General features: G+C 43.1%; 2 protein-coding genes across 2 annotated transcripts; both read right to left on the bottom strand.

Moving 5' to 3' along the window:
* Window positions 1-30,680: 30,680 nt before the first annotated feature.
* LOC119336805 (origin of replication complex subunit 3-like) lies at window positions 30,681-38,220 on the bottom strand. The gene is made up of 18 exons (XM_037608881.1): window positions 38,094-38,220; window positions 37,811-37,987; window positions 37,508-37,735; window positions 37,224-37,398; window positions 36,960-37,129; window positions 36,725-36,855; window positions 35,656-35,929; window positions 35,480-35,554; window positions 35,250-35,326; window positions 35,087-35,177; window positions 34,575-34,768; window positions 33,901-33,970; window positions 33,395-33,474; window positions 32,970-33,047; window positions 32,226-32,301; window positions 31,680-31,807; window positions 31,299-31,457; window positions 30,681-31,190 (listed from the first exon to the last, which is right to left on the bottom strand). The coding sequence occupies exons 2-18, from the start codon at window positions 37,859-37,861 to the stop codon at window positions 31,085-31,087; spliced, it is 2,163 nt and encodes a 720-aa protein (XP_037464778.1). The 5' UTR covers window positions 37,862-37,987; window positions 38,094-38,220; the 3' UTR covers window positions 30,681-31,084.
* A 1,207-nt stretch (window positions 38,221-39,427) lies between these two features.
* Window positions 39,428-42,769, bottom strand: LOC119336806 (protein MICROTUBULE BINDING PROTEIN 2C-like). Its single transcript, XM_037608882.1, has 5 exons — window positions 42,534-42,769; window positions 42,337-42,405; window positions 41,633-41,992; window positions 40,264-40,479; window positions 39,428-39,834 (listed from the first exon to the last, which is right to left on the bottom strand). The coding sequence occupies exons 1-5, from the start codon at window positions 42,663-42,665 to the stop codon at window positions 39,682-39,684; spliced, it is 930 nt and encodes a 309-aa protein (XP_037464779.1). The 5' UTR covers window positions 42,666-42,769; the 3' UTR covers window positions 39,428-39,681.
* Window positions 42,770-72,089: the final 29,320 nt, after the last annotated feature.

Genomic DNA, 72,089 nt, shown 5'->3' with positions numbered 1-72,089 from the left:
TCACTACCGTACCTCGTAGGGTGACAAGGATGCGTACTACTTCAGAGTGGTACGGTGATCCTGTCTTGAAGGTCATGTTGCTAGACAACAATGAACCTACGAGCTATGGGGGAGCGATGGTGGGCCCAAATTCCGACAAATGGTTAAGAAACCATGAAATCCGAGATAGGATCCATGTATCAGAACAAAGCATGGACTTTGGCGGACTTGCCCAATGATCGGCAAGCCATTTGATAAATGGATCTTTTAAGAAGAAGACGGACGTGGATGGTAATGTCACCATCTATGAAACTCGACTTGTGGCGAAGAGTTTTTCACAAGTTCAAGGAGTTGACTACGATGAGTTTTTCTCATCCGTAGCAATGCTTAAGTCCGTCGGAATCATGTTAGCATAAGCAGCATTTATGAAATCTGGTAGATGGATGTCAAAACGAGTTTCCTTACCAACTTTCATAAGGAAAGGTTGTATGTGATACAATCAGAAAGGTTTTGTCGATCCTAAGGATGCTAAAAGGTATTCTAGCTCCAGCAATCCTTCTAAGGACTGGAGTAAGCATCTCGGAGTTGGAATGTGCGCTTTGATGAAATGATCAAAGATTTTGGGTTTATACAAAGTTCATGAGAAACTTGTATTTCCAAAGAAGTGAGTGGGAGCACTATAGAATTTCTGATGAATATATGTTGTCGACATATCATAGATCAGAGATGACGTAGATTTTCTAGAAAGCATATAGGGTTATTTGAAAGGTGTTTTTCAATAGAAAACCTGGATTAAGCTACTTGAACATTGAGCATCAAGATCTATAAGGATAGATCAAAATGCTTAATAATACTTTCAAATGAGCACATACCTTGACATGATCTTGAAGGTGTTCAAGATGGATCAGTCAAAGAAGAAGTTCTTGCCTGAGTTGTAAGGTACGAAGTTAAGACTTAAAGCTCGACCTCGGCAGAAAAGAGAGAAAGGACGAAGGTCGTCCCCTATGCTTTAGACGTAGGCTCTACAGTATGCTATGCTGTGTACCGCACCTGAAGTGTGCCTTGCCATGAGTCAGTCAAGGGGTACAAGAGTGATCCAAGAATAGATCACAGTACAGCGGTCAAAGTTATCCTTAGTAACTAGTGGACTAAGGAATTTTCTTGGTTATGGAGGTGATAAAGAGTTCGACGTAAAGAGTTACGACGATGCAAGCTTAACACCTATCCGGATAGCTCTGAGTAGAGATACCGGATACGTATAATGGAGAAACAGTTTAGAATAGCTCCAAGTAGAACAGTTATTTGGAATAGCTCCAAATAGAGCGTGGTAGCTGCATCTAGGAGATGACATAAAGATTTGTAAAGCACACACGGATCTGTAAGGTTCAGACCCGTTGACTAAAACCTCTCTCACAAGCAACATGATCAAACCCAGAACTCATTGAGTGTTAATCACATAGTGATGTGAACTAGATTATTAACTCTAGTAAACTCTTTGGATGTTGGTTACATGGCGATGTGACCTGTGAGTGTTAATCACATGGCAATGTGAACTAGATTATTGACTCTAGTGCAAGTGGGAGACTGTTGGAAATATGCCCTAGAGGCAATAATAAATTGGTTATTATTATATTTCCTTGTTCATGATAATCGTTTATTTTCCATGCTATAATTGTATTGATAGGAAACTCAGATACATGTGTGGATATATAGACAACACCATGTCTCTAGTAAGCCTCTAGTTGACTAGCTCGTTGATCAATAGATGGTTACGGTTTCCTGACCATGGACATTGGATGTCGTTGATAACGGGATCACGTCATTAGGAGAATGATGTGATGGACAAGACCCAATCCTAAGCCTAGCACACAGATCGTGTAGTTCGTATGCTAAAGCTTTTCTAATGTCAACTATCTTTTCCTTAGACCATGAGATTGTGCAACTCCCAGATGCCGTAGGAATGCTTTGGGTGTACCAAAAGTCACAACGTAACTGGGTGGCTATAAAGGTGCATTACAGGTATCTCCGAAAGTGTCTGTTGGGTTGGCACAGATCGAGACTGGGATTTGTCACTCCGTGTAAATGGAGAGGTATATCTGGGCCCACTCGGTAGGACATCATCATAATGTGCACAATGTGACCAAGGGGTTGATCACGGGATGATGTGTTACGGAACGAGTAAAGAGACTTGCCGGTAACGAGATTGAACAAGGTATCGGTATACCGACGATCGAATCTCGGGCAAGTAAAATACCGCTAGACAAAGGGAATTGTATAAGGGATTGATTGAGTCCTTGACATCGTGGTTCATCCGATGAGATCATCGTGGAACATGTGGGAGCCAACATGGGTATCTAGATCCCGCTGTTGGTTATTGACCAGAGAACGTCTCGGTCATGTCTGCATGGTTCCCGAACCCGTAGGGTCTACACACTTAAGGTTCGATGACGCTAGGGTTATAAAGGAAGTTTGTATGTGGTTACTGAATGTTGTTCGGAGTCCCGGATGAGATCCCGGACGTCACGAGGAGTTCCGAAATGGTCCGGAGGTAAATATTTATATATGGGAAGTCCTGTTTTGGTCACCGGAAAAGTTTCGGGTTTTATCGGTAACGTACCGGGACCACCGGGAGGGTCCCGGGGGTCCACCAAGTGGGGCCACCGGCCCCGGAGGCTTGCATGGGCCTAGAGTGGAAAGGGACCAGCCCCAAAGTGGGCTGGTGCACCTCCCACCCTTGCCCAAGGCGCAACTAGGAGGGGAGAGGTCAAACCCTAGGGCAGATGGGCACTAAGGCCCACCCTAGGCACGCCTCCCCTCTCTCCCCCTCTTGGCCGCCCCCCCAAGTCCCATCTAGGGATGGCCGCACCCCTTGGGGTGGGAAACCCTAAAGGGGGCGCAGCCCCCCCTTTCCCCCTATATATACTTGAGGTTTTGGGCTGTCATACACATGAGAACCTCTCCCTCTTGGTGTAGCCCTACCTCTCTCCCTACTCCTCCTCTCCCGCGGTGCTTGGCGAAGCCCTGCAGGATTGCCACGCTCCTCCATCACCACCACGCCGTTGTGCTGCTGCTGGATGGAGTCTTCCTCAACCTCTCCCTCTCTCCTTGCTGGATCAAGGCGTGGGAGACGTCACCGGGCTGTATGTGTGTTAAACGCGGAGGTGCCGTCCGTTCGGCACTAGGATCTCCGGTGATTTGGATCACGACGAGTACGACTCCTTCAACCCGTTCTCTTGAACGCTTCCGCTTAGCGATCTACAAGGGTATGTAGATGCACTCTCCTTCCCCTCGTTGCTGGTTTCTCCATAGATAGATCTTGGTGACACGTAGGAAAATTTTGAATTTCTGCTACGTTCCCCAACACCTTGTAGGTGGTCTCCGCGGCCCGTTTGGTCGCCGGAGCGATGTTCCCGAGCCCCTTCGCCGCGTTCGGCCTCGACGGCTGGTTTGACCGCTTTGACCCCGCCGGCCTGACAGGTGGGCCCCGTCGTCAGGTGATTAGCTTAACGCTAATCACCTTTTAATTAACCCCTTGACACTGACCAATGGGCCCACTGCCCCCTAATCCTTTAATTAAGCTAATATAGCCCCCCTGTTTAACCCGTATCACTGACGTGTGGCCCCCACACGTCAGGTTTGACCAGTCAGTGTTGTTGACTTGCTGACGCAAGCATGACGCAGTGCTGACGCAGTTAAATCTTTTCTGGATTTAAATTAAATCAGGAAATTCCAGAAAATGTTATAAACTTCAAAAAAATCATAGAAATTCAACCGTAGCTCAGATTGAAATATATGAAAAACTATCTAAAAAATCCAATCTATCCATCTGTACTAGTTTCATGCATGAAAAACCAACCTAAAGCTGCTGTATAGGTGAAAACATATGAATGGCATTTATAAATGTTAAGTTTGGAGTTGCATTTGAACCCTTGGTTCAAATGGACTTCATTCAAACAGAATACTAGCTGCATTAGCTCAAACAGCATCACATCTACATGCCATAATCATGCATCATATTGTTGCATATGCTTATGTTTTGATTGCCGACACCGTTCCTTCTCGATAGGTCCTGCTCCGGAGACCGTTCCAGAGTACCTGTCTGAGGAGCAGTGCCTTCCCTGTTGATCTACCAGGCAAGCAAACCCCCTTGTTCATTCCGATACAATCCTACTCTCTCGCTCCTGCTCTCAGTTATTGCATTAGGACAACAACGCTTCAACTGCTACTTTGTGTTGCGGTAGTTGAACCCATTCCTCTGCATGACCTGTCATTGCCACAGTAAATAGTTGAAACCCACTAGCATGTGTAGGAGTTGATTGAAGCCATTGTTGTGTTCCTACCATGCCATGCTTGCTATTGCTTAGAGTATGTCAGGTCTGATTCATTGGGAATGAATTGGAGTGCAGTGCTACGTTCTAATGCCGAGAATGAAGTGTGTGAACACGTTTTGGTAAAGGTAGGGGTGAGAGGCCATGTAGGAGTACATGGTGGGTTGTCTCACTGGAACCGTCCTTAAGCACTGAGTTCTATGTATGTTGTCCAATGACTAGCTACTACCACACATTGGAATGCTTAAGTGCACCTCTCGACTTATTAACCAACTTGATCTCTGTCCTAGAGTTGCAACTAGTCTCTGGTGTTTGTAGGTAGTGTTAGTAGTCTACCAAGTGGCACCCGGCCAGGTGGGCTTGGGACAGACTAGGCACAGTGGCAGGGTGTACCAAGTGGCACCCGGATGATGGGCTTGGGAACCCTGCTCAGATCGTTTGGGGCCGTGAGCGACACCCCGGCCGGATCTCCTTGCGGAAGGAACCTGAATAGGCGATAAACCTGGACTAGAGTCTTGTGTGGTTAGTCAGGTCGTGGCCGACACCCTCGCCAGGCTTCCGCTTGAAGGTTGCCGAGTTACATGACGTGTACATGGCGGTAAGTGGCGAGAGTGTGTGTGAAGAAGTACACCCCTGCAGGGTTAACATGATCTATTCGAATAGCCGGGTCCGCGGTTATGGACTTCTTGGATGCTTACGTGGTACATAGACAACTTGAAGTGGATACCCTAAAATGCTCAAGACAAGTGTGAGTGCTATGGATGGCCTTCTCGTAGGGAGACGGGGATGAATCCATAGTAGTGTATTGTGTGGTGATTAGTGGACTCGTGTGCGACACCTCACCTCAAAGAAGTTTCTCGTAGTCGTAGCATAGGATAGCCACTGAGTCAAAGCTGGCTTGCTGCAACTAAACCCCACATTACCCTCTTGATACAAATGCATGTATGATAGGATCTGATGTAAGTCTTGTTGAGTACCTTTGTACTCATGTTGCTTTATTTATGTTTTTTACAGCGGAGACTTCGGTCTTACTAGTGTTCTCGTGGGCTTCGACAAGTAGCTTGTACCTTAGCTACGATCTAGATCGGATGTTGTAGATAGTCAGGCTCTTCAGCCTTTTTCATTTGTAGATGTCTGTGCCCAGACATGTAATGCTTCCGCTTGTTGCTTGTATGCTCTGAATGTTGGGTCATGTGACCCCTGTTTGCAATAAATGCTATGATGGCTCTTCTGAGCCTTTATCTATATGAGTTGTTGAGTTATGTTGTGATGTCATGTTGTACAGCACATACTTGCATGTTATGCGTACATGTAATGTGTATTGCTATGTGTGGGATCTGACTATCTAGTTGTTTATCCTTAGTAGCCTCTCTTACCGGGAAATGTCTCCTAGTGTTTCCACTGAGCCCTGGTAGCTTGCTACTGCTCCGGAACACTTAGGCTGGCCGACATGTGTCCTTCTTTGCTCCTGTGTCTGTCCCTTCGGGGAAATGTCACGCGGTGTCTACCAGAGTCCTGTTAGCCTGCTACAGCCCGAATTCCCCGGAGTCCTTCTAGCCCAGTTGCTACAGCCCGGATTCACTCGCTGATGACCGACGCGTTCGATGTTGGGTCATGTATGCCTGTCCCTGTAAGTTAGTGCCACTTCGGGTTCACGACTAGCCATGTCAGCCCGGGTTCTTGTCATATGGATGCTAGCAACACTATCATATACGTGTGCCAAAAGGCGCAAACGGTCCCGGGCATGGTAAGGCGACACCCGTGGGGATACCGTGCATGAGGCCGCAAAGTGATATGAGGTGTTACATGCTAGATGGGTGTGGCATAGAATCGGGGTCCTGACACCCTATGTTTTTGATTTGTTCATAGAGTAAACTAAGTTTAAAGATGATAGTAGCAATGATGCGAACTGGGTCCATGATCTAAGCATTATCCTCATTGCTGCACAGAAGAATTATGTCCTTGATGCACCGCTAGATGACAAACCTATTGCAGGAGCAGATGCAGGCGTTATGAATGTTTGGCAAGCTCGATATGATGAATACTTGATAGTTTAGTGCACCATAATTTACTGCTTAGAACCAGGACTTCAAAAATGTTTTGAATGCCATGGAGCATATGAGATGTTCCAAGAGCTGAAATTGGTATTTCAGACTCATGCCCGTGTTGAGAGGTATGAGACCTCTGACAAGTACTTCGCCTACAAGATGGAGGAGAATAGCTCAACCAATGAGCATGTGCTCAGAATGTGTGAGTACTACAATTGCTTGAATCAAGTGGGAGTTAATCTTCCAGATAAGATAGTGATTGATAGAGTTCTCTAGTCACTATCACCAAGTTACTGGAACTTCATGATGAACTATAATATGAAAGGATGACGAAAATGATTCCCGAGCTCTTCGTGATGCTAAAATCGATGAAGGTAGAAATCAAGAAAAAGCATCAAGTGTCGATGATCAAATAAGACCACTAGTTTCAAGAAAAGGGCAAAGGGATAGAAGGGGAACTTCAAGAAGAATGGCAAGCAAGTTGTCACTCCTGGGAAGAAACCCAAAGCTGGACCCAAGCTTGAAACTGAGTGCTTCTACTGCAAAGGGACTGGTCACTGAAGCGGAACTACCCCAAGTATTTGACGGATAAGAAGGATGGCAAAGTGAACAAAGATATATTTGATATACATGTTATTGATGTGTACCTTACTAGTGCTCGTAGTAGCCCCTGGGTATTTGATACTTGTTCGGTTGCTAAGATTAGTAACTCGAAATAGGAGTTGCAGAATAAATAGAGACTAGTTGAGGGTGAAGTGATGATGTATGTTGGAAGTGGTTCCAAGATTGATATGATCATCATCGCACACTCCCTATACTTTCGGGATTAGTGTGGAACCTAAAATAAAATTTGGTGTTTGCATTGAGCATGAATATGATTAGATCATGTTTATTGCAATATTGTTATTCATTTAAGACAAAGAATAATTATTATTCTGTTTACATGAATAAAACCTTTTATGGTCATACACCCAATATTAATGGTTTATTGAATCTCGGTCGTGGTGATACACATATTCATAATATTGATGCCAAAAGATGTAAAGTTGATAATGATAGTGCAACTTATTTGTGGCACTGTCGTTTGGGTCATATCAATATAAAGCGCATGAAGAAACTGCATAAAGATGGACTTTTGGAATCACTTGATTATGAATCATTTGATACTTGCGAATCATGCCTTATGGGCAAGATGACTAAAACTCCGTTCTCCGGAACAATGGAACGAGCTAATGACTTATTTGAAATAATACATACCGATGTATGCGGTCCGATGAGTATTGAGGCTTGTGGCGGGTATTGTTATTTTCTGACCTTCACATATGATTTGAGCAGATATGGGTATACCTACTTAATGAAACACAAGTCTGAACATTTGAAAAGTTCAAAGAATTTTAGAGTGAAGTGGAGAATCGTCGTAACAAGAAAATAAAGTTTTTACGATATGATCGTGGAGGTGAATATTTGAGTTACAAGTTTGGCCTTCATTTAAAACAATGTGGAATAGTTTCACAACTCACGCCACCTCGAACACCACAGCATAATGGTGTGTACGAACGTCGTAACCACACTTTATTAGATATGGTGTGATCTATGATGTCTCTTACCAATTTACCACTATCATTTTGTCGATATGCATTAGAGACAACTGTATTTACGTTAAACAGGGCACCGTCAAAATCCGTTGAGATGACACCATATGAACTATGGTTTGGCTATAAACCTAAGCTGTCGTTTCTTAAAGTTTGGGGATGCGATGCTTATGCCAAAAGGCTTCAGCCTGATAAGTGCTACGTCTTGAGTTTGCTTTGGTTTTCCTTGAAGAGGAAAGGGTGATGCAGCAATAGTAGCATAAGCATTTCCCTCATTTTTTGAGAACCAAGGTATCAATGCAGTAGGAGGCTCCTCAAAAGTCCCACTCACCTACACAAACAAACAAAGAACTCGCAACCAACGCAATAAAGGGGTTGTCAATCCCTTCACGACCACTTGTGAAAGTGAGATCTAATAGAGATAGTATGATAAGATAAATATATTTTTGGTATTTCATAATATAGATGCAAAAAGTAAAGATGCAAATAAAAGTAGATTGGAAGCAAAGATGATAAGAGATAGACCCGGGGGCCATAGGTTTCACTAGTGGCTTCTCTCAAGATAGCATAAGTATTACGGTGGGTGAAAAATTGATGTTGAGCAACTGATAGAAAAGTGAATAATTATGAGATTATCTAGGCATGATCATGTATATAGGCATCACGTCCGCAACAAGTAGACCGACTCCTGCCTGCATCTACTACTATTACTCCACACATTGACTGACTCCTGCCTGCATCTAGAGTATTAAGTTCATAAGAACAGAGTAACGCCTTAAGCAAGATGACAAGATGTAGAGGGATAAATTCATGCAATATGATATAAACCCCATCTTTTTATCCTTGATGGCAACAATACAATATGTGCCTTGCAACCCCTGCTGTCACTGGGTAAGGACACCGCAAGATTGAACCCAAAGCTAAGCACTTCTCCCATGGCAAGAAAGATCAATCTAGTAGGCCAAACCAAACTGATAATTCGAAGAGACTTGCAAAGATAACTCAATCATACATAAAAGAATTCAGAAGAGATTCAAATATTTCTCATAGATAAACTTGATCATAAACCCACAATTCATCGGATCTCGACAAACACACCGAAAAAGAGTTTACATCGAATAGATCTCCACAAGAGAGGGCGAGAACATTGTATTGAGATCCAAAAAGAGAGAAGAAGCCATATAGCTAATAACTATGGACCCGAAGGTCTGTGGTAAACTACTCACAACTCATCGGAGGGGCCATGGTGTTGATGTAGAAGCCCTCCATGGTCGATTCCCCCTCCGGCAGAGCACCGGCAAAGGCTCCAAGATGGGATCTCGCGGATACAGAAGGTTACGGCGGTGGAAATTGTGTTTCGTTGGCTCCATGGATGTTTTTGGGGTACGTAGGCTTGTATAGGAGGAAGAAGTACGTCGGTGGCCGCCCGAGGGGCCCACGAGATAGGGGGCGTGCCCTATAGGGGGGCGCGCCCTACCCTCTCGTGGCCACCTCGCTTGCTTCTTGACTTGCAGTCCAAGTCCTCTGGATCACGTTCGTTCCAAAGATCACGCTCTCGAAGGTTTCATTCCGTTTGGACTCCATTTGATATTCCTTTTCTTTGAAATACTGAAATAGGCAAAAAGAACAGCAATACGGGCTGGGCCTCCGGTTAGTAGGTTAGTCCCAAAAATGATATAAATGTGTAAAATAAATCCCATAAACATCCAAAAGGGGTAATATAATAGCATGGAACAATCAAAAATTATAGATACGTTGGAGACGTATCAAGCATCCCCAAGCTTAATTCCTGCTCGTCCTTGAGTAGGTAAATGATAAAAAAGAAATTTTTGATGTGGAATGCTACCTAGCATATTTTTCAATGTAATTTTTCTTTATTGTGGCATGAATGTTCAGATCCAAATGATACAAAATAAAAGTTTATATTAACATGAAAATGGTGATACTTCAAGCATACTAATCAAAGTAATCATGTCTTCTCAAAATAACATGGCCAAAGAAAGTTATCCCTACAAAATCATATAGTCTGGTTGTTGCTCTATCTTCATCACACAAAGTATTTAATCATGCACAACCCCGATGACAAGCCAAGCAATTGTTTCATACTTTAATAATCTTAAACTTTTCAACTTTCACGCAATACATGAGCGTGAGCCATGGACATAGCACTATATGTGGAATAGAATGGTGGTTGTGGGGAAGACAAAAAGGGGAAGATAGTCTCACATCAACTAGGCGTATCAACGGGCTATGGAGATGCCCATTAATAGATATCAATGTGAGTGAGTAGGGATTGCCATGCAACGGATGCACTAGAGCTATAAATATATTAAAGATAAACAAAAGAAACTAAGTGCGTGTGCATCCAACTCGCTTGCTCACGAAGACCTAGGGCATTTTGAGGAAGCCCATCATTGGAATATACAAGCCAAGTTCTATAATGAAAAATTCCCACTAGTGTATCAAAGTGACAACATATGAGACTCTCTATCATGAAGATCATGGTGCTACTTTAAAGCACAAGTGTGGAAAAAGAGATAGTAGCATTGTCCCTTCTCTCTTTTTCTCTCATTTTCTTTTTTTTTCTTTTTCTTTTCTTTTCTTTGGCCTTTCTTTTTTTTCTCTTTTCTTTTTTTTCCTTTTTTTGTAAAGTCTGAAGTCTCATCCCGACTTGTGGGGGAATCATAGCCTTCATCATCCTTTCCTCACTAGGACAATGCTCTAATAATGAAGATCATTACACTTTTATGGATTTACAACTCAAGAATTACAACTCAAAGCTAGAACAAGATATGACTCTATATGAATGCCTCCGGCGGTGTACCGGGATATGCAATGAATCAAGAGCGACATGTATGAAAATTATGAAGGTGGCCTTGCCACAAATACGATGTCAACTACATGATCATGCAAAAAGCAATATGACAAAAGTAATGCGTGTCATATGAACGGAACGGTGGAAAGTTGCATGGCAATATATCTCGGAATGGCTATGGAAATGCCATAATAGGTAGGTATGGTGGTTGTTTTGAGGAAGGTAATGGTGGGTGTATGGTACCGGTGAAAGTTGCGCGGCATAAAAGAGGCTAGCAATGGTGGAAGGGTGAGGGTGCGTATAATCCATGGACTCAACATTAGTCAAAAGAACTCATATACTTTTTGCAAAAATTTAGAAGTCATCAAAAATCAAAGTACTACGTGCATGCTCCTAGGGGGATAGATTGGTAGGAAAAGACCATCGCTCGTCCCCGACCGCCACTCATAAGGAAGACAGTCAATAAATAAAATTGTGCTCCAAGTTCATCACAAAGCGGTTCACCATACGTGCATGCTATGGGAATCACAAACCCCAACACAAGTATTTTTCATGATCACCTCAACTAGAATGACTCTAATATCACTACCTCCATATCTCAAAACAATTATCAAGCATCAAATTTATCATAGCATCCAATTCCTTTCTATGATAGTTTTTATTATACCCAACTTGGATGCTCATCATTCTAGGACCAACTTTGTAACCATAGCAAATACCATGCTGTTCTAAAAGACTCTCAAAATAATATAAGTGAAGCATGAGAGACTAGCAATTTCTTCAAAATTAAGTCACCGCCGTGCTCTAAAAGTTATAAGTGAAGCACTAGAGCAAAAACTATCAAGCTCAAAAGATATAAGTGAAGCACATAGAGTATTCTAGCAAATTCTAATCAAGTAGGCTTCTCCCGAAAGGTGTGTACAGCAAGGATGATTGTGGTAAACTAAAAAGAAAAGACTAATATAATACACGACGCTCCAAGCAAAACACATATCATGTGGCGAATAAAAATATAGCTCCAAGTAAAGTTACCAATGAACAAAGATGAAAGAGGGGATGCCTTCCCGGGGCATCCCCAAGCTTAGGCTTTTGGATATCCTTGAATATCTTGGGGTGCCATGGGAATCCCCAAGCTTAGGCTCGTGCCACTCCTTATTCCATAGTCCATAAAAGCTTTACCCAAAACTCGAAAACTTCACAACACAAAACTCAACAGGAAATCTTATAAGCTCCGTTAGTGAAAGAAAACAAAACCACCACATAAGGTACTGTAATTAACTCATTCTTTATTTATTTTGGTGTTAAACCTACTGTATTCCAACTTCTCTATGGTTTATAAACTATTTTACTAGCCATAGATGCATCAAAATAAGCAAACAACACACGAAAAACAGAATCTGTCAAAAACAGAACAGTCTGTAGCAATATGTAACTAACGCAAACTTCTGGAACTCTAAAAATCTTACCAAAATAGGAATTCCTGGAAAAAAATATTGATTATCAGCAAAAAGAATCAACGCAAAAGCAAGTTTCTGTGATTTAAAAAACTAAATTCGTGCGTGCTAAGTTTCTGTTTTTCAGCAGAATCAAATCAACTATCATCATAGGTTATCCTATAGGTTCTACTTGGAACAAACACTAATTAAAAGATAAAAACACATCTAAACAGAAGGTAGATGCATGATTTATTAAATAACAGCAAGGAAAAATATTGGGTTGTCTCCCAACAAGCGCTTTTCTTTAAAGCCTTTTTTAGCTAGGCATTGAGATTTCAATGATGCTCACATGAAAGACAAGAAGAAGCACAAAGAGAGCATCATAAAACACGTGACAAACACATCTAAGTCTAACACACTTCCTATGCATAGGCATATTATAAGCAAACAAATTTGCAAGGCAAGCAAAAACTAGTATACGCAAGGAAGAAGAAAGAGACGATAGCAATCTCAACATGACGAGAGGTAATTTAATAAGATAAAAATTTCTACGACCATATTTTCCTCTCTCATAATAATTACATGTAGGATCATAGGCAAATTCAACAAAATAGCTATCACAAAACATATTCTCAACATGATCCACATGCATGCAAAGTTGACACTCTTCCAAGATAGTGGGATTAACATTAACTAAAGTCATGACCTTTCCGAACCCACTTTTATCAAAAATATCATAAGATTGAACATACTCCAAATATGTGGGATATAAAGGTGACACTCTTCCAAACCCACTTTCAATATTATTGCAAACACTATTATCAATCTCATATTCATCATGGGGCTTAAATAAATTTTCAAGGTTATAAGAAGAATCACCCCAATCATGATCATTGAAACAAGTAGTAGACATAGCAAAACTAGCATCACCAAGCTTAGGGTTTTGCATATTATTAGCACAATTGACATCAAGAGAATTTATAGTAAAATCATTGCAATCATGCTTTTTATTCAAGGAGTTATTGTGAATCTCTTCATAAATTTCTTCATCGTAATTTTTAGATTCACAAATTTTAAGCAAAGCTTCATAAAGATAATCTAGCACACAAAACTCACTAGCAATTGGTTCATCATAATTGGATCTCTTAAAAAGATTAGCAAGCGGATGAGGATCCATAGATCTTAGGTTCTCTATTTAGCAATAAATAAGCATCTATTCCAACCAAACGAGCAAACAAAAGGGCAAGCGAAAGAGAGGAGGAGATTGGGAAAGAGAGGGCAAATAAAACGGCAAGGGTGAAGTGGGGGAGAGGAAAACGAGAGGCAAATGGCAAATAATTTAAATGCGAGGGAGATGAGTTTGTGATGGGTACTTGGTATGTCTTGACTTGAGCAAAGACCTCCCCGGCAACGGCGCCAGAAATCCTTCTTGCTACGTCTTGAGCCTGCGTTGGTTTTCCTTGAAGAGGAAAGGGTGATGCAGCAATAGTAGCGTAAGTATTTCCCTCAGTTTTTGAGAACCAAGGTATCAATCCAGTATGAGGCTCCTCAAAAGTCCCATGCACCTACACAAACAAACAAAGAACTCGCAACCAACGCAATAAAGGGGTTGTCAATCCCTTCACGGCCACTTGCGAAAGTGAGATCTAATAGAGATAGTATGATAAGATAAATATATTTTTGGTATTTTATAATATAGATGCAAAAAGTAAAGATGCAAATAAAAGTAGATTGGAAGCAAAGATGATTAGAGATAGACCCGGGGGCCATAGATTTTACGGTGGGTGAACAAATTACTGTCGAGTAATTGATAGAAAAGCGAATAATTATGAGATTATCTAGGCATGATCATGTATATAGGCATCACGTCCGCAACAAGTAGACCGACTCCTGCCTGCATCTACTACTATTACTCCACACATCGACCGACTCCTGCCTGCATCTAGAGTATTAAGTTCATAAGAACAGAGTAACGCCTTAAGCAAGATGACATGATGTAGAGGGATAAATTCATGCAATATGATATAAGCCCCATCTTTTTATCCTCGATGGCAACAATATAATACGTGCCTTGCAACCCCTGCTGTCATTGGGTAAGGACACCGCAAGATTGAACCCAAAGCTAAGCACTTCTCCCATGGCAAGAAAGATCAATCTAGTAGGACAAACCAAAATGATAATTCGAAGAGACTTGCAAAGAAACTCAATCATACATAAAAGAATTCAGAAGAGATTCAAATATTTCTCATAGATAAACTTGATCATAAACCCACAATTCATCGGATCTCGACAAACACACCGCAAAAAGAGTTTACATTGAATAGATCTCCACAAGAGAGGGGAGAACATTGTATTGAGATCCAAAAAGAGAGAAGAAGCCATCTAGCTAATAACTATGGACCCGAAGGTCTGTGGTAAACTACTCACAACTCATCGGAGGGGCCATGGTGTTGATGTAGAAGCCCTCCATGGTCAATTCCCCCTCCGGCAGAGCACTGGCGAAGGCTCTAAGATGGGATCTCGCGGATACAGAAGGTTACGGCGGTGGAAATTGTGTTTCGTTGGCTCCCTGGATGTTTTCGGGGTACGTAGGCTTATATAGGAGGAAGAAGTACATCGGTGGTCACCCGAGGGGCCCATGAGACAGGGGGGCGCGCCCTATAGGGGAGGCATGCCCTACCCTCTCGTGGCCGCCTCGGCTGCTTCTTGACTTGCACTCCAAGTCCTCTGGATCATGTTCGTTCCAAAGATCACGCTCCCGAAGGTTTCATTCCGTTTGGACTCCGTTTGATATTCCTTTTCTTCGAAATACTGAAATAGGCAAAAAAACAGCAATACGGGTTGGGCCTCTGATTAGTAGGTTAGTCCCAAAAATGATATAAATGTGTAAAATAAAGCCCATAAACATCCAAAAGGGGTAATATAATAGCATGGAACAATCAAAAATTATAGATACGTTGGAGACGTATCAATAAGCTTGAACCCAAATCGGAGAAGTGTGTCTTCATAGGATACCCTAAGGAAAGAATTGGGTACACCTTCTACCACAGATCCGAAAGGCAAGATCTTTGTTGCCAAGAACGGAACCTTTCTAGAGAAGGAGTTTCTCTTGAAAGAAGTGAGTGGGAGGAAATTAGAACTGGATGAGGTAATTGTACCTTCTCTCAATTTGGAAAGTAGCTCATCCAAGAATTTTGTTCTCGTGATGCCTACACCAACTAGAGAGGAAGCTAATGATAATGATCATGAAACTTCAGATCAAGTTGCTACAGAACCTCGTAGGTCAACCAGTGCATGATCCGCACCAGAGTGGTTGAAAGCACAAGTGCTCCCTGGGTGGTTTTGGTAATTAATGTCAACATATCTCTTGTTGGACTAACACTTTTACCTAGTATGTTTCAGATGAGTTCAACAAATGAAGTGGCATGGACTAGTGGATGTGGAACCCCTTCTAGATGCTAAGGACAAAGGATTGGCTCAATCTCCAAGCTCAAGACTCTACATTTTCTATTTTAGTGATCCAAGATCACATTGAGTCTATAGGAAAAGCCAATACTATCAAGAGGGGATGAGGTGTTGCTTAATGAGGTTCTTGCTCAAAGTGCTTAGTGATATGCTCCAAAGCCCTCAACTACTTTCTCACATCCACATATGTCCTAAACCAAAAGTCTAACTCGGCCCTACCGATGCTTTCTATCCGGCGCCACCGAGTTTAGATGTCTTAGCCACTGCCACAAACCCTAGGCAAATCGGTCTCACCGATAGGGATCTAGGTCTCACCGAGATGGGTTTGTAATCTCTCTGTGTATGTTCATTACCAAAATAGGTCTCACCGAGGTTGTGTGATCGGTACTACCGAGATTACAATGCAAACTCTCTGTTCCTCTTCGTAACATTTCGGTCCAACCGAGATGAGTGAATCGGTCTCACCGAGTTTGCCTGACCATAGCTTATTACCAAAATCAGTCTCACTGAGTTTGTGTAATCGGTCTCACCGAGATTACGTTATGCCCTAACCCTAATCATATCGGTCCTACCGAGTTGCATGTCGGTCCCACCGAAAATCCTAACGATCACTAGATTTGTTGAATCGGTCCGACCGAGTTTCTCAATTCGGTCCCACCGAGATTGGCAAGTTGTGTGTAACGGTTAGATTTTGTGTGGAGGCTATATATACCCCTCCACCTCCTCTTCATTCGTGGAGAGAGCCATCAGAATGAACCTACACTTCCAGCATACATTTTTTGAGAGAGAACTACCTACTCATGTGTTGAGACCAAGATATTCCATGCCTACCATATGAATCTTGATCTCTAGCCTTCCCCAAGTTGCTTTCCACTCAAATATTCTTTCCACCAAATCCAAATCCTGTGAGAGAGAGTTGAGTGTTGGGGGTACTATCATTTGAAGCACAAGAGCAAGGAGTTCATCATCAACACACCATTTGTTACTTCTTGGAGAGTGGTGTCTCCTAGATCGGCTAGGTGTCACTTGGGAGCCTCCAACAAGATTGTGGAGTTGAACCAAGGAGTTTGTAAGGGCAAGGAGATCGCCTACTTCATGAAGATCTACCGCTAGTGAGGCAAGTCTTTCGTGGGCGACGACCATGGTGGGATAGACAAGGTTGCTTCTTCGTGGACCCTTCGTGGGTGGAGCCCTCCATGGACTCACGCAACCGTTACCCTTCGTGGGTTGAAGTCTCCATCAACGTGGATGTACGATAGCACCACCTATCGGAACCACGACTCAAAAATCACTGTGTCTCCAAATTGCATTTGCACACTCCAATCCCATCCCTTTACATTCTTGCAAGTTGCATGCTTTACTTTCCGCTGCTCGTATACTCTTTGCATGCTTGCTTGTTATGTATTGTGATTGTTAAACGTGTGCCAAAACTCCAATTGAACTTAAAGAAGTTAAAAACTGCAACTTTTGGTACTTAGTGTCTAATCCCCCCCTCTAGACACCTCTTCTCGATCCTTTCAATTGGTATCAGAGCTTTGGTCTCCATTGCTTTGGTTTAAACACCATTGGAGGAAGATGGATGAGTCTACTATTGGGAGTCTTAGACATAGAGTACCTATACTTGATGGAGAGTACTTTCATGAGTGGAAAAATGAAATGCTTGTGATTTTCAATGAATATCATTTGAACAAGTATATTGCTAGCCCTTGTGCACCTCATGTTGATCCTATGCATCCTACCCTTGATGAGTCAATTGACATGATTCGCAATCTTAGAACTGTTGAACTTATCATTAGAGGCTTGCCTAGAAACTTGATTGGATGTTTGCCTACTCTTAAGTGTGCCTACACCATATGAAAATTTCTTGAGGAACGTTTTCCAAATTATTCCTTGAAAAATCTTGATGAAATTCTCCATAAGTCTATTGCCTTGAGTAAGATGAATTCCAGTGATCCTATGTTTGGTGATTGTCTATTTGAGCTTACAAACCTTATGCGTGCCAAAGGAGATGTTGGAATTATTAGTGATATTATTTCCGAAGCTATAAAATCCATAAAGAAGATCATTGTCAAACTCACTGTAACGAATCACCCTCTCTAGGATTTGATCCACCACATGACGATGTTGAACATGGATACTATGACGAGCATGATGATAGTGACTTTGATCTTGACAATGCAATGAGACACTTTGGTCTTATGGCAAATCTTCGGGGGTATATGGCAGGAGGAAAGGAATGGGTTCTTGATAGTGGGTGTACCGATCACATGACCGGAGATAAAGATATGTTTCGTGAGCTTGTTGAAAACAATGGTCCTCGAAAGTATGTCACTTTCGGTGACAACTCAAAGGGTAAGGTGGTTGGCCTCGGTAAGGTGGCCATATCACATGATAGCTCCATACAAAATGTCATGCTCGTTGAATCTCTTGGCTACAACTTACTTTCAGTATCTAGACTTGCTGATTTCGGTTTCAATGTCCTATTTACTGAAGTAGACTGCCAAGTGTTTCGTAGAGATAATCATAAAATGGTCTTTACCGGTGTATGTAGAGGTGATCTATACATTGTTGATTTCACTAAAAAGGCTCAACCTAGAACTTGCTTTATTACTAAATCCTCTAAAGGTTGGTTATGGCATAGACGATTAGGTCATGTTGGTATGCGAAACCTTGACAAGCTTATTAAAGGAAATCATATCCTTGGCGTTAACGATGTCATATTTGATAAGGATGGACTTTGCAGCGCTTGTCAAGCAGGTAAACAGGTTGGAGGGAGGCATCCCGTGAAGAACATCATGACCACAAGGAGGCCACTCGAGTTACTTCACATGGATCTTTTTGGTCCCAACGCTTACAAAAGTCTCGGTGGAAATTCTTTTGGTCTAGTTATAGTTGATGATTTTTCAAGATTTACGTGGGTGTTCTTTCTAGATGATAAATCGCAGGTCCAAAAGATCTTCAAAAACTTCACTAGGAAGGCCCAAAATCAATTTGAAGTGAAGATCAAGAAGGTTCGCAGCGACAACGGAACGGAGTTCAAGAACGCAAATGTGGATACCTTTATTGACGAAGAAGGTATTTCACATGAGTTCTCGGCTACGTACACACCTCAACAAAATGGAGTTGTTGAGGGGAAGAACCGGACGCTCATCAAAATGGCCAAAACGATGCTTGATGAGTACAAGACGCTGAAGCACTTTTGGGCGGAAGCGGTTGAAACAGCTTGTCATGCAACAAATCGCTTGTATCTTCACAAGCTGCTCGGCAAGACGGCATACGAGCTCCTCACCGGTAACAAACCCCAAGTTGGATACTTTCGAGTATTCGGCTCAAAGTGCTACATTCTTGATAAGCATTGTCGTTCTAAATTTCCTCCTAAGTCTCATGAAGGTTTCCTACTTGGTTATGGCTCAAACTCTCACACATACCGTGTCTACAACAATTTCACCCGAAAGGTTGAAGAAACGGTAGATGTGAAGTTTGATGAATCTAACGGCTCGCAAGTAGAGCAATTGCCAATTGATGTAGGAGACAAAGACCCCGTGGAAGCAATCCAAGACTTGTCTATTGGCAAGATTCGTCCAACGGTGGTGAAGGAGAGTACCTCGTCTGTCCAAGTGGAAGCTTCTACCTCACGACAAGGTGAACCAAGAGTTGATACGGAAGCATCCACAAGTGGGACACACCAAGATGAAGAAAATGAGGAAGTGCACCAAGATGAATGTCAACAACCTCCTTCTCCACCACGAAAAGAGAACGACAACGCCAACAATGAAGAAGGCCAAGAAGAATAACAAGATGAAGAAGATGTTCAACCAAGACCCAAGCAAAAGCTTTCACGATTTCGAGCAAGAATTGCTAAAGACCATCCCGTCGAGCAAATCTACAATGATATCCAAACCGGGAGAATCACTCGCTCAACTCATTTAGCTAACTTTTGTGAACACTATTCATTCATCTCTAGCATTGAACCTATGAAGGCTGAAGAAGCTTTGGAAGATCCGGATTGGATAAATGCCATGCATGAAGAGCTACACAACTTTGAGAGAAATCAAGTTTGGACATTGGTTGAGAAGCCCGACAACAACCACAACATCATCGGTACCAAATGGGTGTTTCGCAACAAGCAAGATGAAGATGGACAAGTAGTTCGCAACAAAGCACGTCTCGTCGCCCAAGGCTACACACAAGTCGAAGGTATGGACTATGGTGAGACATATGCCCCCGTTGCTAGACTTGAGTCCATTCGCATTTTACTTGCCTATGCTAATCACCATGATATCACCTTGTACCAAATGGACATTAAAAGTGCTTTTCTAAATGGTGAAATAGAGGAGGAAATTTATGTTAAGCAACCTCCCGGCTTTGTTAATCCTAAGAAACCTGATCATGTTTACAAACTTCACAAAGCTCTTTATGGACTCAAACAAGCTCCTAGAGCTTGGTATAAATGCTTGACCAAGTTCCTTATCAAAAAAGGCTTTGAAATTGGAAAAATAGATTCTACTCTTTTTACTAAAAGGGTCAATGGAGAACTATTTGTATGCCAAATCTATGTTGATGATATTATATTTGGTTCCAATAACCCTCACTTTAGTGAAAAGTTTGGAAAGCTAATGTCAGAGAAGTTTGAGATGTCAATGATGAGTGAACTCAAATTCTTTCTTGGTTTTCAAATCAAGCAAACTAAGGAAGGTACCTTTGTCTCTCAAACGAAGTACACCAAGGACTTATTCAGGAAGTTCAATATGCAAGAATGCAAAGGTATGACTACACCCATGCCTACTAGTGGACATCTTGATTTGACCAAAGATGGTGAACCGGTCGATCAAAAGGTTTATCGCTCTATGATTGGTTCATTGTTATATCTATGTGCTTCACGTCCCGATATCATTCTAAGTGTGTGCATGTGTGCACGATATCAAGCTACTCCTAAAGAATGTCATCTTAAGGCCGTGAAAAGGATAGTGAGATACTTAACCCATACACCAAACTTTGGTATTTGGTATCCAAAGAGGGCCTCTTTCGATCTTGTTGGCTACTTCGACTCGGACTATGCCGGTGACAAGGTTGATAGAAAGTCCACTTCGGGTACTTGTCAATTTCTTGATAGATCTCTTGTATCTTGGTCTTCCAAGAAACAAAACTCAGTATCCTTATCCACCGCCGAAGCGGAATACATTGCCGTTGGTTCATGTTGTGCTCAATTACTTTGGATGACCCAAACTCTTAAAGATTATGGGATATATGTGAAACATGTTACATTACTTTGTGACAATGAAAGTGCTATCAAGATTGCTCACAATCCCGTGCAACATTCTCGAACGAAGCATATTGAAGTTCATCATCATTTCATTCGAGATCATGTTGCCAAAGGGGACATTAATCTTAAGCATGTTCGCACCGAAAAGCAATTAGTGGATATATTCACTAAACCACTTGATGAGAAAGTGTTTTGCAGGTTAACAGGTGAATTGAACATCATTGATGCTTCAAACTTGGAGTAGGAACTCCACTGGATACATGCAATACATGAGCTTATGACTAATCCCTGATATTTCTCTTATGATGATAATCTTATGTCTTGGATATATTTGCACCTTGCATGTTATCTAACCCTTGTAGGTACTTGGATGAATCAAAATCTATGAGATTGCAACTCATTCATATCTTGAGAAATCTCTACATCACCAAGTCCCTACACAACGGTGGTTGAAGACAAGGAAGCACGAAACCATTCAAACATATCCTTTGACAAATTCTATGTCGAGTTTCATGATTGTCATTTTGGATACACAAGTGCTCTTCCTTGCAAAAACTAACCCATGTAGGTAGATGAACTCAAATTCCAAGTGGTGCCCCCAACTCTTGATGAGCTACATCAACTTTGAGCAACCCACATAAGTTCAACTACATGATCACGATCAACACCACCACCCAAGGTATGTTATTCCATCTTAGAGAAGCTTTACTCCAAGTCATGAGTCAAAGCAACTCGACAAGATGTGAATACATCAAGATGCTTAAACGAAAAATGGTAACCCCATTTTGAGCTTAAACGATGAGTATGACCTATGATCAAGTGATCTCACTTGACTCCTAAGTCAATATACTCTAACATAGGTGACTTTGTCGCTGACCAATTCTAGATGAAGTTCTCTTGTGTTCTTTTCTGTGCTCTTGCATTTATCTCTTGCATATCTGTTTCCCCTTTCAAAAAAACTTCATCTAGATTTCTTTTCTTTTCTTGTATTTTCTGTTATGCATTCCCTGCATCCAATTCATTGCAAATCTTTCAGTTAATTCCTTGGAAATCCTTGTGAGATCTTACTTGTCTAGTGAGCTGAGGTGACAAGTGTATTCTCTGTGATGAACTCGTTCACACCGGTCTCTGGTTTTTCGGTCCAACCGAATTCTTTCGGTGCAACCGAAGCATACGGTGCCACTGATTTCACTACAGGAAAGACATTTTGCCATTTGTTCCTGCATTCTTTTTTATCCAGCTCCACTCAATGAATCTTGTCCTCGGCCAGCATCACATTCAACTTACTGCTTTGTTCCGTGACTCAAGGACCAAACCCATCATGACAAAAATCCAGAAGAACCCTTCTTGGAAATTGATGTCAAAGGGGGAGAGAGAGATCACATCAAAGCTTAATCATATCTATAGGGGGAGAGAATACTCAAGGGGAAAAAGAATAATCATCAAGGACCCCAGATGCTTGGTGTTCAAGAGGAGAGAAGTCACATGTCTTCAAGAGGGGAAAGACATGTTCATATTTGCTTGTTTGCATTAGCTCTACTTATTTTCTTCGAGCTCTGATTTTCTATTCCCTATCTTCTCCCAGTATCCCATGCTAGATTCAGGGGGAGCAAGACATCTAAGGGAAGGAAATCCTTAAAATTCATTGCATATCTTTACCTTTGGGGACATGTCTATATCCAATGCGGTACTTAGTACTCACTCTACATGTCATCCCAGTCTTGGTACTCTTGTGGTTTCTTTTGTTTGCTCTGGCTAGTAGGTGTATCTGTGTTATCTAACCTTGTTTACGCAGGTTCATTCCATCCTAAGATAACTCAAGACCACAAGGTAAGTATATGCATCACAGTCATGGTATGAGAAATTCTTGTTGATGTACATACTGTTTGCAAGGACTCATGAGCATGAAGGTACATTTCCAATATTCACATCTTTTGCTCTGATGCATATAGCCAAGATACATGTAACACATTGCTTACTCTGTCGTGTTTATGTCACATGATTGCATATATGTAGGGGGAGCCTATGCATGTTACATGTATTTCCAAAGCTTTACTTGTTATTCTCTATATCCTTATTTAAAGCTTTGATGTGTGTTGTCATCAATTACAAAAAAGGGGGAGATTGAAAGCACAAGTGCTCCCTGGGTGGTTTTGGTAATTAATGTCAACATATCTCTTGTTGAACTAACACTTTTACCTAGTATGTTTCAGATGAGTTCAACAAATCAAGTGGCATGGACTAGTGGATGTGGAACCCCTTCTAGATGCTAAGGACAAAGGATTGGCTCCAGATCCAAGCTCAAGACTCTACATTTTCTATTTTAGTGATCCAAGATCACATTGAGTCTATAGGAAAAGCCAATACTATCAAGAGGGGATGAGGTGTTGCTTAATGAGGTTCTTGCTCAAAGTGCTTAGTGATATGCTCCAAAGCCCTCAACTACTTTCTCACATCCACATATGTCCTAAACCAAAAGTCTAACTCGGCCCTACCGATGCTTTCTATCCGGCGCCATCGAGTTCAGATGTCTTAGCCACTGCCACAAACCCTAGGCAAATCGGTCTCACCGATAGGGATCTAGGTCTCACCGAGATGGGATTGTAATCTCTCTGTGTATGTTCATTACCAAAATCGGTCTCACCGAGGTTGTGTGATCGGTACTACCGAGATTACAATGCAAACTCTCTGTTCCTCTTCGTAACATTTCGGTCCAACCGAGATGAGTGAATCGGTCTCACCGAGTTTGCCTGACCAACTCTCTGGTTAGCTTATTACCAAAATCGGTCTCACCGAGTTTGTGTAATTGGTCTCACCGAGATTACATTATGCCCTAACCCTAATCATATCGGTCCTACCGAGTTGCATGTCGGTCCTACCGAAAATCCTAACGGTCACTAGATTTGTTGAATCGGTCCGACCGAGTTTCTCAATTCGGTCCCACCGTTATTGGCAAGTTGTGTGTAACGGTTAGATTTTGTGTGGAGGCTATATATACCCCTCCACCTCCTCTTCATTCGTGGAGAGAGCCATCAGAGTGAACCTACACTTCCAGCATACATTTTCTGAGAGAGAACTACCTACTCATGTGTTGAGACCAAGATATTCCATGCCTACCATATGAATCTTGATCTCTAGCCTTCCCCAAGTTGCTTTCCACTCAAATCTTCTTTCCACCAAATCCAAATCCTGTGAGAGAGAGTTGAGTGTTGGGGATACTATCATTTGAAGCACAAGAGCAAGGAGTTCATCATCAACACACCATTTGTTACTTCTTGGAGAGTGGTGTCTCCTAGATTGGCTAGGTGTCACTTGGGAGCCTCCAACAAGATTGTGGAGTTGAACCAAGGAGTTTGTAAGGGCAAGGAGATCGCCTACTTCGTGAAGATCTACCGCTAGTGATGCAAGTCCTTCGTGGGCGACGGCCATGGTGGGATAGACAAGGTTGCTTCTTCGTGGACCCTTCGTGGGTGGAGCCCTCTATGGACTCGCACAACCGTTACCCTTCGTGGGTTAAAGTCTCCATCAACGTGGATGTATGATAGCACCACCTATCCGAACCACGTCTCAAAAATCACCGTGTCTCCAAATTGCGTTTGCACACTCCAATCCCATCCCTTTACATTCTTGCAAGTTGCATGCTTTACTTTCCTCTGCTCGTATACTCTTTGCATGCTTGCTTGTTATGTATTGTGATTGTTAAACTTGTGCCAAAACTCCACTTGAACTTAAAGAAGTTAAAAACTGCAACTTTTGGTACTTAGTGTCTAATCACCCCCCCCCCCTCTAGACACCTCTTCTCGATCCTTTCAGTGGTACGACAATCCTATTCTGGAAGTCATGTTACTTGATCATGACAATCCTACGAACTATGAAGAAGCTATGATGAACCCAGATTCTGATAAATGGCTTGAGGCCATGAAGTCTGAGATAGGATCCATGTATGAGAACAAAGTATGGATTTTGGTGGATTTGCCCGATGATTGGCAACCCATAAAAAATAAATGGATCTTCAAGAGAAAGACGCATAGTGATGGTAGTGTTACTATATATAAAGCTCGAATTGTTGCAAAAGGTTTTTGACAAGTTCAAGGTGTTGACTACGATGAGATTTTCTCACTCGTATCGATGCTTAAGCCTGTCCAAATCATGTTAGCAATTGTCGCATTTTATGAAATCTGGCAAATGGATATCAAAACTGCATTCCTTAATGGATATTAAAGAAGAGTTGTATATGATGCAACCAAAAGGTTTTGTCAATCCTAAAGGTGCTAACAAAGTGTGTGAGCTCCAGCGATCCATCTGTGGACCGGTGCAAGCATCTCGGAGTTGGAATATACGCTTTGATGAGTTGATCAAAACATATAGTTTTATACAGACTTGCGGTGAAGTCTGTATTTACAAGGAAGTGAGTGCGAGCACTACAACCTTTCGGATAAGTATATATGAATGACATATTGTTGATCAGAAATAATGTAGAATTTTTTGGAAAGCATAAAGGAGAGTTTGAAAAGAGTTTCTCAAAAAAATACCTCAGTAAATCTACTTATATATTGGGCATCAAAATCTATAGAGATAGATCAAGACGCTTGATAAGATTTTTCAATGAGTACATACCTTGACAAGATTTTGAAAGAGTTCAAAATGGATCAGTCAAAGAAGAAGTTCTTGCCTGTATTACAAGGTCTAAAATTGAGTAAGACTCAAAGCCAAACCACGGCAAAAGATAGAAAGAGAATGAAAGTCATTCCCTATGCCTCAGTCATAGGTTCTATAAAATATGCCATGCTATGTACTAGACCAGTTGTGTGCCTTGCTGTGAGTTTGGCAAGGAGGTACGATAGTGATCCAAGAGTGGATCACTGGATAGCGGTCAAAGTTATCCTTAGTTACCTAAGATGACTAAGGAAATATTTCTCGGTTATGGAGGTGATAAAGAGTTCATCGTAAAGAGTTACGTCGATGCAAGCTTTTACACCGATCCAGATGACTCTGAGTCTCAATCTGGATATATATTGAAAGTGGGAGCAATTAGCTAGAGTAGCTCCATGCACAACATTGTAGACATAAAAATTTTGCAAAATACATACAGATCTGAATGTAGCAGACCCGTTGACTAAACTTCTCTCATGAGCAAAACATGATCACACATTAGTACTCTTTGGGTGTTAATCACATAGCGATTTGAACTAGATTATTGACTCTAGTAAACCCTTTGGGTGCTGGTTACATGGTGATGTGAACTATGGGTGTTAAGCACATACAGATGTGAGCTATTGGTGTTAAATCACATGGCGATGTGCACTAGATTATTGACTCTAGTGCAAGTGGAAGACTTAAGGAAATATGCCCTAAAGGAAATAATAAAGTTGTTATTTTATATTTCCTTATATCATTATAAATGTTTATTATTTTTTCTAGAATTGTATTAACCGGAAACTTGATACATGTGTGAATACATAGACAAAACAACATGTCCCTAGTATGCCTCTACTTGACTAGCTCGTTGATCAAAGATGGTTAAGTTTCCTAGCCATGGACATGAATTTGTTATTTGATGAATAGGATCACATCATTAGTGGAATGATGTGATGGACAAGACCCATCCGTTAGCTTAGCATAATGGTCGTTCAGTTTTATTGCTACTGCTTTCTTCATGTCATATATATATTCCTTCGACTATGAGATTATGCAACTCCCGGACACCGGAGGAATACCTTGTGTGCTATCAAATGTCACAACGTAACTGGGTGATTATAAAGATGCTCTATAGGTATCTCCGAAGGTGTTTGTTGGATTGGCATAGGTCGAGATTAGGATTTGTCAGGTATCTCTGGGCCCTCTCGGTAATGCACATCATATGAAGCCTTACAAGCAATGTGACTAATGAGTTAGTTGCGGGATGATGCATTACGAAACGAGTAAAGAGACTTTCCGGTTACGAGATTGAACTAGTATGAAGATACCGACGATCGAATCTCGGGCAAGTAACATACCGATGACAAAGGGAATAACGTATGTTGACATTGCGGTTCGACCGATAAAGATCTTTGTAGAATATGTGGGAACCAATATGAGCATCCAAGTTCCGGTATTGGTTATTGACCGGAGAGGTGTCTCGGTCATGTCTACATAGTTCTCGAACCCGTAGGGTCCGCACGCTTAACATTCGATGATGATATGTATTATATGAGTTATGTGTTTTGGTGACCGAAGGTTGTTTGGAGTCCCGGATGAGATCACGGACATGACGTGGAGTCTCGAAATGGTCGAGAGGTAAAGATTGATATATTGTAAGGTAGTATTCGGACACCGAAAGGGTTTTGGAGTGTATCGGGTACATAGTGGAGTATCGGAGGGGTTACCGGTACCCCCCGGTGGAAGATATGGGCCATATGGGCCATAGGAGGGAGGCTAACCAGCCCACAAGGGGCTGGTGCGCCCCCACAAGGGAGGAGGCCGAATTGGACTAGGGAAGGGGGCGCCAGCCCCTTTCCTTCTCCCTCTCCTACTCCTTCCCCCTTTCCTCCTCCGATAAAAGGAAAGAGGGAGCGAATAGGACTAGGAGCCCTAGTAGGACCCCACACACACACACACTTGGGGCGCGCCCTAGGACGTCCTCCTCTCCATCCATCCTTTATATACGGGGGGCACCCCTATGAGACACAACAATTGCTCATAGCCGTGTGCGGCGCCCCCCTCCACAGTTTACGCCTCCGGTCATATTCTCGCGGTGCTTAGGCGAAGCCCTGCGTGGATCACATCACCATCACCGTCACCACGTCGTAGTGCTGATAGAACTCATCTACTCCTTCGATCCTCTGCTGGATCAAGAGCTCGAGGGACGTCATCGCACTGAACGTGTGCAGAACTCGGAGGTGCCGTACGTTTGGTACTTGATCGGTCGGAACAAGAAGACGTTCGACTACATCAACCGCATTGAGCAATTGCTTCCGCTTTCGGTCTACGAGGGTACGTGGACACACTCTCCCCCTCTCGTTTCTATGCATCTCCGAGATAGATCTTGCGTGAGCGTAGGAAATTTTTTGAAATTGCATGTTACGTTTCCCGACATGAAGATCACTTTGGACAACGATGAGCACCTGAAGTAGAGCAACATGCGACCTCTTCTTTTGACCTGTCTCGTGGAGATGAAATGCTCAGTCCCTGCGCTATCAGAAGAGCCACCGACATGACTTGCCTCAGGTTTCTTCTTTTTCTCTTCATGAGTGGCGTGGCTTGCCTCGGGCTCAGGAAGCTTCTTCTCCATAGGAGTGCCTAAAGATGGCAATGAGGAAAATCCAGCCACATAATCGTGCTCAACCCGCTCATCAAACAGTTCAAAGTCAATCATGTTCTCGTACGAACAAAACAGACTACCTGATGATATGCCCTCCTAACCATCCAACCTTTGGTTGGTTGGATGAATATTTTAGCTGTCTGCAAATTTATGTGATGAAATGACATTCTTGGAGGTCTGGACAAAAACTCCATGTCTGTCCTATGTCTCCTTTTTAGTGGCACCTTAATTTATGGAGAGTCTGCGGTGATGAATCGATTGGATCAGCGTCATTGACAGTCGTTGGATGTTACACGAGACAACCATCTCCTATCGCATAGCCGTTGCAACAAGGTCTGTGTTGTGCTTAATATGAACCATGTTGCGGTAACATATGGACATGGCCTCACGACAGCGGGCTTGTTGCATGGCCGCTTGTCTCTGCAGCAAAGCTCTTGTCTAGCACGGATTCGTGCTTACGCATGTGACATCCATCCATGGAGCCGAGGGTCTCCAAATGAAACTCCATCTCTGAGTTGGTCCATGGGATGAGATCTCTATGGGCGGAGGAGGAGGGTCGCTGGGCAAGAGGATGCGTCAAGGGATGAGGCGCTATGGTTCTCCACTCGAGCTCTCCCACCCGATCTAATCCATGGTACTAGCTGGAGGACAAGGTTGAGGAAGAAGGGGATTCGGTGGATGAGGACCCGTGAGACATGTGTCATCCGAACGAGGCGGCCGACAAGGCATGAGTAATCCGTCAGATGATTATAAGTGTTTCCCTAAATTTATTTTAACATAACAAATTCTAGAGGGAGGGATACAAACAATTTGGTATATTTACTGTCATGTTATACTATATATAATACAACAATATTAGCACGTCATAAGCCATAAGATCCCAAAGAAAACTACTAAGAGACAGGTGGCATGAAACTGTACAGACAAAATCGGGCGCTTCTAACCTAAAAAAAAGAGGGTGGGCGCTTCTTCCTTGACGGGGATTTTTCATTCTTATCATCGGCACCGTCAGAAACAAAGCGAACCAAGTGACCAAATGATATACAGTAACCTTGACTCCCATGAAATTAGATCAAAATCTTCCTTGGATAGAACAATACAGCTTGCTTTTGTTAGGAAGTCACAACATATCATTTTAGGTAGATTCTTTCCCAAAGCATTGCTCGGACCGCTAACATAGGGTTTAAGGCATGATGGAGCACCAAGACAAAAGGCAGTGACCGTTGTGGAGGCGCACTGGGCGACCTCGATTGAAAAGCTCATTTGGATTGACACTAGATCTGGCCATGTTCCACTTGACTGTGGCTCTGACCCTGTCCAATTTGCAAAGCCGGAAATGTGGATTTGGATTCTTTCTCAATGCATATGCAATCAAGTTTGCTGAGATGAGTGATCCTCCCAGCAAAGTGGCGAACTCTTCCATTATGGTTACTAACCGCGGATGGTCCATCGGGTTTGCGCTCCCGAATGCGAGTGTCTTGAACAAGTACATGCACTCCTCGATTGGGAGGCAACTCAAAGAAATATGCTTAACGGTTCCAAATCTCTTCAAGTTTTCATTTCAACCTAGGATTATCACCTTGCTTCCTCTGTCCATGCTCATAACAGTTGAATAAAATGTTCTCTAGTCATCATCTTCTACATCAGAAACGAACTCAACAACTACCAATGTCCTCCTCCCTGGCAGCTCTTCATGGTCCGTTATTCTAAAATGATCATAATATTGTAAAGTGAGAATGCACCTTCTCATCAACGCATGCATGTGCAATGAGAGTTCTCTTCCCAACTCCATGTCCGCCGGTGATTGGCAGCACCACCCGAGGAACAAGCATGTAAAGTAGCAGCAAGAAGATGGTGATCTGTTGCTTCTCAACGCGCCGAGCAAACACGAAGTGGTGGACGTGAATATAGGCTTTGTACAGTGTACAACTCTACAGGAGATGCGCTCGCATCCGCCTAAGAGTATGAAAAACTCCATGTTAGCGACAACTTCCAAATTTCACGGTGCGCTTTGTAACTCCAAGTTGAAGACCTGGTTTGTACCATTGTCTGTGTGACACCGTTTAAGAGGGATATAAATAGATAGGGAAATGAACAGCTCATCAATTCATTGGAAGCCTGCATAAACCTGATGATGTCCAACTCCCAACACATGTTACCCTCGGTACATGGCTGTCAATAGCTTCTTCAACTGTATGGAGCCTGTATGGCTCACAATTCAACACGAGCTGAACTATTTGCAAAGAAAAGTACTCTAGCAGAGAAGTGCAGGTTGCAGCATGGCCACCAAAGACCGAAACAAAATCCCGCTGACTGCTTTTCTTCAGCAGTGGTGGTCAGAGAGAAATAGCAGAAAGGAAGATCACAAAAAAAAATTCTGGATTTTCAGCAACAAGAGGGCATCAAAATAGTCAGCCGGTACGCCATGCAAAAGATGTGAGGAGCTCAAAGACATGATTTTCTGAAAAATTACTAGTGTGAATGGTTCTATCATTCTGTTCAACTGAGAGTGATCAACGAACAGGAAATTACATGAAGTTGGCATTTTGTCCAAACCTTTCACGAACTTTACTTTGGTTGCTAGCATAATTAAAAGCAACAATAGCCCTATCAAAATTGTATGAAATATAAACTGTTGCATGGTAATTCAGAGCTCTTCAGTTTGTTCATAATCAACTGATGCAAATACTCAAATAAATTGGTACTTGCAGAAGCCCTCAAAGGCCCCATTGACTCAATGCAGCTCTACATACAACCAAACAGAGCTCTACATGTCACTCACTACATGAGAAGCATTTTCTTAGCCTTTCGGTGCATTGCTCGCTTCTAGCATAATTTCTTCACGAGAAATGAAGGTCTCAAGGACCGAATGCAATTCTCTGCACCAGATCTGGCCTTCTCTTGCTCGGCATTCGAAGAAGTCCAGTAATTTGGAGCTCCGTGACAGCCCTGCAGAACCGTGCTCTAGAAAAATACGTGTCAAGGATTACTGAAATATGAGTAGACAATTATGGACTCAGTTTGTCAGACTATGGTCAAGGAAGCACAAAAAAAAACTATGGTCAAGGATACTGGATCATGGCTCCACTCTGTTGAGGCGTGGCTTTTGATTTCTTTTTTGAGGGAGAACCGACCAATTTGCTTTTCCCTTTTGAATTGATAATTCCATCAAAAGACAGGTACCAGTCATGGAGGTTAATTACGTCACCATATTCTTGGGCTAGGTTGCACCTGCAACATAAAATGGTTTCGCATCAGCTATAAAATGTTGGCCAAGGCTTTGCTTGCCCATATGGCAAATGTTTGAGCCTAGGCCTAGCCTATTAATCATGAATAAATATACTCCATGGACTTACATTACTAATATGGCATATCATGGTGGTGCCATTCAGATTCCAAGCGTCACAGCTTAAATATCAGTAAGAATATTCATATCTTAATGCGTGGACTTACATAACTGATGTGTCATGCAAGGATGCTGACACAGCAATTCCATTTCTGCTGCAGCAAGAGCAATTAAGACGGCTCTGTGACTTCAGGAGATCAAGCTGAACCATTCTTCTTGGGTTTCCAATTAGTGCCTACATATGATATGAGATGAAATGGAAATCAGAATTGTTATTAGTATATGGGTTGCACTTACCATTCTAAATTAATTGAAGTTCTAGCTTTGTCCTAAGTCAAACTTCTCCATATTTGAGTCTAGAAAAATGTGTTAATATCTACAACATCACATACATATAATATGAAAATATTTTTATGATGAATCTAGTGAAACTAATTTGGTGTTGCAGCTGTTGATGTATTTTTCATTTTTTCTATGGTCTTGGTTAAACTTAAAAGAAGTTTGACTTAAGTACTCCCTTCGTCCCATAATGTAAGACATTTTCTGACACTACACTAGTGTAAAAGAACATCTTACATTATGGGACAAAGGAGTAATTTGGAACAGATGGAGTACACGGTAATAACAATTCTCTATATGAAGGAAAAACTTACAGATTGGAGAACACCAACATTCTTGAAGCAAATGATTTCGTGAAAAGGTAAACACTCCACAGGCACCAAAAGTTTTCTGTTGAATATCTAGACATTAGATGCTAAAACTTCAAATGACTTAATATTATAAACTGAACAGAGTTAATAGGATAAGTGACTTCTCAGTTCACAGCATCAACTTGACAATCAGTCATGTCAAGATGTTAATTACTAAATCCCATTGTATATCATACCTATTCCTAGCGGGTCTTATGGTATATCATTGTACATCTAGGCTTCATCTGGTATTACGGTGGATTATGATAAACTGGTGATCACATTTGGCCCAGCTTCTTATATTTGGGTGTTTAGCTAGACGCTTCTCTTAATGAGGATGGAAACAAATATATTACTGTGTTTCAAACTGAGACGAAATGTGAGAGAACAAACATTGAATAACAAAATTGTCTGATACTAAGCTAATTTTTTTTTAGAAAAAGGGGGCAGCCCAGTGCATGTAGCTCCTTTTTTTTTTTGACCTGAAGAGTGCATGTAGCTCCTGCTTGCACAGGGTCCGACCACTTTGGGTCTATTGTACGCAGCCTTTCCCTACATTGCTGTAAGAGGCTGTTTCCAGGACTTGAACCCGTGACCTCATGGTCACAAGGCAGCAGCAGCTTTTACCACTGATACTAAGCTAATTTACTAAACACAAAATGCAAGATCAAAATGGTGCTGAGCTAATATATCCTACCATAACTTTACCTCGTAATATCATCCAATAGCATGGCAGCTTTATCGTTTAATGGCACTGTTCCAATTGCAGTACTATTTGCTGATCTCCTGATACAGCATGAAGTGATGGTCAGCCAGTTTCAGCTAAGCAAAATTTATAATATTGTATTGGAGTTTCATGGATAAGATATTCAGTCACGTCTTGCCAGTTGTCACTATAGCATTGTATGTAAAGTAAATACTACATTAGTCTGACTGGTATGGTAGCAAGTGCGTCGAATGAAACACCCCTGCTAATTATTATTCGACATTAGCATCATGATCATGATTCAGTATCACAAGTCATACATATCCATTAGTTATAAATAACAATAACTGCATGGTTATTTTGGCAGTCTTAATATTTGTTTTATCAATAGAATTGCACATGAGAGATGATAAAAGGAGGTACAAACCTAGGCCACTTATCCTTTGTGATTGTCACACAATCTTCACTGGTTGTGGTTGACTGAAGCTCTTTGACCTTGGCATTAATCTAGAAAAGAATGAGCATATTCATAACTAGCGCCTCAGTGCAGCCAATACAAATATTGCAATTATTGTCTTTGGGTTTTCTGCTACAAGCCCATAATTAGCTTCTCCGATGTAAAGTGAAATTGCCAAATTTCCAGTCCATTTTGTAAAAAGATAAGTTCAGCAATCACAAGTATTCAGAAGCTACTTTAACCCAAAAAACTTCAAACAGAGAACCAAAATAATATGTCCCATTTTCAGAGTATCTATCCAGATTCCATACAAACAACCTAGTACGAAAACTGGTGATGAGAAACTGGATCCACCATTTAGCAAGTGAATAAACTTGACCAAAATGACTTAATGAGAAATAATATAATTTCTCGTTACATGACTTGTACTTCTTTCACCAAAGTTTTCATCATTACGAAATCAGCAGTGAGAATACCTCATTCATTCCTTCTAAGTGGGTGCTCCAAACTTCAAGAACACGAAATAATGTTTCCATAGGCATGTATCTGATCCAACATAACGGATTCATCAGAATCTAAAAGACAAAATTAAATAGAAGTTTCATAAAAGGGTATTGCCTTCAGACAAATGAAAACATCAGCCCTAGTATGTAACTGCTGCTGCAAAAAAAAAAAACTTGTCTTTCATGGTAATTGTCAGTTGGCCATATTACTTCCAATACAATAATCATGGCCTAATGACTCCATTAAAGAATGTGGAGCTCTTATATTAAAGATATAAAAAGGTACGAGGAGAGTGATTGGGGAAACATTGTACACAGTCAAACACCACAGGGCCACAGGTTTTATATTAGCTCAACAGTGCAATGATAGAAATTACAAATCAGTTAGGATCTACATGTGATATACTCCCTCCTTTTCTAAATATAAGCCTTTTTAGAGATTTTAATACGGACTACATACAGATGTATATAGACATATGTTAGAGTGTAGATTCACTCATTTTGCTCCATATGTAGTCCATATTGGAATCCCTAAAAAGGCTTAGGAACGGAGGGAGTACAAGGTTAGATATGCACAAATATCTATAACAATAATAAATCGGAGACTTGTGCATCAAGAAACCTGAAAGCAAATTCGATCATCTTACCTTGCTGTATCCAATGCCTGAGCTATACATCTTCTACCAGCACCTGATTTTCCACTTGATAGATTCCCACTTGTGAGTTTAGACATAAGCAGTTCATTATTTGAATCATTCTGAGTGTGCAGATCTGGATTGATTGCCTCGCAGAAAATATCTAAAAGTTGCACTTTGCCATGTCTTCCAGCTTCATACAAGCACTGGATAGTCATAATGTGGGAAAAAAATATTCAGTATTGTGGACCTAGCATATTCACAATTAATCAACTAAAGAAGCTTCTGTAATTTCAAAATTGTACGGATGTGTTTTATATCATATACATACCAATGAGTAAATTACATAGTTATACTTTTCATTAGCTTTTATTTAGTATCCTTCACATGAAGGGAGACATGTGAGCATGCAATATCTTAAGTGTTTACCACAACGCTCATTTATGTATAATGATGGAGAGCTGTTGTTTTCTCAAGGGGGCAGGGGCGCGGGGGGAGTGTGGATAGTAGCACCATGAGCCTACCAAGAGAACAGAACTCCAATCCTTTTGCAGCTTCATCAGCTCAGACAAACCTTCTACCAAATTGTTGCCAGGCTTGATTGAGTTATTTTCCCTGCAATACACAGTTTCAAACCTATAGAATGGGAGATATTATTGTAACCAGATCTTATAGATGATCTTATACCTAGTGCATGAGGGTAAACCAAAAGCTTGTTTCTGAACTGCTACAGGCAGTGCACCAAATTTATCACGCCAAAAGTTCTGTAGGGTAGTAAATCAGAAGCAACTCAAACAGATAGTATATATATATATATACTAAAATATAAGGGAAACTGAAGTGTAGGTTCTAGCTGGTAGTAGTAACAAAAAAATAGCAAACATGGTACTATGATGGAAATAGGGAATAGCAGCAACCTCAGAATCCTCTTCAAGCATTCCCATGCACAAGAAACTCAAAGGTTCGACAGAGAAGTGCTTACTGCATGCAAGCTATGTCAATTTTGATTAGTCATTCCATAACAGATAGAGAAAATATATTCATAGAATTTCTAACATGAATATAGCCTAAGTGCTTAATATGAAAAACTAACCTTGAGAGCACTAATGAATGATGTTATTGTCCCATCATGTCTGAAAAAGTAATTTCTGAGGAAGACTGCAACTTCGTGGCTGATGCAGAAACCGGCGCATGGTTTAACAAGGATGGCCTCCACAAGGGCATTCATTCTATCAGAGGGAGACCCCAACGTGAGTTTACAGGGATCTAATCTTTGAAGAGCTTCCGATGAGAGCAGTTTCCTTGGTGCGTCAAGGGTAGTTGCTATCCCCATTACAAAGAAGATTGGAATCTTAATTACCCACTCACTACAATAAAGAGATAAGTATTAGGCTTTCAAAAATTCTATGTCGAACCAAATCCACAAATGCAAGCTTCTTAATTGAAACTAATCACAGAAAGAAGAAAAACTACTCCCTCCATTCCATAATGTAGTGCGCCCGCGCTTTTCGAGATTTAAGTTTGACCATAAATTTAACCAACGTGGGTTAAATTTAATGGTATAATTTTTGCTCCCGCCGCAGTCGCCCACGTTGGTTAAATTTATGGTCAAACTTAAATCTTGAAAAGCGCGGGCGGACTACATTATGGAATGGAGGGAGTACGTATTATGTTTCATTACTGGTAAATACATTTCTTCTAGAAAGCTAAACAAGTGGCAACAAGTGGCATGCTCATGCAACTACAAGAATATGTTTCATTACTGGTAAACACATTTCTTCTAGAGAGAAGCTAAACAAGTGGCATGGAGCATGCAACTACAAGAATATGTTTCATTATTGGTAAACACATTTCTTCTAGAGAGGAGCTAAACAAGTGGCATGGAGCATGCAACTACAAGAAAAGGAGCAGAAGCTATTGAACAAATAAATCGATATGCTTCTTGCTATCATTGACATTGAAACTAATTAGTGTTAAGCTGTAAGGATTAAACAGTGGGCTAAGAGTTGAAACTAGTATTTATGTAGTCAGGATTTTGGCATATCTCATGGGTACCGAGATCAGAGTTTCTTCAAAGATTGCACTTACTTTTACCTGGGTTGGCATAGAAGTGCCTAAAAGATAAGAGCGAAGTGCCTGAAGCGACGAAACATAGAGTTTACCTCAGCGTCATCACAAGCTCTCCCAGGACATCACCGGAGCATTGCTCTAAATCATCAATTATGATAATGATAGGTTGATCATAATTGTCGCCTTTGCAGTACCAAGATGCAAGTGCAGATACATCTGCTACCTGTTGGAGAAAAGCAGCAACAGATGAAGTTAGAGAGCCAATACATTCGAGTCTGAATCAACAATGCAGATTTAAAAGATTTCAGCCACAGTCATGTCACTCACATCTGGAACGTCTGAAAGCAGCTGCCTCAACAAGCTCCTTAAGCAGCCACCGACTCCATTCTTTGATGATAATTCCGTTGCCGAGAGCTTGGCCAGGTGACATCCATTAGACTCCAGATGATCCATGAGATCCCGAAATGTCGTGACATCGTCAACAAATTCTGCATTCTCTGCAAAAGTGAGAAATCCAATCAAATCAAATCAGCTGATTCCTCGCCAGTAGAAACCAATCAGTCAAACACTTGATGGCAGTGTTCTGCTTACTAGTGAGAACAAACGCCGTTGGTATCTTTCTGCAGATCACATCAGTTAAGAGAGGGTACGGCTGCTGGATTTCGGCAGGGCAGGGTCTCGTGATAGAGCGGATCGCGGAGAAGGATTCCTGAACCCACCGCAGCACCTGGTCGAACAGCTTGAGGTTGATGCCTCTGAGGACCTCCTGGAACCAAAACCAAGCAATACCAAGATGAGACATAGCACACATTAAAGTATGCACATGATGAGGAACGAGGCTGGTCAATCGAATTATGGGGTGAAGAGAGGCAGACATTGATGGTGGATTGGATCTTGGACCAGGTGCAGTGGAAGGCCTCCAGGCGGAGCTGCTCGAACAGCTCCATGTCCCCCTCATCGTCGTCGTCCCGCGGCCTCTTTGCAGATTTGGGGTTGGGAGATGACGGCTGGGAGACCTCGATTCGCCGCCGGGCCCGGGAGGTTGCCGGGGAGGAAACGGATGCGGACGCACCAGCGGACGCCTTGTGAAGGACAAAGAACGGCTGCAAGAAGACAGGCATGAGAGGGGGGGTAAATGCAGATCACGCGCAGGCTGCAACATCTGAGCAGAAACATGCCTGGATATTGTTGGCGGCTGTGAGCGGAGCTTCGCGAGACGGTGTGCCCATGGCTCCGGCGGTCAGAGGGGGGAGGCGGCGGCGAGGGGCACGGCGGCTGCTAATCGAGCCGGCGGTTGCTCACCCACGCGAGGCAGCGGGCCAATTGATACTGCTCTGCCCCGGCTAAATCTTTCTCTGCAATTGATTACCCCATCTTAGCCTTGCCGCTGGCAGTTGATAAAATGCCACACACTCCAGGATTCACTTGTTGTTTGATAGCGCGGGAGAGAGGGGGGCTCACCTGAGAGGACCCGTTGTCGTCTCGGCGGACGGCGGCGCGGTCAGGGGAAGGCGGGGCGGGACGGGCGGCGCGAGGAGAGGGCGGGACGGGAGGGGGACGGGGCTCGCGCGGTGGAGTGGGGAGGGGGGCGGAGGAGTCAGGGAAGGCGTGCGTGGGTCGTTCCGTTCCGGTCCGGAGTCCGGACGGGGAGAGAAGAGAAGGGACTGATGTGATCTGACGGTCAGGGCGTTCCGAGGGGTCGGATCGTGTGGCTGGAAATTGCTTGTTGGGACGGTGCCTTAGGGTAGACCAGTGCCAATGTTTGGCTTGGCGGGAATTTGCGCGCCAGAATTGAGCGGGCTTAGCTTGGAAAAAGGCCGTTTGTGCCCGTCATACTCAGACCACCTGGTTGGTACTTACACTGTAGTCAGGCTTAGCTTGGAAAAAGGCCTTCTTTCTCTAAAAAGAAAGTTAATATGGTACGCATTTTGCGTGCCCTTAATTTTTTTTGCAAAGAAACCTCAAATCAGCCTTTTTTTTAACTGCAAACCATAGGTAGAACAATTGTACTACGGTATTTCTCACTAATAAGGCAAATAAAATACAATATTTACAACAAGAAAAACAACAGAATGAAAAAACTGTTCTAGTGAAAAACAACTCAAAACTTGCAAGGTTTAACGAGCATTTTCCGTTCGAACTTCGAAACTAGCGAATTAAGTTGAATTGGCATTTGAATGGGTTTAAGGAGTCGAGTTGTCAAATAATATTCTCTCTAAACTTTGGCTGCGTTTTTTTATAATAGTCTCCTCCTTTATTCAATCACAATTGCATCATTTACAAGGAATGGTATCATCGCATCCATTGGCGAATCCATCCAGATACTAGAAGGAGGTATCTTTACAATTGTACTCGCTAAACTTTGGCTGTGTTTGTTGGGCGATTTTTCATGAGAAAAAACGACGTTTGTTTGGGCAATTGTGAGAATATAGCATTAAGAGCATGCTTTGGGAGTAGCATAAACCTACAGTGTGGATATGATCTAGCTGCAACTCTTCTAATGATTTCGTTGCAGGTGGTTTTGGCGTCTTCACAAGCTCCTCCAAAAAGGAAATTATTGTTGTCACTATAATGCACCTACTTAATTGCAGTTCTTCAGATGACATTATACGATTCCACATCATCATGAACGTGATTGCAGAAATATGACAATTCAAACATAATAAAAAGAAAGGTGCATCAACAGTTCAAAATTCCAATGCCATAAAAACTAGCAGCAATTTGTGCCTGGAGATTCAACCAAGTCTGTAAACACTAAAATCACACTAGATAGCAGCACTTCCCAGTGCTCATCATCAAAACAACAGCCAAAGTTTTCCTTCTAATTTAATCAACAACGGAGAGCACAGAACCAGGTAAATGTGATTCAAAAACTAAAACAACTGTCCAGTTTCAAGTGCTCGATCGGTTACAGTCACACCGGTCACACACATGAACCAGCTCAAGCCCACAATTATAATTACATCAGCGACTTAAAATTATCGTACATACACTACAATTGGCACCACCGTGCATCATCGTACATACACTACAACTGGCACCTCGTGCATTATTGTACAACAAGGACCTGCAGCCTTGACCGCGCCTCCGCAACTGAACTCAACTGTTCTTCGTTAGGGTTTGCTCTTGCAGCAGCAAGAGCTTCAGCATATGTAACTCTTTCCTGCTCTATCTTGTCCACTTCAATCTTGTCGATTTCACTCTGAAAGAGCAACGTTTGATGGTTAGTTAACGAGGGTAAATATGCAGGCATGACATCTTCTCAGTTTTACTTTTGTTGAAGTTTTTGTAGCAGCTTTCATAGTGATCTTGCATGGCAGGGCACAGGCCGCATTATTAACATATCCTAAAAGTGTTACCCTGATTATGTTGATAGCCTAAATTGTTAGCTAATTCCATTGTAGAATCCAAATATTAAACATTACATGATTTTCAAGCCAGAAATGATAAGCTAGAGTACCATACATTTTACACAGTTGCCAAAAAAGGAATAATTTGGATTGCAATTAGATCTTTTGCAGAAAATTAGTAGTACAGGTATGCGTCATCATTGATCAGACCTGTAAAACTTGTAGGGATTCAAGAAGGTTTACGACAAAAGGTAAAGACACAGCAATCAAGGATTACTCACCACTGATTGAAGTGCCTCTAGATCATAAGATGGTATGCTACCATCGTGACAATCATCTGAAACATTCTCCGAGATTTTCTCGAATAATGTCACGAATGAACTTATCTCAAACTCCATACTGGAGACATCCCCTTGAAGATCTTCCACCTTCTTATTTGAGGTCTTTACCTCCCATTCCAATTTTTCTAAAGATGCTTGCTTGTCTGCAAGCATAATCTGTAGAAGAAATTTCAGGAAAAAAAACATCAAATAAATGCCACAGTATGGGCTGTTGATTTGACTATAAACCAAACATTTAATACAGGAAAGCAAGGGAACAGAACACCCACTCTGTTAAACTTTACCGAAATTGAGCTATGCTATTATCATCTGGTAAGGGAAATGTATATGAAATAAACATGTTTTATTCAACTAAATTGCAAAAAGTGGAATTGCGTACATGCACAGATCAATTCTGTGCACGAAAACAGGGCCACAGTTCAGTTTGCATTATGGCCAAAAGGAGGATTATAACTTTGGGACCGCATAGCATAGTAGTGGAAAAAAATCTAGGCTACAAAGATTTGAAATTCACTAATAAAGCCTGGTACAATGATAAATGCATTGCAATCCAGATTATAACTGGAAAGTGGAAACTGCTGCATATGGCCTGTCTGCTATTCGATATTCGTACCTTGGTTTCTTCAGTTTAAAATCAACTTCGCATATTGTGAACAAAATGGTGGTGAAGTGGTGAACATAAGCATATCATTCCCTAATTTTATGTTGTAATTGCAAAAAATGTTTGATGAAGCTTCTAGGAAATGACCACATGCTTTTTTCAAAGAAATAACCATTTTGGCTGCTTGGAACATATGGAAGATTAGAAACAGATGCTACTTTGACAGGATACCTGCCTCCTTGGTGGACCGCCTGAGACTACTTCAATCTCAACTCAATATTTTGAAACTGAGGGTGCAGCCTAATATAGCTGAATTCTTGACTGGCTTCAGTGATAGTCATGTAGTGTCACTTTTCTTTCTCCTTATGGCCTTTGTATAATTCTGGACTTTGTTCCATGACTCTGCATATTCTTTATTTAATTTAAATAGCAGAAAGGAGCCTCTCCTGCTGCTCTAATGGTTAAAAAATGTATTTTATGTGTTTGTTAGGATCATTGTGATTTGAACACCAAGGGCGTGACAACCAAAAATCTAAAACGTAGCAACTAGTGTGCCATTTGTAGAACAAAATTTAAAACGATAACGGCAAATGAGCTTCAGAAAAATGAGGAAACTTTGGCTCACAGAACCATAATATAGCACAATTTCCACTAAAGAAATATATTTATAGCACAATGTAGTTGCAGGCAGGCAGGCGGGCAATTCACCTTTGCATTTTGTAACTGAGAATTTGCATACTTGATTAAAGCTTCTTTCTCGGCAACTTGGCGTTTCAACCCATCAACTGTCGAATATACCGCATTCATCTCACTCACAGTACTCTCAGCCGACCTCAAAGCGTCCTCTTTTTCGACAAGTTGCTTTTGGAGCTCATCGACCTGCTCACGCAGCAAACCGATCTCATCCTTGTCTTTGGGTTTATTTTCTGCCCCCAATTGAGTCATCGAGGCAACCGAGCCGTTGTCTCCATTTGAATCAGGTGTACTCTTATTTCCTGTGTCTCCAGGATCCCTCCGCATTTTTGCCGACACAGTTTGTGATGTCTTTGCGCTTTTCAAATCACCACCCTATAAGAAAAAATCACGCATCCCTTCACCGTTACAAAAGCTCATGACATTAACAAAACAGATTTATCAACGCCATGCCATCTCAACAAGGCTACAAAAACCGACAAACTTGCGAGATCTACCCCTGTAAACCATGCAATGACAATGAAAATCCCTAATCTGAACTTTCTTGCACAGCCTATCTACCGAAGCACGACATCTGAACCACTCCCGGGGTCACAATTCAGAAAAGTACACAGGGAAACCGAAACATCAGCAACTGTCACTATAGCTTTTTTGTTAATGCAAAAAATCCCCACATCCAAGGAGCAAAGCGCCAAAAGGCGAAGAAAGAAGCGTGTCACCTTCTTGGCCGGCGCCGGCGTGTACACCAGCGAGGCGCGCCGCGAGTACGACGGGTTCGTCCTCCGATCCTGCATCCAGAGACAAAGCAACCGCGATAGTCAGAACAACCCGAATCTACAAGCTCCGCGAGAGGGAGCATGAAATCCCTCCAACCCCGGCGAGATCTGCGCCGCGGCTCGCCCACGCGCGCGCTCACCATGAGGGACTCGACGAGCGGCACCATGTCGACCAGGTCCTTGAAGAGGACCCGATCCACGTTCCCGCGGACCTCGCCTGGGCCGGCGGCGCCGGCGCCGGCCTCCGCCGGCCGGAGGGACCGGTCGAGCATCCCTTTTGTCTTTTTTCAAACCGAATCGGGAGGGCGACGAGTGGGAGTGGGGCGGAATGGAATCGGGCTGGGAATTTGGGAACGGGAAACGGCTGGGAATAGACGAGAGGGTCGGGCGGGTGGTTGGGTCGGGGTTTAAGGCCCCGCGGCTTCTCCGGGTCGCTGGGTTCGGTCGTGGTGTTGATTCCGACCGACCCGGCCGCTTTTACGAGGCTTCTTGGTGCGGTGCGGGCGGAGTCCTGGCTGGAAAATGCCTGCTTTGGGAAAGGCAAAGAGGGGCCAAAAGAGGCGCCACGCTTTGGCTAATGATTCCGTTGTGTGGTTTGTGCAAGTGGAAACCAGATGGAATTGATCGATGGAATTGCTTCTTCTTCAGGGATCTTGTCTTTTTTTGTGTGTTTTAATAACGTACTCCCTCCGTTCATAAATATAAGATGTTTTGGATATTTCAAAATGAACTAACGATGGATTGAAATGTGTGAACAAACACACTAAAATGTGTCTATGTACATTTGATTTCGAAAAAATAGAACATCTAAATGTGTAGGGACTATTATTCCGTGCTACTCACTCCATCCTTATTTATAAGTCTAGAACACCGCACACCTTTCGGTAGAAAAAAATGACCATGGATTTGTTCAATAAAATATTAGTTATATGTCGTAAAACGTATATCATAGCGTTCAATTTCAAGAAAAGATTTCAATGGTGTATTTTTCGTTGCATATAATGCATATTTTATAGACTAAATTAATGGTCAAGGTTTTTTATTGAAACATGCTTGAGACTTATAAATCGGGATAGATGAAGTAGTGGAAATGAAAGGAGACAATCTTAAGATAAAGAGTCAATCTTGGCTACCTGATCAAGGCGTGGACTGAATATTAAGTGTAGCTACCTGATCCATGGCAACAAATATGTGCACGAGTGCCTCCGTTTCACAGGATACGCTCTCCACCAGATGCTCCACCAGGTTAGGGGTCATTAGATTCAAAATTAAAGGACAAGATCCATTTGCAAGGGGAGCTGCTGGTGTATTTGCAAAACAAACCTTAAGTCTAGCTAAACAGATAAGATAGACCTCCCAAGCCCAGTTCGTCTATCGCCTTTCCTCTGTCCTGTCTTTGCCCCATCCCATCTCTTGTGTCACCCCCCACCTTACCATGGGAGCTAAGCTAGGGTTTGAAAAAAATCGCCCATCCCGTTTCTTTCCCTCTCCAGCAGAAAGTCGGGATCTCCGCCATAGAAGCTAAACCTGCACACGACGAACTGTATTGTGGTGCTGGCTCATGTTCTAGTTTTGGGACGTCGATGGTACAGAGTGACACAAGAGTTGACGGTCTGCTGTACTTCAAGGATCAAGGTGTGTTGTCTTCTTCCTTTAACCATGTGTTTTGGAATGAGTATTATCTGCACCGAACCGATGTATGATATATGCAACTATAAGGGTAAAAATTGTATCTTCGGTTTCAGTTGCAACAATAATAAGATTACAAATACACAAATGAGATGCTTTTGTTTTATTCCTTCGAAATTTATAACAATTTTTCATGTGCATCACTATGCATGATTGTGAGTACTTGTATATGAAGAATCAATACTTGGGAGTTGTGAAACCATTACTAGTTGTCCTCAGCTGCCTTCGCTGTCGCTATCTTCTCCGCCGCCTCACGCTCGCACTGCCTCTGGCGGCGCTCCTTTCGGGCAAGGTTCTTCTCCTTGCAAGGATCCAAAGCCAAGCAGGGGACCTTGACTGATTCCGCCGAGGCATCATCTGTGGCCGTGGAGGCGGGCACGATCGCCAGTGACAACATCGGCGAAGGTGGAAGAGGAAGGATGGGGTGGGCGGCTGCGGGAGAAATGGAGGAGGGAGGAGGGAGGCTGGAGGAGTTCGATCGATGCGGAGAACTAGTCAATTTGGTTCTGATTTGGGATGGGTCCGTCTTGACAGAGTCAACGCGGCGGGTGTGTCTGGGCGCTTCCGAGCCTTCCCATATCCGGCCTAGATATGGGCCGAATATGAGGTGTGCCGGTCAGTCCCGGTGTTTGGGGCGGAAATGGAGTGTTCGTTTGGGTGGCATTTTTTTCGTCCGGTCACTGACCCGGCAGCCCGTCCGGGCGTTTGGGACGGATTGGGGGTTCGGTTGTAGATGCTCTTATGAATGCTTTTTCTAGGGTAATATATATAGAGTACATTGTACAGAACAACTGTTCATCTGGTACGCTCGAGAGAGAAAAAGGTTTCCATCGAGCGAGTACTACTTCCTCCGTCCCAAAATTCTTGTCTTACATTTTTCTAGATACGGATGTATCTAATACTAAAATGTGATTTGATACATCTGTATTTGGACAAATTTAAGACAAGAATTTTGGGACGGAGGGAGTACATTAGAAGGACCATCGCCCTGTACGTGGTTGCATGATTCCAAAGTGGTTACCGAGACAAAAGCCTTGTACACTACTCCACCTTCGAGACACTCTTTTTTCCTGATTGGCACTAACACTTGTCTTCTTTCAATCTTTCTCTCGAGAGTACAGTCTACACCGGCCTGATACGGGACAAGTATAGATACACAACAAACCAGAAAGAAAAATAGCAGCCGGACGGTCGTACCGGGCCCACCAGTTGGAGGCTGGCGCAACACTCGCCGGCCGAACAGCCATTGAGACGTCGTGCCGTGCCAAGACAGTTTTTGTCAAAAATAAAATAAAATAAAAGAATAAGACTGACAGAGACGGAAATGGATTTTGTAAGGGTTCATTTGGTTCTTTTTTGTAGGAAGGGTTCATTTGGTTCGCAGTGATTCTAAAACCGAAAAAATAGGGGGAAACACAAGAATACGATACAAATGCATGTATAAAACAGAGAATCGGTACAGATGAATTATATCAGCTTTGCTATAAACATGGTCAAATGAAAGTCAACCCACATAAAAGTGTACAATTAGAATATTATTATCTCTCCTATTTAGAAACAATGTAAGGTTCTACTAACTTCTCCGTCGTCCAACTTTACATACGTTATCTCTTTCCTTTCTTCGCTTTAATCTTTTTCTTTATATCTCTGGGGTTTTCATCGGTTTACCTTTAAACCCGCCTTAAACTGCCTCACCTTCTATTTATTTACCAAATAAAATTACTTTTTTGATAAGCCAATAAGTGCTTACCAAATGTAAAATCTTAAAATAACTTTAGGTAGGTAAATCAGGGGCAGAATCTATTAAAATTTTATTTATGCAATCATAATAACATGGACATGTAAATTGCATGATAATGTACTAAAATATGTGTACCTGTTGCAAAGCACGAGCAATTATCTAGTGCCACTTAAAAATCTTAAAGAGAACTCTGTCAATCACTATCTTATCTGGAAAATAAACTCACACTCCCACTTGATTCAAGTGATTGTAGTACCCGGACATTCTGAGCACACGCTCACTGGTTGAGCTATTCTCCTCCATCTTGTAGGCAAAGTACTTGCCAGAGGTCGCATACCTCTCTATACGGCCATGAATCTGAAATACCAATTTTAGCTCTTGGAACATCTCATATGCTCCGTGGCGTTCAAGACGTCTTTGAAGCCCCGAGTCTAAGTCGTAAAGCATGGTGCACTAAACTATCAAGTAGTCATCATATTGAGCTTGACAAACGTTCATGATCTCTGCATCTGCTCCTGCAATAGGTCTGTCACCTATAATCCTCAGATCACGGACCCGGACCGCATCATTGCTACTATCATCTTTCAACTTAGTTTCCTCTAGGAACATATCAAAAACCATAGGGAAGCTACAACGCGAGCTATTGATCTACAACATAATTTTCAAATACTATCAAGACTAAATTCATGATAAATTAAGTTCAGTTAATCAAATTACTTAAGAACTCCCACTTAGATTGACATCCATCAAGTCATCTAAATGATACGTGATCCAAACCAACTAAACCATGTTCGATCATCACGTGAGATGGAGTAGTCATCAATGGTGAACGTCTCTATGTTGATCATATCTACTATATGATTCACATTCGACCTTTCGGTCTTTAGTGTTTCAAGGCCATGTCTGTACATGCTAGGCTCGTCAAGTTTAACCCGAGTATTCTGCATGTGCAAAACTGTCTTGCACCCGTTGTATGTGAATGTAGAGCCTATCAAACCCGATCATCACGTGGTGTCTCGGCACGAAGAACTGTCGCAATGGTGCATACTCAGGGAGAACACTTATACCTTGAAATTTAGTTAAGGGATTATCTTATAATGCTACTGCCGTACTAAGCAAAATAAGATGCATAAAGATAAACATCACATGCAATCAGAATATGTGGCATGATATGGCCATCATCATTTTGTGCTTTTGATCTTCATCTCCAAAGCATCATCATGATCTCCATTCTCACGGCTCGACACCTTGATCTCCATCCTTGCGTCGTGGTCGTCTCGCCAACTATTGCTTCTACAACTATTGCTACCGCATAATGATAAAGTAAAGCAATTACATGGCGTTTGCATTTCATACAATAAAGAGACAACCATGAGGCTCCTGCCGGTTGTCGATAACTTTTACAAAACATGATCATCTCATACAATAACGTATATCACATCATGTCTTGACCATATCACATCACAACATGCCTTGCAAAAACAAGTTAGACGTCCTATAGTTTGTTGTTGCAAGTTTTACGTGGCTGCTACGGGTTTCTAGCAAGAACCGAACTTACCTACGCATCAAAACCACAATGGTGATTTATCAAGTTTGTTGTTTTAACCTTCAACAAGGACCGGCCACAGTCAAATTCGGTTCAACTAAAGTAGGAGAAACAGACACCCACCAACCATCTTTATGCAAAACTAGTTGCATGTCTGTCGGTGGAACTGGTCTCATGAACGTGGTCATGTAAGGTTGGTCCGGGCCCCTTCATCCAACAATACTGCCGAATCAAAATAAGTAATTGGTGGTGAGCAGTATGACGATCACTACCCACAACTCTTTGTGTTCTACTCGTGCATATCATCTATGCATAAACCTGGCTCTGATACTGCTACGTCTTGAGCTTGCATTGGTTTTCCTTGAAGAGGAAAGGGTGATGCAGGAAAGTAGCATAAGTATTTCCCTTAGTTTTTGAGAACCAAGGTATCAATCCAGTAGGAGGCTCCTCAAAAGCCCCACGCACCTACACAAACAAACAAGAACTCGCAACCAACGCAATAAAGGGGTTGCCAATCCCTTCACGGCCACTTGCGAAAGTGAGATCTGATAGAGATAATATGATAAGATAAATATATTTTTGGTATTTTTATGATATAGATTGTAAAGTAAAAGATGCAAATAAAAGTAAATTGAAACTTATATGATAAAAGATAGACCCAGGGGCCATAGGTTTCACTAGTGGCTTCTCTCAAGATAGCATAAGTATTACGGTGGGTGAACAAATTACTGTCGAGCAATTGATAGAAAAGCGAATAATTATGAGATTATATAGGCATGATCATGTATATAGGCATCATGTCCGTGACAAGTAGACCGACTCCTGCCTGCATCTACTACTATTACTCCACACATCAACCGCTATCCAGCATGCACCTAGAGTATTAAGTTCATAAAGAACAGAGTAACGCATTAAGAAAGATGACATGATGTAGAGGGATAAACTCATGCAATATGATATAAACCCCATTTTTTATCCTCGATGGCAACAATACAATATGTGCCTTGCTGCCCCTGCTGTCACTGGGAAAGGACACCACAAGATTGAACCCAAAGCTAAGCACTTCTCCCATTGCAAGAAAGATCAATCTAGTAGGCCAAACCAAACTGATAATTCGAAGAGACTTGCAAAGATAACTTAATCACACATAAAAGAATTCAGAGGAGATTCAAATATTTCTCATAGATAAGCTTGATCATAAACCCACAATTCATCGGATCTCGACAAACACACCGCAAAAAGAGTTACATCGAATAGATCTCCAAGAAGATCGAGGAGAACTTTGTATTGAGATTCAAAGAGAGAGAAGAATTCATCTAGCTAATAACTATGGACCCGAAGGTCTGTGGTAAACTACTCACAACTCATCGGAAGGGCCTTGGAGATGATGTAGAGGCCATCCGTGGTCGATTCCCCCTCCGGCGGAGCGCCGGCGAAGGCTCCAAGATGGGATCTCGCGGATACAGAAGGTTACGACGGTGGAAATAGTTTTTCGTGGTCGCTTCTGATGTTTTCAGGGTACATGGGTATATATAGGAGGAAGAAGTAGGTCGGTGGACGCTCAAGGGGCCCATGAGGGTGGGGGGCGCGCCGGGCACCCTCATGGCCGCCTCCTTTGTTGCTTGACGTTCACTCCAAGTCCCCTGGATCACGTTTGTTCCAAAAAGATCGCTCCCGAAGGTTTCATTCCGTTTGGACTCCGTTTGATATTCCTTTTCTTCGAAACACTGAAATAGGCAAAAAAACAGCAATTCGGGCTGGGCCTCCGGTTAGTAGGTTAGTCCCAAAAATGATATAAAAGTGTAAAATGAAGCCCATAAACATCCAGAACGGGTAATATATTATCATGGAACAATAAAAAATTATAGATACGTTGGAGACATATCAAGCATCCCCAAGCTTAAGTCTTGCTCGTCCTCAAGTAGGTAAATGATAAAAACATAATTTTTGATGTGGAATGATACCTAGCATAACTCTCAATGTAATTTTGTTTATTGTGGCATGAATGTTCAGATCCAAATGATTCAAAATAAAAGTTCATATTGACATAAGAAATAGTAATACTTCAAGCATACTAATCAAAGCAATCATGTCTTCTCAAAATAACATGGCTAAAGAAAGTTCATCCCTACAAAATCATATAGTTAGGCTATGTTTCATTTTCATCACACAAAATACTCCCATCAAGAACAACCCCGGTTTCAGCCAAGCAATTGGTTCATACTTTTTAACGCGCTTCAGCCTTTTTCAACTCTCACGCAATACATGAGTGTGAGCCATGGATATAGCACTATGGGTGGAATAGAATATGATGATGGAGGTTGTGTGGAGAAGACAAAAAAGGAGAAAGTCTCACATTGATGAGGCTAATCAACGGGCTATGGAGATGCCCATCAATTGATGTCAACATGAGGAGTAGGGATTGACATGCAACAGATGCACTAGAGCTATAAATGTATGAAAGCTCAACAAAAGAAACTAAGTGGGTGTGCATCCAACTTGCTTGCTCATGAAGACCTAGGGCATTTTGAGGAAGCCCATCGTAGGAATATACAAGCCAAGTTCTATAATGAAAAATTCCCACTAGTATATGAAAGTGACAACATATGATACTCTCTATATGAAGAACATGGTGCTACTTTGAAGCACACGTGTGGAAAAGGATAGTAACATTGCCACCTTTTTCTTTTCTTTTATTTTCTTTTCTTTTTGGGCCTTTTTTTGCCTTTCTTTTTTTCTCCCTTTTTTTCTTTGGCCTTTCTTTTTTTATTTTTGGCCTTTCCTTTTTTTAATTTGGGGACAATGTTCTAATAATGATGATCATCACACTTCTATTTATTTACAACTCATGAGTTACAACTTAAAACTAGAACAAGATATGACTCTATATGAATGCCTCCGGCGGTGTAACGGGATGGGCAATGAATCAAGAGTGACATGTATGAAAAATTATGCATGGTGGCTTTGCCACAAATACGATGTCAACTACATGATCATGCAAGGCAATATGACAATGATGATGCGTGTCATGAAAAACGGAACGGAACAATGGAAAGTTGCATGGCAATATATCTCGGAATGGCTATGGAAATGCCATAGTAGGTAGGTATGGTGGCTGTTTTGAGGAAGATATAAGGAGGTTTATTTGTGATAGAGCGTATCGTATCATGGGGTTTGGATGCACCGGCGAAGTTTGCACCAACTCTCAAGGTGAGAAAGGGCAATGCATGGTACCGAAGAGGATAGCAATGATGGAAAGGTAAAAGTGTGTATAATCCATGGACTCAACATTAGTCATAAAGAACTCATATACTTATTGCAAAAGTTTTATTAGCCCTCGAAGCAAAGTACTACTACGCATGCTCCTAGGGGGGAGGTTGGTAGGAGTTAACCATCGCGCGCCCCCGACCTCCACTCAAGGGAAGGCAATCAAAAGAGCCCCCTATGCAATAAATTTGTTACACAACTTTTACCATACGTGCATGCTACGGGACTTGCCAACTTGAACACAAGCATTCTTTAAATTCATAATCACCCAACTAGCATGACTCTAATATCACTACCTCCATATCTCAAAACAATTATCAAGTATCAAATTGATCATAGCATCCAATTCACTTCCTATGATAGTTTTTATTATACCCAACTTGGATGCCCATCATTCTAGGACCAATTTTATAACCATAGCAAATACCATGATGTTCTAAGAGACTCTCAAAATAATATAAGTGAATCATGAGAGATTAATAATTTCTACAAAATCAAGCCACCGCCGTGCTCTAAAATATTTAAGTGAAGTACTAGAGCAAAACTATCTAGCTCAAAAGATATATGGGAAGCACATAGAGTATTCTAATAAATTCCAATCAAGTGGGTTTCTCCCAAAAGGTGTGTACATCAAATATGATTGTGGTGATCTAAAAAGCAAATACTAATATCGTACAAGATGCTCCAAGCAAAACACATATCATGTGGCGAATAAAAATATAGCTCCAAGTAAAGTTACCGATGAACAAAGACGAAAGAGGGGATGCCTTCCGGGGCATCCCCAAGCTTAGGCTTTTGGTTATCCTTGAATATCTTGGGGTGCCATGGGCATCCCCAAGCTTAGGCTCTTGGCACTCCTTATTCCATAGTCCATCAAATCTTTACCCAAACTTGGAAACTTCACAACACAAAACTCAACAGGAAATCTCATGAGCTCCATTAGTGCAAGAAAGAAAAACCACCACATAAGGTACTGTAATGAACTCATCCTTTATTTATATTGGTGTTAAACCTACTATATTCCAACTTCTCTATGGTTCATACCACTTAATACTAGCCATAGATGCATCAAAATAAGCAAACAACACACACAAAACAGAATCTGTCAAAAACAGAACAAACTGTAGCAATCTGTAACTCTCGAATACTTCCGGAACTCTAAAAATCCTACGCAAATAGGAAGTCCTGGTAAATTTATCTATTGATCTACATCAAAAAGAATCAACGCAAAAGCACGTTTCTTTGATTTACTAAAATTATTCTCATGCGTGCAAAAGTTTCTGTTTTTCAGCAGAATCAAATTAACTATCACCGTAGGTTATCCTATAGGTTCCACTTGGCACAAACACTAATTAAAACATAAAACCACATATAAACAGAAGCTAGATTATTTATTTATTGAATAACATCAAGGAAAAATATTGGGTTGTCTCCCAACAAGCGCTTTTCTTTAAAGCCTTTTTAGCTAGGCATTGAGATTTCAATGATGCTCACATGAAAGACAAAAATTGAAGCATAAAGAGAGCATCATAAAACATGTGACAAACACACTTAAGTCTAACATACTTCCTATCATAGGTTTTTTATAAGCAAGCAAATTATCAAGGCAAGCAAAAACTAGCATATGCAAGGAAGAAGATGATAGCAATCTCAACATGAAGAGAGGTAATTTAGTAACATAAAAATTTCTACAACCATATTTTCCTCTCTCATAATAATTACATGTAGGATCATAAGCAAATTCAACAAAATAGCTATCACATAACATATTCTCATCACGATCCATATGCATGCAAAGTTGACACTCTTCCAAGATAGTGGGATTAACATTAACTAAAGTCATGACCTCTCCAAACCCACTTTTATCAAAAATATCATAAGATTGAACATACTCCAAATATGTGGGACCTAAAGTTGACACTCTTCCAAACCCACTTTCAGTATTATTGCAAACACTATTATTAATCTCTTATTCATCATGGGGCTTAAATAAATTTTCAAGATTATAAGAAGAATCACCCCAATCATAATCATTGCAACAAGTAGTAAACATAGCAAAACTAGCATCCCCAAGCTTAGGGTTTTGCATATTATTGGCACAATTGACATCAAGAGAATTTATAGTAAAATCATTGCAATCATGCTTTTTATTCAAGGAGTTATCATGAATCTCTTCATAAATTTCTTCATCATAATTTTCAGATTCACGAATTTCGAGCAAAGCTTCATAAAGATAATCTAGTGCACAAAACTCACTAGCAATAGGTTCATCATAATTGGATCTCTTACAAAGATTAGCAAGCGTATGAGGATCCATAGATCTTAGCTTCTCTGTTTAGCAATAAATAAACAACTATTCCAACTAAACGACCAAACGAGCCAAGTAAGACATCAAAGCAAATGAAAAGACGAACAAAAGAAGGGCGAATAAAACGGCAAGGGTGAAGTGGGGGAGAGAAAAACGAGAGGCAAATGGCAAATAATGTAATGCGAGGGAGATGAGTTTGTGATGGGTACTTGGTATGTCTTGACTTGAGCGAAGACCTCCCCGGCAACGGCGCCAGAAATCCTTCTTGCCACATCTTGAGCTTGCGTTGGTTTTCCTTGAAGAGGAAAGGGTGATGCAGCAAAGTAGCGTAAGTATTTCCCTCAGTTTTTAAGAACCAAGGTATCAATCCAGTAGGAGGCTCCTCAAAAGTCCCACGCACCTACACAAACAAACAAGAACTTGCAACCAACGCAATAAAGGGATTGTCAATCCCTTCACGGCCACTTGCGAAAGTGAGATCTGATAGAGATAATATGATAAGATAAATATATTTTTGGTATTTTTATGATATAGATTGTAAAGTAAAAGATGCAAATAAAAGTAAATTGAAAACTTATATGATAAAAGATAGACCCGGGGGCCATAGGTTTCACTAGTGGCTTCTCTCAAGATAGCATAAGTATTACGGTGGGTGAACAAATTACTGTCGAGCAATTGATAGAAAAGCGAATAATTATGAGATTATATAGGCATGATCATGTATATAGGCATCACGTCCGTGACAAGTAGACCGACTCCTGCCTGCATCTACTACTATTACTCCACACATCAACCGCTATACAACATGCATCTAGAGTATTAAGTTCATAAAGAACAGAGTAAGACATTAAGAAAGATGACATGATGTGGAGGGATAAACTCATGAAATATGATATAAACCCCATTTTTTATCCTCGATGGCAATAATACAATACATGCCTTGCTGCCCATGCTGTCACTGGGAAAGGACACCACAAGATTGAACCCAAAGCTAAGCACTTCTCCCATTGCAAGAAAGATCAATCTAGTAGGCCAAACCAAACTGATAATTCGAAGAGACTTGCAAAGATAACTTAATCACACATAAAAGAATTCAGAGGAGACTCAAATATTTCTCATAGATAAACTTGATCATAAACCCACAATTCATCGGATCTCGACAAACACACCACAAAAAGAGTTACATCGAATAGATCTCCAAGAAGATCGAGGAGAACTTTGTATTGAGATTCAAAGAGAGAGAAGAATTCATCTAGCTAATAACTATGGACCCGAAGGTCTGTGGCAAACTACTCACAACTCATCGGAAGGGCCTTGGAGATGATGTAGAGGCCATCCATGGTCGATTCCCCCTCCGGCGGAGCACCGACGAAGGCTTCAAGATGGGATCTCGCGGATACAGAAGGTTACGGCGGTGGAAATAGTTTTTCGTGGTCGCTTCTGATGTTTTCAGGGTACATGGGTATATATAGGAGGAATAAATAGGTCGGTGGACGCTCGAGGGGCCCACGAGGGTGGGGGGCGCGCCCACCTATAGGGGGCGCACCACACACCCTCCTGGCCGCCTCCTCTGTTGCTTGACGTCCACTCCAAGTCCCCTGGATCACATTTGTTCCAAAAAGATCGCTCCTGAAGGTTTCATTCCATTTGGACTCCGTTTCATATTCCTTTTTTTCGGAACACTGAAATAGGCAAAAAAAACAGCAATTCAGGCTAGGCCTCCGGTTAGTAGGTTAGTCCCAAAAATGATATAAAAGTGTAAAGTAAAGCCCATAAACATCCAAAACGGGTAATATAATAGCATGGAACAATCAAAAATTATAGATACGTTGGAGACGTATCAGATACCACTGTTGGGGAACGTAGCATGCAATTTCAAAAAAAATCCTACGCTCACGCAAGATCTATCTAGGAGATGCATAACAACGAGAGGGGGAGAGTGTGTCTACATACCCTTATAGATCGTAAGTGGAAGCATTTGACAACGCGGTTGATGCAGTCGAACTTCTTCTAGCTCCGACCGATCAAGTACCGAACGTACGACACCTCTGAGTTCTGCACATGTTCAGCTCAATGACATCCCTCGCCTTCTTTATCCAGCAAGACGTCGTGGTAGTAGATGAGTTCCATCAGCATGACGGCGTGATGACAATGATGGTGAAGTGATCCTCGCAGGGCTTCGCCTAAGCACTACGAAAATATGACAGAGGGTGTAAAGGGTGGAGGGGGCACCGCACACGGCTAGGCAATTGTCTAGTGTGTGCTAGGTGCCCCCTCCTCGTATATATAGGTGGGAGGAAGGAAGGAGCAACCATAGGAGGCTCCCAAGTAGGAGGAATCCTGCTTGGAGTCTCTCCCAAGCCGCGCGCCCCCCTGCCATATATAACCAAGGGGGAAGGAAAGAGGGGAGGGGAGGGAAGGAAGTAGGAATCCTAATCCACACTTTCCTTGCCCTCCCCTCTTTCCTTCTCCTCCTCATAGGGATGGCCTCTAAAGGGGCGCACCAGGGTAGTGTGTTCCCTCACTTGGCTCATAAGGCCCATATCTTTGCTGGGGGTGCCCGAAACTCCTTTCCGGTGACCCGATAAGTACTTGGTACCCTCCGAAACACTTCTGGTGTCTGAATACCATTGCCCTATATACCAATATTTACCTCTCGACCATTAAGAGACTCCTCGTCATGTCTGTGATCTCATCCGGGACTCCAAACAACATTCGTTCACCAAATCACATAACTCATATAATACTATATCGTCAACGAACGTTAAGCGTGCGGACCCTACGGGTTCGAAAACTATGTAGACATGACCAAGACACCTCTCTAGTAAATAACCAATAGCGAAACCTAGATGCTCATATTGTCTCTAACATATTCTACGAAGATCTTTATCAGTCGAACCGTAATGATAACATACGTAATTCCCCTTGTCCATCGGTATGTTACTTGCCCGAGATTCAATCGTCAGTATCTTCATACGTAGTTCAATCTCGTTACCGGCAAGTCTCTTTACTCATTCCGTAATAAATCACCTCGTGACTAACTCCTTAGTCGTTTGGTTGCAAGCTTATGATGTGTATTACCGAGAGGGCCCAGAGATACCTCTCCGATACTCGGAGTGACAAATCCTAATCTCGGTCTATGCCAACTCAACAAATACCTTCGGAGATACCTGTAGAGCATCTTTATAATCACCTAATTATGTTGTGATGTTTGATAGCACACAAGGCATTCCTCTGGTATTCGGGAGTTGCATAATCTCATAGTCAAAGGAATATGTATTTGACATGAAGAAAGCAATAGCAATAAAACTAAACTATCATTATGCTAAGCTAACGGATGGGTCGTGTCCATCACATCATTCTCCTAATGATGTGATCCCGTTATCAAATGACAACTCGTGTCGTGTCCATGGTTAGGAAACCTTAACCATCTTTAATCAACGAGCTAGTCTAGCAGAGGCTCACTAGGGACACAGTTTTGTTTATGTATTCACACATGTATCAAGGTTTCTGATCAATATAATTCTAGCATGAATAATAAACCTTTATCATGAACAAGGAAATATAGAATAACAACTTGCCTCTAGGGCATATTTCCTTCATATGGTGTTACCTCGACCGCGAGGGCCTAAAAATGGGTAAATTGCCTTGTGTGGAATCAATCCAGCCAACCAATTACGTGCACACCCGCATCATGATTATTTGTCGGGATCATGAGCTAATATAAGTTTCTAAAGAGACCATTTATCTTAGAAACTGGATTAGTGTAGAAATGGACACAAGACGCAAAAAAACCTATCCGTTGACAGGATACTCTTTTTTGTTTACTTCTTGTGTTTCCGCCGGAGCCTTCTTCGAACTCTCTGGTACTCCCTTGGGTTAAAAAGAAGCATGTCCTTTTTTACATTTTTACACATCACAAGATGTAGTGGGAATCAAAACACATCTCATGCGGGAGTATTTACGGTCAACAACTACACGAGTCAACGCATGATGCCCAAACAACCCTTTTAAATCATCGTCGGGTTGTGAATTATAACTAATATCAGATCACCAATGGCACGCGTTGCCATGCCCCTTCATTTTATGCCATAGTGTTAGATATTGATGCAAATATAGGTATGAAATTTTGCTTTGTTTTAAAAATGGCATTAGCAAATATGTATATATTTGTTAGTAATGTTTTGAGTTGTTTTGTTCAATTGTACATGTGTTGAGCCTTCTCTTGAGCTTGTTTTTTTTCATTGCACACATATGAGTTAGGATGTGTTTTTCTTTCCATTGCATGCATTTGGATTCTATTGGTGAATGGTGTGACTGCTCACATAAGTTGCTTCCACAATTGGGCTTTGGTCTATGGTGTAGCTGCTCAAATAAGTTGCTTCCACAATTGGGCTTTGTACATAGAACATCTAACTTAACCCAATTAATCACAATACTAAAAAGAAGAGTTAAACTTTGGGAATAGCTGCCCTTAGAATGTTAAGCCCATGTAGTGGAGACTGATTTGCTTAGGTGTCCACATCCAACGGGCAGTGGCGACCAAACCATGAAATTGGATTGCTCCTAAAATGGTCGTTTTTAGTGCCTCTAAAAATGTGTTTCCATTTCATACATAGTGGGTACCTAGAAGCGACGCCTTGATGGTTAAAACAACATTACGTATACGAGATAAAAAAATTATAATTCTGTTTCTGTCTTGGTCGGCTTGACCAATACAAACACTTGTAAGATAAATACTTTGTGTGGGCAAGATGTGGTAAAAACCTCAGGGTTCCTTTGTTCAAAGGGAAAAACGAAGGGATAAGAAATTTTTCTATGGTGCCACTATTATGTCTTTGGTTCAAAAGAATGGGGCAAAGGAAAAATGAAGAAGTTTTTTCTTTGATCGCAGTTTCAAATGAAAACGCATGAATTTTGCCATCCTTTCCCCTATTCTTGAAATTTCTATGCATAAAGAATGAGATTGTAAGTATCACCAAGCTACTAGAACTTTGTGATGAACTATAATATGCAAGGGATGATGAAAATGGTTCCCGAGCTCTTCGCGATGCTGAAATCGGCGAAGGTAGAAATCAAGAAAGAGCATCAAGTGTTGATGATTAACAAGACCACTAGTTTCAAGAAAAAGGGAAAGGGAAAGAAAGGGAACTTCAAGATGAATGGCAAGCAAGTTGCCACTCTCGTGAAGAATCCCAAAGCTGGACCGAAGCCTAAAACTAAGTGCTTCTACTGCAAAGGAAATGCTCACTGGAAGTGGAACTGCCCCAAATACTTGGCGGATAAGAAGGATGGCAAAGTGAACAAAGGTATATTTGATATACATGTTATTGATGTGTACTTTACTAGTGTTCATAGTAGCCCCTGGGTATTTGATACCGGTTCAGTTGCTAACATTAGTAACTCGAAACAGGAGTTGTAAAATGAACAGAGACTAGTTAAGGGTGAGGTGACTATATGTGTTGGAAGTGATTCCAAGGTTGATAAGATCACCATCGCATACTCCCTCTACCTAGGGATTAGTGTTGAACCTAAATAAATGTTATTTGGTGTTTGCATTGAGCATGAATATGATTGGATCATGTTTATTGCAATACAGTTATTCATTTAAGTTAGTGAATAAATTGTTGTTTAGTTTACATGAATAAAACCTTATATGGTCATACACCCATTGTTAATGGTTTATTGAATCTCGATCATAGTGATACACATATTCATAATATTGATGCCAAAAGATGCAAAGTTGATAATGATAGTGCAACATACTTGTGGCACTGCTGTTTTGGTCATATTGGTGTAAAGTGCATGAAGAAACTCCATGCAGATGGACTGTTGGAATCACTTGATTATGAATCATTTGATAATTGTGAACCATGCCTCATGGGAAAGATGACTAAAACTCCGTTCTCTGGAACAATGGAGCGAGCTAATGACTTACTGGAAAGAATACATACCGATGTATGTGGTCCGATGAGTGTTGAGGCACGCGGAGGGTATCGTTATTTTCTGACCTTCATAGGTGATTTGAGTAGGTATGGGTATATCTACTTGATGAAACACAAGTCTGAAACATTTGAAAAGTTCAAAGAATTTTAGAGTGAAGTGGAGAATCATCGTAACAAGAAAATAAAGTTTCTACGATCTGATCGCGGAGGCGAATATTTGAGTTACGAGTTTGGCCTTCATTTAAAACAATGTGGAATTATTTCACAACTCACGCCACCTGGAACACCACAACATAATGGTGTATCCGAACGTCGTAACCGCACTTTTATTAGATATGATGCGATATATGATGTCTCTTACTGATTTACCACTATCGTTTTGGGGTTATGCATTAGAGACAGCCACATTCACATTAAATAGGGCACCGTCTAAATCCGTTGAGATGACACCATATGAACTATGGTTTGGCAATAAATCTAAGCTGTTGTTTCTTAAAGTTTGGTGATGCGATGCTTATGTCAAAAGGCTTCAGCCTGATAAGCTTGAACCCAGGTCGGAGAAGTGCATATTCATAGGATACCCGAAAGAAACTATTGGGTATACCTTCTACCACAGATGCGAAGGAAAAAATCTTTGTTGCTAAGAATGAGTCCTTTCTAGAGAAGGAGTTTCTCTCGAAATAAGTGAGTGGGAGGAAAGTAGAACTTGATGAGGTAATTGTACCTTCTCTCAAATTGGAAAGTAGTACATGAGAGAAAACTGTTCCCGTGATGCCTACACCAACTAGAGAGGAAGCTAATGATGATGATCATGAAACTTCAGATCAAGTTACTGCAGAACCTTGTAGGTCAACTAGAACACGATCCGCACCAGAGTGGTACGGTGATCCTTTCTTGGAAGTCATGTTATTAGAACAACGCAAACCTATGAACTATGAAGAAGCTATGATGAGCCCAGATTCCGACAGATGGCTTGAGGCCATGAAATCTGAGATAGGATCCATGTATGAGAACAAAGTGTGGACTATGGTGGATTTGCCCGATGATCGACAAACCATAGATAATAAATGGATCTTCAAGAAGAAAACTGACGCTGATGGTAATGGTACTATCTACAAAGCTCGACTTGTCGCAAAAGGTTTTCGACAAGTTCAATGGGTTGACTACGATGAGACTTTCTCACCCGTAGCAATGCTTAAGTCTGTCTGAATCATGTTAGCAATTGCCACATTTTTATGAATCTGGCAAATGGACGTCAAAAATGCATTCCTTAATAGATTTTGTAAAGAAGAGTTGTATATGATGCAACCAGAAGGTTTTGTCGATCCTAAAGGTACTAACAAAGTCTGCAAGCTCCAACGGTCCATCTATGGACTGGTACAAGCATCTCGGAGTTTGGATATACGCTCTGATGAGGTGATCAAAGCCTATGGTTTTATACAGACTTACGGTGAAGCCTGTATTTACAAGAAAGTGAGTGGGAGCTCAGTAGCATTTCTCGTATTATATGTGGATGACTTATTGCTGAATGGAAATGATAGAGAATTTCTGGATAGCATAAAAGGATACTTGAATAAGAATCTGAAAGGATCGATATAGTTGACTAGAGGGGGGGGGGGTGAATAGGCAACTAACAATTTTTAGCTTTTCTTTACCAATTTAAACTTTGCATCAAAGTAGGTTGTCTAGATGTGCAACTAGGTGAGCAACCTATATGATGCAACAACAACAAGCACACAAGCAAGCAAGGGGTATAACACAAATAAGCTTGCAAAAGTAAAGGCACGAGATAACCAAGAGTGGAGCCGGTGAAGACGAGGATGTGTTATCGAAGTTCCTTCCTTTTGAGGGGAAGTACGTCTTTGTTGGACCGGTGTGGAGGCACAATGCTCCCCAAGAAGCCACCAGGGCCACCGTATTCTCCTCATGCCCTCACACAATGCGAGATGCCGTGATTCCACTATTGGTGCCCTTGAAGGCGGCAACCAAACCTTTACAAACAAGGTTGGGGCTATCTCCACAACTTAATTGGAGGCTCCCAACGATACCATGAAGCTTCACCACAATGGATTGTGGCTCCGAGGACACCTCTTCCGTCTAGGGTGTCAAACACCCAAGAGTAACAAGTTGATGATGATGTAGAAGCCGGGGAACGCAAATCGGTTTGGTGGAAGTGTAGATCGAGGGATCCTCCTCCTATCCTCAAAGTATTGTGAAGTTTGGGTGGTTGAGGAGGGAGATCTCAAGCTTTTGGTGATTTGGGAATGGAGGAGCAAAGCTTGGGCAAAGGTTAGAGTTGGGAGGAAGAAGAAGGGGGGGGGGTATAAATACCATCAAGAGATTTTTGTCCGTTGAGCAGCCGCTGCCCCGGGTACCCGGACTAAAGGGGTCCGGGCACCCGGACAAGATCAGAGAAGTCCGGGTACCCGGGGGGTCAAGGCCCCGGGCACCCGGAGTGAACAAAGAGACGGCGGGCCGGGAGGCCGGGCATCCGGGGGCCCCACCCCCGGGCACCCGCACGGGTCAGGGGCGGGGAAAGCGTCGGATCAATGGAAGGCCGGGCACCCGCACCGAACAGGAAGGAGGGGGCGCCGGGCAAAGGGGGGGTCGGGCACCCGGGGGCCCCAACCTCGGGCACCCGCACCGACCAGGGAGGGGGGAGGTGCCGGGCACCCGAGGGCCCCAAACCCCGGGCACCCGCACCAGGTAGAGAGGGGCGAGGTGGATGTGGTGAAAGGGCCGGGCACCCGGGGCACTAGACCCCGGGCACCCGCACGGATCTGAGAAGAGCATGAGGTGGTGGAGAAGAGAAGGAGAATGCCCCGGCACATGAAGAAACTCCCGATAATGCTTGAAGCGGATAACAAGGAAGGAAGAGAGAAGATTTAGTTCCCCAACTCCAAGATCATAGCAACCCCTCTTGATAGTATGGATGTTCCTATGTCTCAAAAAGAAACCGAAAACTTCTCAAGCCAACACCGAACACCGTCTTCTCTCACTTTGGACTTGATAGGGTTACCGACGCCTAGCGACGCACAAGAGGCGATAATGTCTTGAAATAAACTTGACAACCGACATTAGTCCTCGCGAATCATTTTGTGATCAATCATCAAAACGTAATTGAGTGAAAATTGCACTTCAAATCTCCCCCTTTTTGGTGAATTGATGACAATATGATTCGCACATGACAATTACTAAAAAGAGATATAACTTAAAGCCATGCTTAACTACTGATGTAGAAGGCTCCCCCTTGATGTGTGCATATTTTAAAATATGCTATGAATCCATATCACAACATCAAGATGGCTCCCCCTACATCAATGCCCAAGTGCAACCTAATAAAAATAACCAGGAGTAATAAGTGCACAAATTAGATTGAGATCAAGGAAATAAAAGACACGGGTGCTAAGAGATCTCAAATCAAAGTACTCACAGCCAAAGAACAGAAAAGACACATAAAAGTATTACAAGCCTATAAAAGATCAAATAAGGTGCAAGGGCTTGCAATCTCTCCAAGCACAAGGCAAATCCTAATAGAACACTTCTCCCCCTTTGGCATCGAGACACCAAAAAGGGGAAAAGGCGATGCTACCGAAACACCCTAAACGTGAGGAGGGGCACTGGCGGCATCATCATCTTCATCCTTAGGAATGTAGGCAAGGCAAGGGTTGGAGTAGGCCGTGGCAGCACTGTCAGTGTCCTCAGCCCCCCTGGGCTCGGTGTCGTGGTACTAAGACTGACAGTAGAATATGGGGTAGGTATGGAGAGGCAAGATCCTAGCTATGGAGTAGTTGTATACGCAAGTGATTTACGAGTTTAGGCCCTTCTCGGAGGAAGTAACAGCCCTACGTCTTGGAGCCCGGAGGCGGTCGACTGGATTATATGCATATGAGTTACAGGGGTGCGAACCCTTCTGCCAGTGGAGGGGTGGCTTATATAGAGGATGCCAAGACCCCAGCCAGCCCACGTAGCGGAGGGTTTAAAGTACATTAAGGCTTGGCATTACTGGTAACGCCTTACATAAAGTGTCATCATGACCATAAAGACTACTTAATTACAGACCGTTTGGATACAGAGTGGTCGAGTGTCTTCATGGTCGAGTGTCTTCAAGTCTGTCGAGTGGAATCCCTCTAGGTCGACTGGAAGACGGTTTCTTCTAAAGGTGTCCTTGGGGAGGGTTTCTTGGACAGGTTCGTGACCCTACCCTAGGTACATGACTTCATCATTAGCCCCCGAATGGATCGAGGTTTGAGTGAGGAAGGAGTTGATAATATTTCCGACCTATTTTCTGGTGCTGTGAATGTGTCTTACTCCGGACCAACGGCTTTCTAGCGAGGGTGTCAACTTCTCTTTCAGTCGCCTTGATCCATTCTTCATATATGTCGAGTGACTTTTATGAATTTGGAGATTTCCGAGCGACGGATTGCAGGAGATCTTCCGTCTGACAAGTTGCTCTTCTGTTAGCGGATTTAGTGGGATCCGAATTTCGGGAAGCGCGCGAAGTGGGGAAAGCCGCGGTACTCGGATGGGATAAGGCGGAGGCGCCTCGATTTCCGCGCCGCTTTTTCGCCACGTATCGCTTGCGCGTCTATTTCAGGATTTGACAGGATTGCCCGGGCCTACCAGTCAGTCACTCGGAAGCGATTCCATATAAGGCACCGGGCGGAGGTTTTTGAACAGTGCTCCCTCATTTTCCCCTCCCCCATCTTCATATTCATCTGCTGCGCTTGCTACCTGTTCAGCGCCGCTGCTCCGTACCAGCCTCGCTGACAACAATGGTGAAGGAGAAGACGACAGCTTTGGAGCGGGCAAAGAAGGCGACGACGAAGGCGAAGGGGAGAGCGACCAGTTGGGCTGGATCCTCGTCGCGGTCCCGCCTGCCGCAAGGTTGGATCCAGGGGGATTGGATCCGCTCGACCATCACCCAAAAGGATCTCGATGATCTGGCCAATGAAGGGTTGATCGAGCACGGGGTGGCTAGGCTTCCGAGGACGGAGTGGCAGCCTCCGCCTCAGGAGGGTGAGTGTGTCCTCTTAGCCACCCATGTCGACCGTGGGTTTTCTCTGCCGCCACATCTTTTCTTTCGGGGTTTTTTGAACTTCTTTGGGGCACAACTCCACCACTTCACACCCAACTCCATTGCCTATCTCGCCGCTTTCATGTCTTTGTGCGAAAACTTTTTGGGTTGTCGGCCACACTGGGGCCTTTTCAAACACATATTCACCTGTCGCTCTCAGACGGTGAAAAAGGCTAATCCGAATGACGAGAGAACCCAAGTAATCCAGATGTGTGGGGGTCTTGGGGTCCAGATGAGGAGTAAGAGTGCTTTTCCAGCTATGACCCTTCCCGAGTCCGTTAGAGGGTGGCAGTCGACTTGGTTCTACTGCCAAGACCAGTCGACGCCAGGGCAGTCGATGGGCTCCCTCCCTTCTCCATGAGTCGAGCGAACAAACCGTCTTCTCTGAAAGTGCTTCCGGAGGAGAAGGCTCAGGTAAAAATGTTGATGGAGCGCGTAGTCCAGCTCATTCGCGACGGGGTCACTGGCATGGATCTTTTGGAGGTTTTCCTTCGACGACGCATTCAGCCACTTCAATACCGAGGTCACCCGATGTGGTTGTATTCTGGTACCGAAGACACCACTCGGGTCCACCCAGAGGAAGTCGACGACGCCACACTGGAGAGGTGGATGACTGCCATCACATGGAACAAAGATAACCCTCGTGGGGCTAGGAGGATCCCGCCACTCGACCAGTCTTACGAAGCAGACAAGGTATGACCACTTGTCTCCGACTGTAATCACGCTTCGTCCATTCTGTTTTGCTGCAGATTAGTCGATTTAGTGTTGTCTTGTTTGTTGTCTTTCAGGCTACCACTGAGTTGTATTCGATGCCCAACGGGGTGCAAGTACAGACCGAGGAGGAGGAGGAAGTGGAGGTGAAAGTCAAGAGGAGTGGGAATCGGATGGCGATGAGGGTGATGAAGATGGTGATTCCGATGAGGAAGAGGAGGAGGAAGAGGAGGAGGAAGTCGCGCCTCCCCATTCCGAAAGAAGATCCAAGCTTGCCCATGACCCTGCAGTCGAGCGCGGCAAGGGGACCATGCCTATTGTGTAGTCGACCAAGCGTCCTCGGACGACCTCTCCAACGCCGACTGAGAAAGCGCCAAAGCAATCTCGAGTGGCGCTGTCAAAGCTGACGAAGGCCTTGCCGAAGATTAAGATGGTGATTCCCACTATTTCTGGGTAATGACGTAACTCATGTCTTCTTGTTTCTCATGAATTTACTCTTGGTCGATTTGTTCGCTGACCGACTGATTTCTGGAACTGCAGTGCTGCAACTTCTGAGACCTTGACCAAACTTGAAGATCAAGGGATGGAGGATGCTATCACTTCCAACCCTAGTATGACCTTTGTAGTTTCGTTTTCAGTCGATAGGATCTTCATTTTTAACTTTGAATCTTTTCTGCAGCTCCACCTAATATCATCATTGATCTTCCTGATGACAATGACGAGTAACCACTTAGGCAGAGGAGGAATAGGAGAGCGTCTGCTGACAAGACAGCTCAGGTCGTATCAGCACCTGAGATGTTGGTTGCGGAGGGGGACAACGTCACTCGGCCTACCGTATCCTTTGCGGTGCCGCTGACAAGTGCTCGCCCTTCATCGTCGAGTGCTGATCAGCCTTCACTTTTCTCTACCCACCACGTCCCGGAAGACCAAGCAAGCGCAGCTAAAGAAGCCATACGCCAGGTGGGGGTTATGATGGAGCAAGTGAAGGCGATCCGAGACGCCAGTCAAGCGGCTTATGACGTCAGTTCAGCCCTTCAGAGCAATGTTCAGGTTAGTCGATCACCACTTGTTCTGTTAGGATATGATATCTGAAAACTTTCCTTTCTGAAAATCTTAGTATCTGTCGTACACCCACTGGGTGTGTCGGTTGAATATCTGTACCGGTGGGGGCACGCTGAGTGCACCCACTGGGTGTAGTCCCCAAGGCTATGGTGGACTGCTGGCAGTCGACCATAATCTTAATGTCTTGAACTTTTCCTCATTACTTGATTTACTCGATCTGGTCGATTGGAATCATAAACCGGTGGGGGCACGCTGAGTGCACCCACTGGGTGTAGTCCCCGAGACTGTGGTCGACTGCTGGCAGTCGACTACGGTCTGAAGAACACTTTTTTTTTGAAACTGTGACTAACTGTTGGTGGTTAGCCTTTTTGCCTTTTTTGGTCGACTGATCGACTTTAGCTGATAGAACCAGTGGGGGCACGCTGAGTGCACCCACTGGGTGTAGTCCCCGAGACTACAGTTGAATGTTTAGATTCGGCTGTAGTCTTAGAAATACTACAATTTTTCTCTTAGTCACTCGGAAGTGACCTATTTTTGACGTTTGTCGATCGATCCTTCGTAGAAATCTTGCGAGCTTGCAGCTCGTTATACTGAATTGGAGAACAAGCATATCCAGCTTGAACTTGATCTGAAGCTTGTCCAGGAGAACTTCACGAAGGTGAAGGAGGAGGCAAAAGGTATGTTTGGTGAGAACCTCGACGACTGCCTTTGTTCCTTGATAGCTCCTGAGGTTGATCTCATTGTGATTTTGCAGACAAACTGAGGGATTCTCTGAAGAAGAAGGATCTTGAACTCGCTGAGGCGCAGAAAGCAGCTTCAGAAAAGACCAAACTCGCAGAAGAAAAGTTGGCTTCCATCAGCAAACTTGAGGAGGAGAATACCAATCTGAAAGCTGCTCTCGACACGTCCAACAAGTATGCCAGTTGACTGAAGAATGACAAGTTGGCCTTGAGTGATAAGGCTAATGAGCTGGCTGGAAAGAAGAACGACTTGGAGATTTATCTGGGGGGGGGGGGCTCGCCAAGAAGTTGTTCCTCATGCTCGAAGGTAACCTATTATATCCGACTGGTAAACACTGACTTATTGTAGAAATGTTAGCTTATCCTTGGATCGTATCCGCAGAATTCTGCCAAAACTTTGAAGAGGAGACTAGTCGAGTGGAGACTGGCTTGGATCCCATCAACTCTCCTGTGAAGGATGAAGCCGCCATGAACATGCTCCGACTCGAGTCTCGCGTTGCCGCTGTGGTCGACTATATTGCAAGGCTGAAGGTTGCAACATCGCGCATCGACACGGTACTCTGGCCAGGAGAAACACTTCAGAACGACCTCGAGTCTCTGATGACTCGACTGAATGAATTTCCAAGTCGAGTGCAAGAATGGAAGAAGTCTTCTGCCAGGTGCGGTGCCGACGTTGCTCTATCTCTGGTCTGTGTTCACTGCAAGGATGCGCGAGAGGACAAGCTGGCAGCTCTCAAGGTGGCCAATACCAAGAAGCATGACTTCCGATCCTTCATGGAGATCTTCATCGCTGCTGCCACTCGGATCGCTGATGGAATTGACCTAGACGAGTTCGTTGTGCCTTCCAGCCCTCCACAGGAGGGGTAAAAAACTTCTATGCTTGATGCTTTAAATTTGCCTCGGTATGCCGAGTAGTTTTTGTAACCGATAAACTTTAACAGGCTTAGCGCCTGAGCACTTTTGGTTCCGTAAGACGTTATCTGAACTTGGATTTGACGTTGAATACGTTTGCATCTACCTCCGAACAAACATTGTCTTTCGCTCGGTCTATATGCTGTTGTTTGAAATGCCCTTTTGCAGGTAAGGATGAAGCACAGATTGCAATCGACTCGTACCTCGTCATACTTAGGCGAGCACTGGGCTGCAGCTAAGCCCCCGAGCGGGAGGTCAGCTCTCCACTTGGTAGGATTTTCAAAAACTTAGGCGAGCACTGGGCTGCAGCTAAGCCCCCGAGCGGGAGGTCAGCTCTCCACTCGGTAGGATTTTCAAAAACTTAGGCGAGCACTGGGCTGCAGCTAAGCCTCCGAGTGGGAGGTCTGCTCTCCACTCGGTAGGATTTTCAAAAACTTAGGCGAGCACAGGGCTGCAGCTAAGCCCCCGAGTGGGAGGTCTGCTCTCCACTCGGTAGGATTCTCAAAAACTTAGGCGAGCACTGGGCTGCAGCTAAGCCCCCGAGTGGGAGGTCTGCTCTCCACTCGGTAGGATTTTCAAAAACTTAGGCGAGCACTGGGCTGCAGCTAAGCCCCCGAGTGGGAGGTCTGCTCTCCACTCGGCAGGATTTTCAAAAACTTAGGCGAGCACTGGGCTGCAGCTAAGCCTCCGAGTGGGAGGTCTGCTCTCCACTCGGTAGGATTTTCAAAAACTTAGGCAAGCACTGGGCTGCAGCTAAGCCCCCGAGTGGGAGGTCTGCTCTCCACTCGGTAGGATTTTCAAAAACTTAGGCGAGCATTGGGCTGCAGCTAAGCCTCCGAGTGGGAGGTCTGCTCTCCACTCGGTAGGATTTCTGTGGCGTACCTCTGAAGAAGAAGGTAACAATCGACCTGCACCTCGTCCTCCTTGCGGGTCGCATGTTGTATTTGTGGCGTAGCTCGGAAGGAGAGGGTAGCAGTCGACCTGCACCTCGTCCCCCTTGCGGAGTGCATGTTGTATTTGTGGCATAGCTTGGAAGGAGAGGGTAGCGGTCGACCTGCACCTCGTCCTCCTTGCGGAGCGCACGTTGTATTTGTGGCGTAGCTCGGAAGGAGAGGGTAGCAGTCGACCTGCACCTCGTCCTCCTTGCGGAGTGCATGTTGTGTTTGTACTTAGGCGAGCGTTATGCTGCAGCTAAGCCCCCGAGTGGGAGGCTGGCTCACCACTCGGCAGGATTTTGTTTAAACTTAGGCGAGTACTTGGACTGCAGCTAAGCCTCCGAGTGGAAGGCTGGATTTCCACTCGGTAGGATTTTGTTTAAACTTAGGCGAGTACTTGGACTGCAGCTAAGCCTCCGAGTGGAAGGCTGGCTTTCCACTCGGTAGGATTTTGTTTAACTTAGGCGAAACGGATTCACAGCTAAGCCCCCGAGTGGGAGGCTGGCTCACCACTCGGTAAGGATTTCTTTACAGACTTAGGCGAAACGGATTCGCAGCTAAGCCACCCACTGGGGGACTGCTTTATGTGGACAAAAGTAACAACAATCACTGGGGAAATTATAAAGCTCTTGTCTTTGATAAATAAACTACAGAAGTACTTTTATTACAACTCATCCGAGTGAATACTTAAGTATAAAAGGGGCGGAGTAGCTCCGCGTTCCACGCTCGGGGCTCGTCAATCTGGTGCTCGACATTGTAAAGGCGGTATGCTCCGTTGTGGAGAACCTTGGTGATGATGAAGGGACCTTCCCAAGTAGGAGCGAGCTTGTGTGGCTTCTGCTGATCCACTCGGAGAACCAAATCTCCCTCCTGGAAAGCTCGACTCTTCACATTTTTGGCATGGAAGCGACGCAAGTCCTGCTGATAAATGGTCGATCAGATCAAGGCCATCTCTCTTTCTTCTTCTAGAAGGTCGACTGCGTCCTGCCGGGCTTGCTCGGCTTCAGCTTCGGTGTAGAGTTCGACTCGGGGCGCGTTGTGAAGCAGGTCACTCGGCAAGACTGCTTCAGCTCCGTAAACCAGGAAGAACGGAGTTCTCCCAGTCGACCGGTTGGGTGTGGTCCTTAATCCCCAAAGTACCGACGGAAGTTCGTCGACCCATGCGCCAGCTGCGTGCTTGAGATCGCGCATCAATCGGGGTTTCAACCCTTTGAGAATTAAGCCATTTGCTCGTTCTGTCTGTCCATTCGACTGGGGGTGAGGCGACCGAAGCATAGTCGACTCGTGTACCCTGAGATGTGCAGAAGACTCTGAATTCCTCAGAATCAAAGTTTGACCCATTGTCTATGATGATGCTGTGTGGAACTCCATATCTGAATATCAACTCCCTGATGAAGCTGACAGCAGTGCCGACATCAAGATTTTTGATGGGTTTAGCCTCAATCCATTTGGTGAACTTGTCAACTGCTACCAGCACATGGGTGAAGCCGCTTCTGCCTGTTCTCAGTGGTCCAACCATATCCAATCCCCATACAGCGAAAGGCCAGACGAGTGGAATGGTCTTCAAGGCTGAGGCGGGCTTATGTGACATATTGGAGTAAAATTGACATCCTTCACACTTGTCGACTATCTCCTTTGCCATTTCATTCGCTCTTGGCCAGTAAAATCCCGCTCGGTATGCTTTAGCCACAATGGTCCGAGAGGACGCATGATGGCCACAGGTCCCCGAGTGGATATCATCAAGGATTATCCGACCTTCTTCTGGCGTTATACACTTCTGCCCAACTCCAGTCGCGCTTTCTCTGTACAACTGTCCCTTTATCAAGGTAAAGGCCTTAGATCGGCGGACGATCTGTCGAGCCTCTTCTTCGTCCTCTGGGAGTTCTTTCTTCAAGATATACGCGATGTACGGCACTGTCCAGTTGGGAGTGATGACCAATGCTTCCATGATCAGGTCGACCACTGCTGGAACTTCTACTTCAGTCGGATCTGTAACACTTTTGGCTGCGGAGCTTCTTCGGTAAAAGGATCTTCCTTAACTGATGGAGTATGGATATGCTCCAAGAACACATCACTGGGAATGGCTTCCCTCTTGGAACCTATCTTCGCCAAATCATCAGCCGCTTGATTCTTCAGTCGGGGTATATGATGGAGCTCTAACCCCTCAAATTTCTTTTCAAGCTTCCTCACTGCATTGCAGTATCCAGTCATGGCTGGGCTTCTAATGTCCCACTCCTTCATCACCTGATTGACCACCAAATCTGAGTCGCCATAGACCATAAGGCGACGGACGCCAAGTGAAATGGCCATGCGCAACCCATACAAAAGCGCCTCGTATTCTGCTTCATTGTTGGAGGAATCAAAGTGAATCTGGAGCACATATCTGAGCTTATCTCCTCGGGGGGAAACCAATACTACCCCAGCACCAGAACCATTCAACATCTTAGAACCATCAAAGAACATGGTCCAGTGCTCCGAGTGAACTTGAGTCGGCTGCTGTTGTTCGATCCACTCGACGATGAAATCTACTACTGCTTGGGACTTAATGGCTTTCTTTGCCTCAAACCTGATATCAAGGGGAAGGAGTTCAATCGCCCATTTCGCCACTTGTCGTGGATTTGTCACGGCAGATGTCCTAGCGAAAGGACTTAGTCGTGGAGCCATCGCTACGAGTTTACTTGAAGGGGTTAAAGCGGACACGAAGACACGTGGAGTTTATACTAGTTCGGCCCCTTCAATGAAGGTAAAAGCCTACGTCTAGTTGTGATGGAATTGATGTGGTCTCGATGGCTAGGGAGCAAACAAGCTTCGCCTAGGCCCGAGTTGTGGTTGTCCCTTGAACCGCCGCCGGGTCGTCCCCTTATATACACGGGTGATGCCCGTCGGTCCATAGAGTCCGAGCCGGTTCATATTTGTACCCCGGTCGGTATCTCTCTATTCCTAACTTACAATACAAGCTATACATCAGGTCGGTTTTACTAATACAGATTCTAAACCGACTATAGGCCTCGGGCCTTCACCTGCTTATACCACTATGACGTTAACCCGGCCCAAGTAAGCCGGTTTACGCCCAGTGGTAATATCCCCAACATTAGGCCCCAGATTGATTTGAACTGGTTCATGTCAATCCTTCACACCATCTTGCCTCTTGGATGTCTTCTGTTAATTGGCAAATCTCCATGTCGTCATCATTTTTGGTCACTGTAAACCGGCATGACGTCATCAGTTTTGGCTACTATAAACCGGCATGACGTCATTATGAAATTCATAACGCCCTCTTAATGACAGCTCCTGGATTCACGCGTTTGACCTAGCTCAGTTGCCTTATAAATAAGACCGAAGGGTCATTTCCTTTCTCTTCCCTGTCGTCCCTTCTTCTTCTTCTTCCTTACGTCGCCGGCCTTGGAGCTCAGCCACCACCGTCGACCTCTGCCTCGTCTCAGGCCGCTGCATCAACCTGCACGTACCAGAGTGTCGCGGCGTCTTTCCGCATCCTCTCCGTTCCTGGTAAGTTCTCTCTCCCTCTTAACCTAGATCTGTTCTTAGGGTTCCATGTTCTTGCTATGTTCATCGCGCGTTCATAGCTGCTCTCTGATCTTGAATGCATCCGTGAACTCTTGCTGTGTTTAGTAGCGATCCCTTTAGCATCCGCTTACCATTTCTCATCCAGACTTATAGATCTCCCGTATCTATCCACTCAATGGTTCACTTCTGTTTCCGTCTTAGTCTTCAAAATACTTCCTGTTTTTTATGAACTTGCTAT

The sequence above is a fragment of the Triticum dicoccoides genome, chromosome 7B, assembly GCF_002162155.2.
Source record: "Triticum dicoccoides isolate Atlit2015 ecotype Zavitan chromosome 7B, WEW_v2.0, whole genome shotgun sequence".
NCBI lineage: Eukaryota > Viridiplantae > Streptophyta > Magnoliopsida > Poales > Poaceae > Triticum > Triticum dicoccoides.
The sequence above is the reverse complement of the archived record's forward strand: the minus strand, read 5'-3'. Positions and strand labels throughout refer to the sequence as shown.

Excerpts from the sequence above, each read along its gene's own strand:
- LOC119336805 (XM_037608881.1), bottom strand. The coding sequence starts at position 37,861 with ATGGGCACACCGTCTCGCGAAGCTCCGCTCACAGCCGCCAACAATATC. Across the intron at positions 35,555-35,655 it reads CATTCATTAGTGCTCTCAAG|CTTGCATGCAGTAAGCACTT; the intron begins GTTAGTTTTTCA and ends AAATTGACATAG. Across the intron at positions 32,302-32,969 it reads CTATTGGATGATATTACGAG|AAAACTTTTGGTGCCTGTGG; the intron begins GTAAAGTTATGG and ends GATATTCAACAG.
- LOC119336806 (XM_037608882.1), bottom strand. The coding sequence starts at position 42,665 with ATGCTCGACCGGTCCCTCCGGCCGGCGGAGGCCGGCGCCGGCGCCGCC. Across the intron at positions 40,480-41,632 it reads CTCAGTTACAAAATGCAAAG|ATTATGCTTGCAGACAAGCA; the intron begins GTGAATTGCCCG and ends TTTCTTCTACAG. Across the intron at positions 39,835-40,263 it reads TAGAGGCACTTCAATCAGTG|AGTGAAATCGACAAGATTGA; the intron begins GTGAGTAATCCT and ends TTGCTCTTTCAG.